Source organism: Crassostrea angulata, chromosome 8 (genome assembly GCF_025612915.1).
Source record: "Crassostrea angulata isolate pt1a10 chromosome 8, ASM2561291v2, whole genome shotgun sequence".
NCBI classification, from domain to species: Eukaryota; Metazoa; Mollusca; class Bivalvia; order Ostreida; family Ostreidae; genus Magallana; species Magallana angulata.
Window position 1 is genome coordinate 39,053,738 of NC_069118.1, and position 58,759 is coordinate 39,112,496.

Sequence of the window (58,759 nt, forward strand, 5' to 3'; positions counted from 1 at the left end):
CAAACGAACGGGTGACTGTGACAAGGTTTGAAAATTGACCACCCGTTTATGAGTGTTTGAGCCTTAGAATAAACAGATGTAAAAAAAAAAAAAGATCAATAGTTACATCTTTCAAACAACGCTTATACATTGTACTTACATATTTATTTTATTTAGAAATTGTACATGTGTAATATGTGATATTTAGAATTTAATAATCTACGTTTAATATAGAAGTCACCGACCGACCGACCCCCCCCCCCTCCCAGTCCTAAAATTATTTAGTTTTTCTGGCCCGATTTTACTTGTATTAATAACAGAGTTATGAAGCTTTTGGCATTTGAGTTTCAATTGTCGTGTTTGACATGTACTGTAAAAAAAAATTCTAACTCCAAAGCCCTTCACTCAATCCTAATGAAAATTCGTGAAAATGAACCTCGGACCACATTCTTATCGTCTGTTAAATATGCAGCGGATTGAAGAATTAAGACGAAATTCCTGAGATTAAACGACGCCTATTGCCTATACGTGGAAATTAAATTTACACAGTACACGCACCGACCCCCCCCCCCCTTCCTATTCACAAAATCATTTAGTTTTTCTGGCCTGATTTTACTGGATCTTTCATCTTGAACCTTTATTTTCAACCTAGTTCAATTCTAGATAACTGTTCTAATGACCAGACCTATTCGTTCATTATTAAGAGAGTTATGATTTTTTGGGCATTTGAGTTTCGATTGGCGTAGCTGACATGTACTGTAGAAAAAAATTCTAACTCCCGAGTCCCTTACTCAATCCTAATGAAATTTTGTGTAAATGTATCTCGGACCCCATTCTTATTGTCTGCCAAATATGCAGCGGATTGAACAATTAAGAAGAAATTCCTGAGATCAAACGGCCAGTATAGCCTGTACGGGGACTTAAAATTTACACAGTACAAGGGATGTAAGCAGCCGCGTAATATTTCTGTTGCATGTATATTTCTTGTTTTCCATTTTGTCTGTATCTACGATAGCGTGTGAACTACTTATGAATGTTAGAACTGTGGAAATTACTGTCATCAAATTTTTACCGAAAAAAGTTACGTGTTACTGATTTCGTTATTTCTACATTTATAAAGATTTTATCAATTCTGTTGAAATAAAACAGTCAAACATAATAGTAAACGTCACAAAAAAAATTCTCAATACTGAAATACATGGTTTAAATGCATCAGTCATTGTTTTAGGATTTGCCCTAATTGTTGTTAACCGAATCCGAGATTCACACCTAAAAATTCTATTTTCGATTTATTTACGACGAAAATCAAGCTCGGGTCTTTTCAACCCCCTCCAGACACAAACAAGCATCAATATTTCAAATGACCTCGCACTGTTACCAAACCTGAATAGTCAGACATCTTCCACGTTGTTATTCATCTTATACAAAATCTCAGCTCCTCTCCCGGGCGGAAACGCCCCAAATTCAAAGACAAATTCGGGAATTATTTCGCGTCAGCCATGTTGAGATTGAGACATGTGTTCTAATCTCGCCGAAGCCAAGATTTGTTCTTTCTCTCTATTTCTTTCTCTCCTTTTTATTTAATTTTCTAACTAAAATATTCAACATAAAAGGGTTGTTGGACTGTAGTACAAGTTGAAAAAACACTCTTCAATTAAGATTTAGAAAACAGTTTTTTATCATTAGGGTCTTCCGTCTTCAGCGGAAGACCCTTCTATTCTTATTGTTATTAGGGTCTTCCGTTCACAAAGGCAGACCCTATTTTTTTTCTTCGATATCTTTTTATTACAGGTCATTAGACCTGTTACTAGGTCAAAAGACCTCTTATTTAATATGAAATAAAATGGAGCTTGTCCTATAAATTAAGGATCCAACGGGGTGTATAATCCTTCATACATCGCTCTTTAAGGTCACATCTGCATTTCCTGATATGTTCGTTGAGTAAGATAAAAGGTAAGGTCATTTCCTCTTCTAAAAACCGGACGGAAGACCTCCTCGTTGCTCGCAACGAGATCGTGTCTAGTTAAGGTCTTCCGTTTCCAACGGAAGACCTTATTGTTTTCGTTCGGTTTCTTTTTCCCTATTATTATTATTTTTTTTCTTTTTTTTTCCAACCAATTTTGTGTACGCGATTTCTCTGAATCTACCCGACCGATTTACATGAAACTTTCAGGTCTGATAGATAATGATCTGAACCTTATTGGAAATTTTTTTTAATGATGACGTCACTTCCGATTTTGAGTTATTTACAATTTAACGATTTTCAGAGGGTCGGCTTGTCCAGGGGTAAACTCCTAAACGATTTAAGATATTAAGTTCAAAATTTCAGGGATTGTAGACAAAAGGTTGTAGATCTGACATGTGGTATATATATTTTCCTGTGACCAAAAGCGCCGAAGCTCGCCCGAGCTCGAAAATTACAGTTAAAAAAGCGTCGTGATTTTTCGTGGTTTTCTTTCAATATCTCTTTCCTCGATAGTATTTTGTTATAAGATGTAGAACAAAAAATCTTTATAAAGTCAAGAGCTTTTAGGTGACATCAAGAAAAAGGGGCTGACCCTTCAAATAAGGGGCTGAGGGGGCTCTAAAGTCTTTAAATGATAACTTGTTACCGTGAAATATTTTGTGATACGTCATAGAAGCAATTATGTTTATTCTAACGCTATCCACCTACATATGGCAATTATTTACTCCTATGTTACGTAATAAGGGATTTTAAGGGGCCAGAAGTCCAAAACTTTCATGCTAAATATCTCAAAATGGAGGAAAATTTTGAAAAGCAATATTGAACAAAAGATGCTCAAAATATTAAGCTTAACAATAATTAACCATTATTTCTTTGTTATGCGGTCCCTAAAAGGAGTTACAGGGTCGGCCCCTAAAACGACCCTCTCAAAATATCTCGAGAACGGTACAAAATTTGTAAACACATGTTGAACAAAATGTGTTTGAATTGATTAGAGCTTTCATTTAAAATCATGAAAAAGGGGCTGGCCCTTCAAATAAGGGGCTGAGGGGGCTCTAAAGTCTTTTAATGATAACTTTTTACTGTGAAATATTTTGTGATACGTTATAGAAGCAATTATGTTCATTCTAACGTTATCCACATATACATGGTACTCATTCCCTCCTATGTTACGTAATTAGGGATTCTAAGGGGCCAGAAGTCCAAAACTTTGATGCTCAATATCTCAAAATGGAGGAAAATTTTGAAAAGCAATATTGAACAAAAGATGCTCAAAATATTGAGCTTAACAAAAATCAACCATTATTTCTTTGTTATGTGGTCCTTTAAGGGAGTTAAGGGTCGGCTTCTAAAACGACCCTCTCAAGATATCTCAAGAATGGTACAAAGTTTGTGATTACTTATTGAACAAAAAATGTTTTAATTGATTAGAGTTTTTATTTGAAATCTTGAAAAAGAGGCTGGCCCTTTAAATAAGGGGCTGAGGGGGCCTAAAGTCTTTTAATGATAACTTTTTACTGAGAGATATTTTGTGAAAGGTTATAGAAGCAAATATGTTTAACCCACAGTTATAATGTATCCAAGCAATGTAATGATTTTTTCATGTGCTACGTAGGGTTTTTAGGGACCAAAATTCCAAAATTTTGGACACCCATATCTCAGAAAGGAAAAATATTTTGAAATGCAGTACAGAAGAATAGTTGTTCAGAATGATGTTCTTAACAATATGTAACCTTTAAAATTTCGTTAAAGGGCCCCTTAAAGGAGAAATGGGATCGGCCCCTAAAACCTCTTTTCTCATATATCTCCAAAACGGTAACGAATTTTTGAAAATTTGTTGACAAAATGTGTTTAGATTTAAATGTCCTTTCATTTAATATCAGAAAAAGGGGCTGGTCCCTTAAATTAGCGGATCAAAGGGCTCTAAAATCTTTTATCTGTAGCCCTTTCAAGAGAGCCATTTTGTGAAAGGTTATTAAAGATAGGTATAATACGTTATTATATACTAACAATATAACGATTTTCTCTTGTGTTACCCAATTAGGGTTTTTAGGGACCAGAGGTAAAGAAGTTTAATCTTTTTTATCTTAATTGGAAGAAATGCTAGTATTTAATAAAGCAATATAAGAGAGAACTTATAAAAAGCGGTACAAAAAAGCATTAGTACTTCACTCTTTTTTACCATATCATGTTTTGTTGTCAAAATTCAAAGTCGATGATGTCATATTTCCTTCTAAAAAATCGGACGGAAGACCTCCTCGTTGCTCGCAACGAGATCGTGTCTAGTTATTATTATTATTTTTTTCCACAAAATTTGTGCACGCGATATCTCGAAAACTATTCGGCCGATTTCGACGATTTTTTCACAGATGATTGCCAGTGGTCATAATTCTAGAAGTTTTTTGAACTTTTGAAATCGGCACTTCCGGTTCCGATTTACGGCCGATTTTGTAAGTTTTTACGACCCATTTTGTGCAGACATAAACTCAGAGACTATAAGAGATATAAATATGAAATTTTCAGGATAGGTAGACCATAGTTTGAAGATGTGCAGAACGTATTTTTTTTGCGCCAGTGGCGCCATTCCTTTGAGCTTGCCTAGGCTCGAAAATTGGATACGAATTTTGCATCAAAAACTTCATACATTTTGATCTGTATCTTTTTATCAGTTAATATTTTGTTAAGACATATATAACAAAAGTGGTAGATAATTAAAAGTTCTTTCCAACAAATTTAAGAAAAAGGGGCTGGCCCCTTTATTTAGGGGCCAAAACACTTATAAACTCTAATACAAATAACTTAAAAACGATAAAGATTTTGTAATGCATTATAGAAGCAAAGTTGTTGATCGTACCAATATCTATTAGAAAAAATCATTGGCACGCCCATTTATTACGTAATTAGGGATTTTTAGGGGCCAGAGTATTTAAACTTTGACGCAATATAACTAGAAAAGTAAAAATATTTTGTTAGACATCGTAGAAGAGAAAATGTTTGAATTTATGATTTAAATCGATTCCACTTATCACAACACGAATTTCGTCCCCATTAGGGATCTAGAGGGCTGGCCCCTTAAATATTCAAACATTTGTATCTCAAAAATAATAAACAATTTTTAATAGATGTAAGAACAAAAAATGTTAGAATTTGTAAGACCTTTCGATTGAATTCAAGAAAAGGGGGCTGGCCCCTTAAATTAGGGGCCAAGACACTCGTTAACTCTATTACAGATAACTTAAAAATGATAAAGATTTCGTAATGCATTATAGAAGCAAAGTTGTTGATCGTAACAATATCTATCAGGAAAAATCATTGCCACGCCCATTTATAACGTAATTAGGGATTTTTAGGGGCCAAAGTACTTAAACTTTGAGACAATATATCTAAAGAAGGAGACATATTTTGTAAGCTTTGTAAAAGAGAAAATGCTTGCGTTGATAATTCTAATCGATTCCATCAATCAAAACACCAATTTCTGTCCCCATTAAGGATCTAGAGGGCTGGCCCCTTAAATATTCAATCATTTGTATCTCAAATATGATCAACAATTTTAGATACGTGTAATAACAAAAAATGTTAGAATTTGTGAGACCTTTCGACCGAATTCAAGAAAAAGGGGCTGGACCCTTAAATTAGGGGCCAAGCCACTCGTAAAGTGTTTTTCATATACCTTAAAAACCATAAAGATTTTATTATGCATTACAGAAACAAAGTTGTTGATCATAACTATATCAGTTTGTAAAACGCATTGCCACACCCATTGATGACGTAATTATTGATTTTAGGAGACTAAACTCTTAAATCTTTAATATGCAAAATGTGAAAAAGCAAAACACTTTGTTATGCATTTTAAAGGATATTGACAATCGTATACATTATCTGAAAGGGAGTGTTTGAGGTGGAATTCAGAAATTTTATTGATATTTTAATTGTATCGTTTAAAAATTGAACGGAAGACCTACTCGTTACTCGTAACGAGATCGTATCTAGTTATTTATTATTTTTTATCTTTATTATCAATATGTAATATGATACACTGAAATTCATGTGCCATAAAAATATATACTAGGCACTGCAATGAAGAATACCCTTCACAACACTTCTCCAAATAAGACCATAGCAAAAGATGTCCTCATAGGATGACCTTGACATTCAGGCCTAAAAATCTAAGGAGTTTCTTCCTATATCAATGTAACCAGTAATGAACAAAATCATCCTGGAATATATTCTTATATATTTGTCTACAATGTAATTAGGGCACACACACAAATTAGCCAGGTAAATTGTACCAATGCCATTCAAATTAAGTGCAAAAAAGGAGGTGTGAAGAAGACCTTTAGCAACAACACTCACTAATCATTGATGAACTACTGATTGCTTTTTTCCCGGGTAAATTTTGAACAAATTGGAACAGATTGAAGACTTTCTGGAAAAGAAGCTGAAAATGTTAATAGATAGCAACACTGACAGAGCCTTTCTCTCGGGTGAGCTAAAAAATACAGCCTAATAAGAAATTATGAAGACAATAAAAACATTCATTAGTGTTAAGAAGGTAGCTGATATAAAGTTATTCAAAATAGACCATAAAAGGTATTCAAAAATGCATAATCGTACAATGCAAAAAGTTCCTCTTCAGATGGTAATGCAATTTCATAAGACGGTCTTGGTAACTTCATGTTGTTGATACAGGTGTTTGCAGTTGGGATAAACCCTGAACTTGATTTCACTTCAAAAAAATGGATTGAAGGCTGCAATGTAAATCCAAGAATGGGTTCCTCAGGAGTACCTGTAGCAAACTGTAGGATGTGGTGCAAGGATACAGATCCTCTCCTCCCACCTGAAAGAAATTCAATGGATGAGATGATTTGGTTATGCAGGGTGAAAAAGAAGAAATGAAAGATCATGTAAAATACTGGCATTTTAACAGACAAAGAAGAAGCCCACAGGACTTAACAGTCACCTGAGTATTATAACCCATACAGGGACCTGTCAAGAGGTCTCATATTTACATTTAAGGTGCATTATGGAGTCTAAAGGACAAGAAATCTTAAATGTTGGTCACTTGTTTTGATTCTCCTCCCCCAATTTTACAATAGAGACTATAAAATCTATAATTTCTGCCCTTACCAAAATATGGACCTTCTGGCAACACATTCTGGCATTATTGCAGCAATACTGCAGCAACATTCTGGCAATACATTGCGGCAATGTTGCTGCAGTAGCGTTTTTCGTATGCAAATGAGATTGCGGCAATATTGCCAGAAAGATGTTGCCGCAAAAGTTTTGCTGCAACATATTGTTGCGACAACACCTTTCTGGCAATACATTGCGGCAATGTTGCTGCAGTAGCGTTTTTCGTATGCAAATGAGATTGCGGCAATATTGCCAGAAAGATGTTGCCGCAAAAGTTTTGCTGCAACATATTGTTGCGACAACACCTTTCTGGCAATATATTGCGGCAATGTTGCTGCAGTAGCGTTTTTCGTATGCAAATGAGATTGCGGCAATATTGCCAGAAAGATGTTGCCGCAAAAGTTTTGCTGCAACATATTGTTGCGACAACACCTTTCTGGCAATACTTATGCTGCAACACCTTTCTGGCAATACATTTGCATAAGAAAAATGACATTGCAGAAATATTGGTTCAATGCATTTTCTGTGCTCTGGCATCAATGGTACAATATATGCAATATTTATAAATAATAAATGTATACAGTAAAGCAGTCATGTATATTATATTAATCTACAACCAAAATGAAAAAAAAATCTTTAATTGCCATTACAGTTTTATTTTTTTAAAGATCCAAAAGGTTACAACAAGACTAACATTTCGCATTACATTAAATTTGGACTTTCAAAAATAAAAAATAAAAAACAGTTTGTGACTACACAATATTACAGAAGTAAAAAAATTATATTATTCAATGTAACATGCACAAAATAAGTATTGAATTAAAAATATATTAAAATGTATAATATAAGAGACATGAAACTGGAACTTCAACATGCTTATAAAGGACACCAGTTAAAATTAATAATCTTTAAATTTAACACATAAATACAATAAACACAAATATGATGAACAAATCCTGATGAAACTTGACTAAAAGTACTCAGCCAATCAGTGACAATTTATTGCTGCAGAATAACATGTATTGTAGTTTGATTGACACAACGCGCACAGACGGATATGGACCGTAAGCAAAGCTCAAACCATATAGTTCACAAGTCCTGCACAACCACTTGCTGTATTACGACTGATCAAGGCATTCGTCCTAGGCAATCCAAATGTCCTTTTTTTTGACAGCATCGTGGGCATTCTTATTTCACACATAAACAATCACAAAAACAGCTATCAGAATATCACAACAATATCCACATTGGAATTCACAACAATATCCACATTGGAATTCAGCACTGTTGTGTATATGTTCCTCTCCATAATCTTAAACAAATTACGTCATCATTCTTTTTTGGTTGCCAGTTCCACCATTCATTTAATCAGTAAGGTGACAGCTTTTTTCATGGTTTTCTTCAGGTCTGTGTAACCCAGCGCAGACCTACTGTGAATATAAATTGATTTCATATAAGCACATTGGAAATTGTTTTCAGATTTTAAGCAGTTTCAAGGGGGGGGGGTTCAGACCCCCTCCCCCTTCAAATTTTTTTAAATTACATTATAAAATTACCAAAAATATGCCTCGGACCCCTTTCCCCTGGCAAACTCAAATAACCGTCGACCCCCCCCCCCCAAATAAAACTCTAGATCCGCGCATTGTTATTAAACAGTGTTAAACCCATTGGTATAATGGTAGATCGCAGTCTTTAGGTTTATATTCTTATAACAAACATGTTTAAACTGCCACTCAATGAATATATTTTTATTGCTAAACTTACTTTTTCAAAAACGTGCTCATGCAGATGGTGCAGGGGATGTCAACACTCCATTCGTTCACTCAGATTCGTCCTCAGTTCAGCCGTTGATTTTTTTTTTACAGATAAACACTCCATTGACAGTGTATTTTTTAACCTTGTTTACAGATAATTCCCGTATTTCATTCATTTCACTATCTCCAGTGTTCACTGTGATGGCAGGAGGCTCGATGGCAGACAACATGGCAGCTTCGAATGTGAAAATTGGCGGCTAGCGATTTGATCGACCAATCAGAGCGCGCGTAACTTAACATTGAAACGAAAGTAAAAGTGGAAACAAACAGCATACGAAAATTCTTAATATTCAACATGCATCGAGCAGTTTGGATACTCAAATCTAAGTAGACTAATAGTTTAACTTAATGAAAAAGAATATAATGTTACAAAAGAACAGACAGGTCGGTATTCACGTAAAACATGAGTTTGGGGGGGGGGGGGGGGGGGGTGATTCAAACAGTCATCGTATCCATGCATAACAGTTATATGCGATTGAAGGGAATAGCACTGGATTTTTTTAATTGAGACTTTCTTAGAATAAGACTTTAATCATAAAATATTTATTAGATTTAATTTTTTCGACTTATTATTTTTTTTTTGAAAAATATGTACTGTATACAAAAGCAATTCATGCAATTATAATTGACAGTTTTAGACATGTGCTAAATGTGTAAAATTTTATAAGTCTAAATTCTGCTAAAGCTTTTGCAAGCTCGGTAAGCATAATAAATCAGAGAAAATAGAAAAGTTTGTGGTAAACTTCTGGCAAATTTTGAGGTGTTATAACTGAAATCATATCAAAATAATTAATTGACAATTTTGTAACCCCCCTCCACTGCCTGATCCTTAAATTATAATTAAAGCAGAAATCAAATATGATGCCTAGCAGTATTGTCAGATCAAATCATATATATTATGTATAAATAGTTTATGATTTAAATGATCAAATACAATGTCATGTTGATGTTACCAGAAAATTATTACTGGCAGTATGATACTGAGTGTAGCCAGAATATTACCAGAAGTCGTTGCAGCTAGTGGCAATATTCTAGGTGCATGTTAATATAATTTTTTACAGAAATAACTCTAATAGTATTGCCAGAATGTTGCCAGAAGTTATTGCCGCTAGCAGCAACACTCCAGCAGTATTGCCAAAATGTTACCAGAAGTTGTTGCAGCTAGCGGCAACATTTCATTAGTCTCAAAATCTGGTTTCTGGTAACAAAAATGTGTTGCTGCAATATAGCCGCAATATTGCGGCATTGTTGCAGCAATAATTTTACTTTGGTAAGGGTGTATACAGCATCCTCTTTCTAAATGCACATTGTTATTCTCATTCATTAACAACCGTAAGAAAAAGTTTTGAATTTTAGACCCCCTCCCCACCAGAACTCCTTTCCCAGGCCAACTGAATCAAAAATTTTGGTTGACTACTGTATGCAGTAATTTTCGCCCCGTTTAATTTTTGCCCTTTCACACTTACAAACAATTTTGCCCTGTTTTAAATTCGCCCATTCATAGTTTTATTACAAAAATTATTTGTATTATTTCATTTCGCCCCGTTTTAAATTCGCTCAAATGAGGATAAGGCAAAAGGGGCGAAAATTTCCCTGTAAACAGTACATTGTACCATCTCTAAATATGGTTTCACTCTTCATTCATTGTCAGCAAACTGATAGAACAAAATTCATCTCTTATTCATTTTGCCCCAATCCACTGCCAAAAGCCTGAACTCTTGCCCCAAGGGCTGTGTTATTTGTGATTTTGGTAGATAGCTTTACACTCTTTCTAAATGTGTATTTAGCTTCCATTCAAATAGCTAAATGCAGCTTCTTATAAAATTCAGGGAGAGGGAGTTCAAGAGAGAAGCATGCTGGGAAGGCATGCTATTTATAGGAAGTCTATGTAAAAATTGCACCTTCTTTGTTTTTATGTGCATGAAGAAGAGTCTTATCTTAATATTTAACAAAAGGAGATAAAAATAAGTTTTTGGGATACTTTTAATAGGGGGAGATAACTCCCAAAACACATCTGGTTTACACATGTGCAGAATTGCATGCTTAAGAAGCAGGTACTGTTATATACCTCTTTCAAAAGGTGGAAAATGTATTCTAAAAGTAACGTACATTCAAAGAAAACCTAAGGATTTATTCTGTGAAATGTACATAACTTATTATGTCAGAATTTTGCACTGTTTGTTGATCAAGGAATTGCGAGCTAAAAATGCATAGGTTTACTGCAAATGGATGCATAAACTTCCCTGAATATCCCCTATGTTTCAAGTGTCAAACACCCCATACATGTATTAGTAAATGATCTTTGTATTAAACATGTACTTGAATATTCATTAAATTCAAAATTCAAAATTTTAGCTGTCCATTAATGTATAAAAGTCTATATAACAAGCCTCCATTTTCTTTTTTTTATAGGGGTCAGTTTTGCTTGTCCCTCACCAAGTAATGTCCTAGCTGATGTCATACATAAAACTGTGTTTTGTACCCTCAAGCATTATATATTCTGTAAGACATTTTGTCCCTGCATTGGAGTCAAAACACCTTCCCCTGGGGTCATATGAAATTTAAGTATAGCACTATGATCTTTCTCAATATGTAGCCAGTTTTTATTCACTGTTTTATAAACACTATAAACATTGACATTAAATGACCATTTTAATCACTAAAATTACTTCTCACTAAAAACAACAGGTCTATGGGCCACACTGCTCACCTGAGCACATTGGCTAGAAAAAAAGCACAAATCTGTTCAGTATTGATTGTAAATTGTTTAACGTCTCTCTTGAGAATTCTTCACTCATATGGAGTTGCAAGTGCTTGCTGGTGGAGAGCTGCAAATTTTGTTCTATACTCGGCACTCAGGGCCATTGAGCAAGGAGGGATTTATTTCGTGCCAGCACCTACTGCGACAAGGGACCTCAGTTTATGGGGTCTCATCTGAAGGACCACTCTCCACGTTCTACAGTGGGATTCGAACATGCAACGTAAAGAACAACTCCTTACTTAGTGACTCTACAGCAGATGCTCTAACCACATGCGGATGAGACTGAAAAGAAGGGCTTGAATTTTAAGCTACCTGAGAATGCGTCCATATCAATAACAATGGCTTTGCTGTTCTTGAACAGAAGATTTTTTCCTATTTATTCCTTTGTAAACATTTCATCCCTATTGTTTCCCCTCCTTACTTCCTGGAATCATGATTTGAACAAATTTGAATCTAAATTTCCTAAAGATGCTAATATAAAATAGTTTTAAGCTATAAAAACTATGATCGTTTATTGTGGATCAGTCCTACCAATTTTTAAGGAGAAATCGCTCTCGCTAAAATTTCCACTTGTACAATAATTCAGTGGGTTTTTTTTTCAGTACTTAGGGACTGGGGGTTGGGGCCCTCAGAATTAGGAATTTCAGCAACAATAAAGGCTAAATTGGGAATCTCCCAGAAAACCCAGTCACTTAAAAAGCATTGTGACAGTCAAAAAGCTTTGTTTTTTACTTTGTATTACTTTAACAACATTTTTTATAACAAAAACTAGACTATTTTTGGTATGAATTATCTAATTACTTGCATCAAGAACAATAGTGGTTGAATTATCTAATAAAGAAATCTGACATGGCTGAACAACAAAACCTGCTTCAACTTCACTGAAAAACATGCAATAAACACACTGAATTTTATCACATTTTTTGTAAGTTTTTCTTTGGGAAAACTTGCACTATTTTTTGGGAAAATTCAGACATATTTTCAATTGGGATTGGGCCCGAAAATCGGCCCTAAAAAATCACTGAATATGCTCAGCAACTTGCATACTTACTAGCAACTGCTCTGAAATATTTCAAGTATGCTGAATACACAGAATTTTCAAGTTGTCTGCTATTTGATCCCTCTTCAGAAAATACTGGTTTTAAAATCTGTATAACAGCCTTCAGGGTCAATGTAGTCTGAGAAGGTCTAAATAAGTGCACAAAAATAGGGAACACACTTCCAATCTGTAAAGAAAATATGGAAAAATGAAGGCATACTGATAATATCTAGTATAAATTCATACTGTCTGATACAAAGAACATCAACAACACTGTCAAATGCTTTTATATATCACAGCTCATGACAGCTAATAGCAAGCCCAACGAGCAAAGCGACACTTGTCACTGCGAGCTCATAAAGCAATACCTGTGCACAGAGAAAATTGCGGACTACTGCACATTCATTTGATAGAATTTTTTGATGCAGTAATTTAGAATTACAATGCATCACTTGTTTAAGCTAGTTCTCACGAGAATAGCAGCAAAAGTTCAACTTAAAGTAAACATGCCCTGATTTAATGGATAAATATTGAAGATAAATTAGTAAACAAAGCGTTTTTCATTTACTTTCAGCACTGTTCAGGCTTCTTTTTGAAAATGTAACTTACATACAACGTCATGTAACATCACGGTCTAAACGCACCAAATGTCACGTGCAGTTTGACGAGCCTGATCTAAATTATGATATCTAATATTTTTCTTAGAATGGCCATTAAAACAGGTTTGAGTGTAATTTCTGTCATATACTTAGTATGGTCATCATACCTTGACTAATCCTAAACAGTTCAGACCCTTTCTCAAATTCTTGATGCAGTCACTGCTTCCATCTTCATCTCTGAAAACATCCTCCAAGATTGCTGGGTCCATAAATTTGGGAAGTTTTCCATTCTGGAGTACACTTAAACCTATTCAGTGTTTAAAATAAACATTTTAATAATATGTGTAACAAACAATAGACATGATAGATGTATTCAATACAGTAATTTTAATTCTTTAACAAAATGGGATTGAGTGAATGCAATGTCTAGATGCTAGCAATCTACACATTGTAGAACTCTGATAATAAATACATGTACATGTACCTGATATCAAAGGTGATCAACAATGAAAAGGCATTTAAGGCAATGGAACCTCTTAATAAAGATCCATATTGGGAATAAAAGCACAGTCAGTATATTCAAAATATTATTCTTAGACTGTTTTGTGAGAATTATAAAAGATTTGATCAAAACATGACACTTACTCATAATTTTCCCTACTGTCAAATAATCCTTAGCAAGGTGTTCACAAAGCCCACTGTCAAAGTACTTCCTTTTTATCTCTGATAATACAAGTTGAAAAAATTCCTTCCTTGGACCACCAAGATCTTCAGCAGTCTGTCAATTATACAATGAAATGGAGTTTGTTTCTCTTCAAGAACAATTTGTAAATTTAAACGAAGACAATTATTCAAAACCAAAAACTCTGGTATAACATTACAGGATTCACAAAAATAAATTCATAGAAAATTACAAAATTAGGATACTCAGAAGTGTGAAATAATTTTCAACAAGAACAAAGCAAAATCTGTTTTATTCTGGGATGATGTTCATGAATACAAACTAGTGTAATAATAATATAAATTGCTATTATTATGCCCTTATAAACAAAGTTTCCAGGGTATATATTTTTTGTTGTGTCGGGGCCGTCCATCTGTCCGTCTGTCTGCTAAAACTTTAACCTTGTCAGTAACTTTTGCATGGGTGGGGATATGGGTTTCATATTTCACAGGTGTATTCCTTGTGACAAGATCTTCTCTTAAGGTACCACCAAATTTGACCTCTTCACCTTGACCTTGGAGTTTGACCCACTTTTCAAAAATTTTAACCTTGGCCTAAACTTTTGAACAGTTAAAAATTACGGATTTCATATTTCACAGGTGTATTCCTTGTGACAAGACCTTCCTTCCAGTACGAAAATTTTTGACCTTGATCTTTGGAGTTTGTGTGCAATTCAGAAATTATGATAAGCTGCCATACGAGGGCATTAGTGTTTCACAAATACATCTTGTTATTGATATACATTGTATTTGAATGATAAACGTATTTCATTAAACATGTTAAATGAAAATTAAATTACCTCATCATAAAACTGCACTTCAAGCGTCGTTCTAAGGTCTGCAATGGAATCAATTTCCTCAAAAGCAGTCTCAAGAATGTTGTTTCGATCAACAATTATGAAGTTTGTTGCACCTTCAAGACATTGTGATGTATCTACTATTTCAAGTTTTCGTCCCCTAACAATCACACTTTGTAAATATCGAAGCATTTCAACAGGATCTTGAATGTTATGACTTAAGCAATATTCTATTGCTGTTGCAATAACTGCCTCAATAGTCTGATCTTCTTGCCTCTTTTCCTCTGAAGCAGACTCGGGACTTAGAAACACCGGTTCATGTGCATTTGCACATACAGTCGCTTCAACAGATGTGATGCAACTTGCGGCAGAGGTAACATCCAAGGAATTTGTTGTACTTTGCTGTAATGCCAAAAAGGCTTGTAAGGGTCTGCTACTAACATTTTGAGACTGGTCATCAAGTGTGCCTGTGCCATTTGTCCAACTTGCAGCAGGAAGATTAGACTCATCCTCTTTCATAATTGGAGTAGACGAATTTCTATCAATGCTTGGTACAATACATTCTGTAGACATTTGAGGCTGAGTCTCATTCTCAGGAATGAAAACAAAAGGGGGATTAAAATACAAAACTGTATTATTCAAATTCACATCCTGGTCTGTGGTTTGAAGTGGTATGAAACTTTGAGTTGGATTTATAACAGGCAACTGCCCTTGCCTGCCAATTTCTGGGTCAGGTAGATCATCACTATCTAGATCTTGTGCCAGTAATTCATTTTCACATATGCTTTTTCCACCCATGCAAGTCTGAATGTGTGCCCTTAACTCACGAACTGAAAACAGGCAATGACAGGCTTTGCAGCTTACTTTTGCATCAGTTAATATTTCTCCCTGATCTTTTGGTGTTGTATCTAGGCTAGTTTGAATAGGACGAATGTAAATTTTAGCTTGATTGCCAATGTATGATTTTAATGATCTGACGTTCCAATGACAATTAATCAATGTCAGCTCCCGACAATTCTGTTTACAGTTCAGCAGTTCGAACCCTCCAGAATTCTGTAACTGTGGGAATCCAATGCTCTCACCATTTCTCATATTTATATTATCCGATTGTAGTCTTAAAAGAACATCATCTTCTTCATCATCCAAGTTGAACTGAATTTTTTTAGCCCCCAACCCAGCCTTCATAAGAACAGTTTTTTCTTCTACGGATGGAATTTTTTTAGCATTTGTATCTGCCAAACACACCACAGTCACGGTCCATGTTCTGGTTCCACGTGTGCGTGGGATTTTAGACGAGTCCGAAGCATCTACAGAATTAGATACACTGCCCGTGCGTCTCTTCTGACCTCGGCGATTTCTGTTCCGATTAAACAAAGTATTTCGCTGTTGAATTATCTGACTTGCCAAAGTTTCGTTACGGTCAACTGGTTTACATGCATTTCTCTTTTTTATCTCCGATCTTACCCTTTCTGTCAACCGCAACCTGTCTCCTATTGTCTTTACTCCTAATCGGATTAATTGCTGTTCTGTAAGACTTAAAAAATTATCCAAGTCAATTCTTTCCGATTTGAAATTTTCAATGGTGTCATTTAAGTCAAGATCAGCCAAAACATCCCCCAAGTCCAACGTTACACTTGTAGTTGCCTGTAAATGTAAACTCCAAAACGAGAAATCCGGATTCAAATAAATCGACAGAATATATAATAATACACGTACAGCATATAATAATGAAACCACAGCATATAATTATGAACCCACAGCATATAATTATGAACCCACAGCATATAATAATAAAACCACAGCATATAATTATGAAACCACAGCATATAATAATAATCCCACAGCATATAATTATGAACCCACAGCATATAATAATAGATCCAGATCATATAATTATAGAACCACATCATATAATTATAGACCCACAGCATATAATAATAGACCCACAGCATATAATTATAGATCCACAGCATATAATAATAGATCCACAGCATATAATTATAGAACCACAGCATATAATAATAGACCCACAGCATATAATTATAGAACCACAGCATATAATTATAAAACCACAGCATATAATTATAGAACCACAGCATATAATTATAAAACCACAGCATATAATTATAAAACCACAGCATATAATTATAAAACCACAGCATATAATTATAAACCCACAGCATATAATTATAAAACCACAACATATAATTATAAACCCACAGCATATAATAAAATCACCTAACATAAGGCAGCCATGGCGTTCCATAATGATAAGATAATGATTAATTATGTTATGCTGTGGTTGTATCATGATAAGATCATGGTGGGTTTTTTTTAATTATGCTGACAGTGGTTTTTCAAATGTCAGTAGGAAATAAATTTCATTGAAATTGCAAAAAATAATAAGATGCAACATTACCTTAAAGTGATGTAGAGTGTAACCGCCTTGTTCTTAATACGTGTACGTCTGATGAAATTGCGGATTCAACTGCATTTAAGAATGGGGTACATTTACATCATATTTAACCAAAAAAGATATCTTTATTCAAATAGATATGGAAGCCATTGCACTTATGTCCAAAATAGAGGATTAAGTTTGTTTATCTATCTATCTATCTATCTATCTATCTATCTATCTATCTATCTATCTATCTATCTATCTATCTATTTATCTATCTATCTATCTATCTATCTATCTATCTATCTATCCATCCATTAATCTATCTATCTATCTATCTAGCTAGCTAGCTAGCTAGCTATAAAAGATTAATTTATTGATTTATAATTTAGCCTTGCTCTAATGTTTATTGAATGTTTTGTTTCTTTATTCTCTAAACAGTATCATATCATGAATTAGGCCGAAAGAAATATACTGTACGTACTACAAAATATCAAATGAAAGTATGTTCATTATTATAAATATATATGTTTGCATATTATCCAAAGTCTGCGCAAAATGTATAAACAATAGAAATTTATTAGTGTTGTTAATATTTGATAATTCTAGGTCACTTATTTCAAAGAGCTCTAAACACCAATTTAGTGTTTCGGCGGTGTAATACTAGTAAAAGCTTAATGATTTTAGAGCTCATTTCACAAAGATTTTCTAAGATGTTGCCTAAGATAGAATTTAAGATAACAGCGATTTAATCATTTTTAATATAACGCAATAATGAACTTTATAAGTGAATGTGAAAATCCATACCTTTGTCTACCCGTATACGCCTTAGAGAAGTAAATAAATAAATAGATGTGAAGTGTCTATCTCAATTGTATAATATTTAACATTCACATGCATACATCAATAGAAATAAAATACCTCATACATATTTAAATTCTTTGAATATGAGAGAGAATGCATTGATACTACTTTTTTTTTAGATACAAATCTCTCTTTGTTTATTTATCATTTGGATTAATATGATCGCTTTAAACAATGGCCATTGCTTGAATTTGAGTTAACTTTTATAAATGATCGGGTGCATTTTTGTCTAGTACGTCAATTTTAATAGTAAATGTGTTAACATCTACAAATGGGTGTTTGTTCCCAAATCAAGAGTGTTCTGTTGGTTGTGAAATCCTTTGACGATTCATGTTCATTCCAAATAGAATACAACACTTACATGCAGTGACAAGTCGGACTTAAATTATCACTGCAAAGAAATGCAGCTCAGTTGATAGAAGAATCAAGAATGGGGAATGAAAGGCATTAAACTCTGAACGATCCAGCATTCCCTTGGCGGAGTTAGCAACGGCATTTTTAAATCCAATAAATTAAATACATGAAATGCAAAGTAATTATATTTTGAGATAATCTTGAAATGACGTGAAAAAGTTTTAATGAAATAAGTATATGCATGTAGACATTTTTGTTTAACTTAATGTGAACACAATTCATTCCAATAGCTAGAATAAAACCGTTACCATGTTAAGTGCGTTTCTCAGACATCGATTTGCCTGCCTTAAAGTTGAAACATAACATAGGAAATTATAAGATGCAGCTTGAATAGTAAAATGGATAAGTAATGGACTAAGAGAAAAGTTCTGAACTATAATATAACTTGGTCCTAATTATGCTGAATTTGTAAAACGGGTACTTGGTTTTTAGGGTTTTTTGGTTATTGTTTTTTTTTTAAAGTTTATTTTTAATCTGCAAATCCGCCATCACAAGGAGCCTATTTACAGATCTGTTTTATCTAAATTAGCGGGACGCGTGCATATGCACATGACCAAAATTCTTAATGTGTTTATATGTCATTTTAATATAAATTGAATCTATTTTCATATTTTAACTTGATATACCTAATTTGACCTTGTAACATTGTTATTTATTTTTTTTTTAGCTTGAATGATTTTTTTCCGGTATTCAACTGTATATCCCTTCTAATTGGATGCTAGTGGTAACCAGTTTAATGACGAGACTTTGTAAGTCACGAGACGAGAATTAATACTTACGCGCTCGATTCCCCAGACGCCATTGTACAAATCCTACGGATTTAAAGGGGGAACGGCCGTCATTGGTTCATGTCACTCTGAATTGGTCTCTGGATGACATTACAAAGCAATGTGAGAACCGGAAGGTCACGAGGCCCTCTGAACGGTTTGATTAAAGTAATCTGCAACATGATAACTGGGGCTTTGTCACAGTTAATCGTACCTAAAAAGAATTTTGTCAAAAAAAAATTTTTTTTTGAAATCCCAGTTGTATCATAACTCGGTTGTTGACTTGAACTCGCAGGAGTGTATCAACATCACATCAAAATGTGATTAAAAAAACGGTATGTGAAACAACACGTATATTGTGTTTATAAACCATCATATGTTTTGAAAGCTAGTGGGGAAAAATGTCCTTTTTTTATACACTGTATCCACAATAAACATTAAAAAAAAACATTGAACATGTACTGTCTAAGTGAATAAGAAACTTAGGAGACTTTTGTTACCCTGTCATCATGCATGATTTCTAAGTTCGAATTTGGTTTTTGTGTTTAAAAAAACAATTTTTGTATTAAGACGTGACCGAGACTGTCTCTGACATATATATGAATTAAATTACAAAATATTATAAATATAAGTCAGGTACTACGTTGTTTTTGATTTCTTTCATTCACGATTGTTTTCACCATTCTCTCTCTCTCTCTCTCTCTCTCTCTCTCTCTCTCTCTCTCTCTCTCTCTCTCTCTCTCTCTCTCTCTCTCTCTCTCTCTCTCTCCGTAGATAATTAAAAATATTGATACACAGTTAACGAATTTCAACAAAAAGACCTTATATCCTTACGACTGGATGTCGCAAAAAACAAAGTCACTCACGATTTCATGATCTCGTGATTTTGTGCAAAAATAATAGTGGCTGAATTTTCTCATTATGATATGATTTCGAAAAAAAATCATTAGGTTTTAAAAGAAGGAATATTATTTTTTGTATTAAGACGTGACCGAGACTGCCTCTGACACACACACATATATATATATATATATATATATATATATATATATATATATATATATATATATATATATATATATATATATATATATATATAGTTTTAAACTTGGTCAATTGTCTGGTCAACTGCAAATTTATGAGCTTGTTGTTGGGTCTTTGTTTAATTGTCGGGTCTTTTTTGAGCTGTCGGGTCATCGACCCAACAATTATAGACCCAACAATTAATCGTAGTTCTATTTCCTTACAATCGGAAAAATGTGTAAATTTAGCTGTTTGTCTGAAACCTGAACTGTTGGGCCTTAATTTCCCGTGAGGATCACATATTGTCATTGTCCAATCAGAAGTCGCGTGAAAATGGCGCGAAATTGGAGGCGGAATGAACCGAAATTCACCGAAGACCCACGAATTGGTTTTAACCACGATGCAGAGGTATATATACATTTTTACATTTTCACTGCTTTAATAGGGTCCAATGGAATTAATTTTGTTATATAAATATGAGCACTATTAAAGATTGATCAATATTTGAAAGGTACAATGCTGAAGAAACTGTCGTTTTTATTGGAGTTCGAAATTCCTCTGCGAAACTGAATTGTCTTGACTTATACCTAAAAAGTACAGAAACAAGGATTTTAAAAGTGTCAGGGTTATATTCTCTATTCTTTTTAACACTCGAGTGAAGTGCCTGTATGAACCGAACCATGTCCGTAGGAAGCAATTTCACTTTTGCAGAGCTGTGGAAATATTTTCTTGAAAGTCAGTCATTCGGACAGACATCACATGTCAATAAACTTTGCTTGTCCGAATGAATTATGCCTGTCCGAATACCAACAGTTAAAATAATGTATGGAAAACTAAAATAAAATTTAAAAACACATACAGTGAGGTCGCCTTTAACGAATCACTAAGTAAATTCGCGTTGATAGTACGTAACCAAGCCCGAGTTAAATTCATAATACAACATTGTTTTATTGTACCATACTTGACTCATAACATCATATATTTCTTTCCCAACAACCAATGATTAAACAAAAATTATCGCTGTATTTTGATGAATGATGTTTTCTCCTTTAGCGGATCATTTTCTCCATTACCGAATCACGTGATATACAGCTGATTATTTTTTGTTAGGGACAGTGTCGAAATATTTTTTTAAGTTTAAATATGCTTTAAAGCATGAATAAGAAAAATGGAAAGGCTAATATTTCTTTTTCATTTTGAGTTAAGTGCTCATTCTATTGAAACCGACAATTCATGAAAAAAATAACAATGAATTCAATGGTAAAAAAAATGACTGCATGATTTGTAAACTTTGATCATTTAGTTTTTAGTCATTGTAAGTCATCAATATTGTTAATTTTATGAGATACGTGTATATGAACATCTTTTCATGAAATTACAAAGAAATATACAATGGCATGTAAATAGATCGAGAAAACACCGAAATACGACATGTACGAGGGTTTGCCCAAAATTGCATAGACAAGTGACGTTATTCAGTTCATAGAACTCACAGAATGATGAAGTTTGTGTCGCAACGGGTTTAAGTTATTTGCATTGAAAATATGTGTCGACATTGATTGTATCAGATTGGGTTTTTATAACATATATGTACTACATCATAAATTTTTAATGCGGCGCAACGACACTTTAAAAAATAAATATTTAAACATATAGAAACTTGAAGAATATCGTGAGGAAAATAACTCATCGAATAAAAAATTGAAAAAAAGAAAAAAAAAATGAATTTAAATTTCTGCATTTTTTTAATATTTATTCAAAAAAATTTAGCCATTCCGAATTTTTTAAAGACTTTTTAGCACGTATGTTAGAAAGGTTGAAGTTTGAATATATACACACGGTAACTGATTATAAAAAAGGTTTTAAAAGATCTAGAAGCATATCCAAGGGCGATTTTAAAGTAAACAAATTAAAATACACAAAATTGCCTAGAAATGTGTTTAGTGATTGTATAGTTAAGCAACCAAAAAAAAAACAAAAACAGGACCCAGTATTGACATCCAGCAATAAAAAACGAAGAAACCTCCACCGACAGAAATGGAAGAACAAATACCGGGAAGACAGACGTTTTGAATCGGCGATCATTTGTACTATAAAATATTTTAAAACAAATCTAGAAATGTATAGTGAATGACTGAATGTGCAAACTGGATGTGTTCAAGGAAAATAATTACCTGTACATGTATGGAATCAGCGATCGTTTGTACTTATGAAATACATGTATTTTTAAAACAAAAATAAAGAAGTATAGTGAATCTGCAAATTAGATCCATGTTCAAGGAAAATAATATTTTTAGGAAATAAAATACTAAATGACATCGAATACGAATAACTTTAATTTGTAAGGCATGGGTTTTTAAATCAATAAATATCCGTATAGATACAGGGAATTGGGGAAACCAAAATATAGTTGAAATCATAATCGAATGGAAAAATGTTTTAGAAAATGGGAATGAGATGTGTTTTTATAATCTTTTATTGTTGTTTCTGGGGTTTTTTTTATTGAAGCAGATGTGCAAATAATCGTAGCGGTATCAATTACATGCGCGGATCTAGAGGGGGGTCGGGGGGGTCCCGACCCCCCCTGGAAAATGAAAATTTATTAAATTTACATAGTAAAATTATCGCGAAAATATGCCTCGGACCCCCCCCCCCCCCCCCGGCAAACACAATTATCCTTCGGACCCCCCCCTGGAAAAATTTTCTGGATCCGCGCATGAATTAATTTTGACATAATCCCTCCATGATCCCCGCATCTCGATGATTCGTTATTGGAACCCTGACTACCCACAACATTATAGCTAATATAATTATTCTCTGATTAAGAAAATGTTTGACGCCTTCAGTGCTTGTAGACAGATAATTCTATTAAATATCTGTACCAAATATGCTTACATACAATGAGCCGTTCACATCAGAGCTCAACCGAAAAGTGAAAGTAGTCAGCTGCACGCATGCTTTTTGTCTGCGTCTTCAAAAAGCTTGTTCATGTTTGTTTAGAAATTACGACATAAAACGAGATAAAATTTAATAATTTCATGATGAATTATCAAAACAAGAATAACTCTACATGACATGATATGTTAAGTTAAGTATTGAACCTTTAATAGAAAAATACAGAATTGTTTGTCTGAAAGTGATTCGTTAACGGAGACGATTCGTTAAAGGCAACCTCACTGTACTGCAGGTGCGTTTATGACATAATTTTTTATGTTATATTCTTACATTTTATCTTATATCGTTAGATTCTTTTTACATTTTGACCTTTTACCGATTAATTACTGGAAAAATAACGAAAAGATATGAGCAGCAATAATGGGTACTCGAACTTCCTGTAAATCGGAGGTCATGGACAGGGTTTAATTTTAGCCAGAAGTAAGTTAATATTGATGAGAATAAAATAAAAATGATTCCTCAAATTAAATAAATGAACAGTGCAGAGATTTTCATCGAAATTTTTAAATGACAGCTTACATGAAGAGAGTAATAAAGAAAACTTGTGTATTTTTAGGCAATAACTGGTACTCGCATGTTAGGGAAGTTGTCTGAGGAATACTGATGCATCAAGAAACAACACATTTACAGCAATTGCATTTTGCGGTTTTTTTTATTTTGCCTTATGCTGACTGTGACAGGGCAAACAACATCGGATTCAGTCAGCCGGTCCTTATGTCAGTCTTTGCTAAATTAAGCCAGTCTTGCCGGCATGACCGGCAATTTTCCACAGCTCTGTTGGGGGGGGGGGGGGCACAACCATACATTTTGAAAGTCAAAAAAAAAATGAACCCCCCCAAAAATAAGGTCATCAGATGTTATTATTGAGGGGGCACAAGCATATAATAGCTTTGTTTTCTATCAGCTGATCAACATACACTTTTTTCTTCTGCTTTCAGAAGAAACAACAAACGTAAAAAGCCTCTAATGGTGGCCAAAGAATGCATTGAAAGAAAAAGGGATATAGAATTCCTAAAAAAAGTTTGGATTAGTGATGAGATACGTAAGTACATGTAATTTTTTACCTGTAAGTTTCATGCACATGGGTTGCTCCTGGTTTATATTAATTATTTTTTCTTAGGTATTCTTTGCATTAATTAATAAAACTCTAGTGAATGAAGTGTTGATATTTTGCCCCAGTTGCTCCTAGTAACATAAACACATTTTTCTTATAAACATTACAAAAATACTTGTTTGTTTGCTATTGATGTAAACACTACTGAAACTATAGACTTGGTGAATTGATACAGTAGTGAGTTGTTTCACTTCTATTTAGATTTAAGAAATAGTTGCAATTTTGTAAAGTTGTCAAAACTGTTAGGAAGCTAAATCTTGGGGTGTTGAAAACTTTTGGATTACCGGTACTTGTTTTTGAAAAAGTAGTGTATACGAGACTATAGTAATTTGTAAATTGTGCTACACTCATTTAAAATATAATAAAATAACTTTGGACATGCAGTAATACATCGACAGATTGAATAAATTTTAAACCATTATTCATGTTTTCATTTAGTTGCAACGTATCGTGATATGTATCGTATCACATCTCATGTATCATGACATGTACCGAATCGGCTAAGTACAGTATCGTCCCAGCCCTAGTGAATAATGTCTGCAGCATTTCTTTGATCTTGGCAATAGCTTTAGTAGAAATGAAAATAATCACCACCTGTTTCTTAGATTCTGAAACGTTTGTTAATCTCTGATGTTAGAATTCTTTATTTTTTGCAGACTGGGGAGTTGTAACAGAAAAACCTCTATGTAAAGGGGATTTTATTGCAGAATACAGAGGAAAATTATGCTTCGAAGAACCTAAAGAGAGTGCGTACAAATTTGAGTTTTTCAACAAGAAGACCAAGTACTGGTAAGTCATTTGTGTACTAGTAGGTCAATATAGATGCTGAGTTTTTTTTTTTGAGGCAGTAAATGGCTGACAAATTGCCCTGTAGACTAAAAAAAAACAATTAATGTTTATCACTACTTTGATAATGTGCACTCATTTAAATTTTCCTTTTCAAATCATGTATGTTATTTTTCTTCGCAACAAAGTCGAAGGGATCGAGTAACTTGTGTTTTAAAGTAAGAAAGTTTGTCCATGTGGAACAGAAGTAATGATTGACATGAGGTTCAATGTTCTCTTGTGAAGGGATTCTACGCTTATGGGGGACTAACCTAGACCCAAAATATAGTGACACTTCACTTTTCTTTCAAAGCAAATTAGAAAGAAGTTTAGAAGATCAGGGAGACATGATGCACAAGTCCACTAGCCCTAATGTCTAGGGCATGTGTCTCATGATTGTCTGTGTCTAGTTCATTTTATGATTAGGCAGGTTGATTTCCAGGCACACTTGTCTGATCAGCAAGAGAATCTTTTTAAATTTATAGAATATTGTGAATATTATTTTTTTAAAATTTATTAGGTCACCTGAGTCACTCAGGTGACCTATTGCAATTGGTCTTCGTCCGTCGTCGTGCGTTGTGCGTCGTGCGTCGTGCGTCGTGCGTTAACAATTTTACATTTTTAACTTCTTCTTGAAAACTACCAGGCCAATCGTTACCATTTTTGGTGTGAAGCATCTCTATGGTAAGAAGAATGTAAATTGTGAAATTTATGGCTCTACCACCCCTGGGGTGCCACGGGCGGGGCCAAATATGCAAAAAAAGCCAAATTTTCAAAAATCTTCTTCTCTTCTCCCACACATGTGAGGAAAAAACTGGTTGCATGGTTATGATGTCCATAAGACCCTCTACCAAAATTGTGAAATTTATGGCCCCTGGGTCAGGGGTTCTGGCTCTAGGGTGGGGCCAATATGGCCATATAGTAAAAATGTTTTAAATCTTAGAAAATCTTCTTCTCTACAACTATATATATATTTCTAAAACTAAATGCATGATTATGATGTCCATGAAGCCCTCAAACTAAATTGTGAAATTCATGACCCCTTGGTCAGGGGTTCAGGCTCTAGGGTGGGGCCAATATGGCCAAATAGTAAAAATGTATTAAATCTCAGAAAATCTTCTTCTCTACTCCCATATATACGGTATTTGTTAAAAACTAAATGCATGATAATGATGTCCATGAAGTCCTCAAACTAAATTGTGAAATTCATGACCCCTTGGTCAGGGGTTCAGGCTCTAGGGTGGGGCCAATATGGCCATATAGTAAAAATGTATTAAATCTTAGAAAATCTTCTTCTCTACTCTCATATATATTTGTTAAAAACTAAATGCATGAATATGATGTCCACGAGGCCCTCTATCAAAATTGTGAAATTCATGACCCCTGGGTCAGGGGTTCAGGCTCTAGGGTGGGGCAAATAGGGCCAAATAGTAACAATGTATTAAATCTTAGAAAATCTTCTTCTCTACTCCCATATATATTTGTTAAAAACTAAATGCATGGTTATGATGTCCATGAAGCCCTCTACCTTAATTGTGAAATTCATGACCCCTCGGTCAGGGGTTCAGGCTCTAGGGTGGGGCCAATATGGCCAAATAGTAAAAATGTATTAAATCTTAGAAAATCTTCTCTACTCCCATATATATTTGTTAAAAACTAAATGCATGGTAATGATGTCCATGAGGCCCTCTACCAAAATTGTGAAATTCATGACCCCTTTGTTAGGTGTTTAGGCTCTAGGGTGGGGCCAATATAGCCATATAGTAAAAATGTTTTAAATCTTAAAAAATCTTCTTCTCTACTCCTACATGTGGGCAAAAAACTGAATACATGGTTATGATATCCACAATCTCTTTTACCTAAATTGTGAAATTCATGGCCCCTGGGTCAGGGGTTCAGGACATGAGGGGGGGGGGGGGGGGGTGGGCAATATAGTAATAATGCATACCTGGTATAATGTTTAAAAATCTACTTCTCTATTCTCACACATCTGTATAAAAAAAACTGACTAATAATTACGTTTACCAGGAAGTCCTCTACTGAAATTTTAATTTTCATGTCCCCTGGGGTATGGGTTTTGACTCTATGGCAGGGCCAAAATGGATGTATAGATGTTAATGCATATAACGTTAAAAAATAATCTTCTTTACTCCCACACACCTGAAACGAAAACTGAATTCATGATTTTGTAGACCAGATCTTTTAGTTTTTCACAAAAATTATAGGTTTCACAGTTCTTTTTGAAATGTGGTCGTCATTACAAATTTATAATTTTTCTACTCCAGTATGAAGCCTAATTAATTAGATGCATATATGAGACTCCATGACAAGTTTGTGTATGGGATATATGCTACTCAGGTGACCGATAAGGCCAATTGGCCTCTTGTATTCAACAGAATTTTTAGCCACTAGCTGTCATAGTTTTGAAATGCTGCCATCAGGGTTCAAAAGGGTTCAGTCTCTTTTCAATATAGATATTGTTAATTGACAATGGTGATCAAGACTAAGTTGCATACAGTAATACTGTGTTTGCCAATTGTTTAGTAAAAGCATTTTGATTGGCTAATGCACTAATTTTTTTACGGAGTTAAACAAGCATTAACGAGAGTGAAAGCTTTTGATTGTACGTGTCATAAAAAAAAGAATGACGTTAAAACACAAACTTTATTGACATATATTTCTTATAAAAAAAAACTCAACAAAAGAAGGTGTTAACATCAAACAAAATGCATAATTTGCACTAAAGTTAGAATCTAAAACATCTGTTTTATGGGCTCCACTTGCCGATAAAACTTGGTTTGCGACTGTTAAATCAACATTAATGGTTGCCAATAGCAAATGAGAAGACTTTATTCCCTAATTGTTTTGATTTACAAATTAATGTTAAATAACAATATCGATATATTTTTTAGCACTTCAAAATTCCTTATATATATGTTCAGATATGGGCAAGTTAATTAGGAATTCTGACAAGTAACGTTACATTAATGGGGTTGGAAACTTGATGGATGGACAAGTGGATATATTTCATGATCAGTTACTGGTAATAATGAGGACTGATGAAGACTTTTTTTTCTCTCAAAAGTAGATAATGAAAATGTTGGGTCTAGAAATATTATATATATTGCTGTTGGGTCTAAGACTCTTGGATATGTGTATGTACATGTAGCACAGTATTATTGGGTCATAAACATGTGACAGGAAGTGGCATGGAAAAGAAAATGGAAGAAGAAAATCTCCTTGTAACTCTCCTTGTAACGGAAATAATATCATCCATATTCTTGCTTTTCATTTGTGTAGTTATCTTCTATATTAGTGTGAGGTGGACAAGGTTATTCCTTTCATGGAATACAGACATGCAGTAAAGAAAGGTATATATGTATCACTATTAAATGTCTTAGTATTCTGTCTATGCATCTGAATGCTTTTCCATGCCCTAATCTTCATCTGATGTTTTTTCACATAATTGCCTAGAGCATCAGGCAAGTTAAGGATAACTTTTTCTATAGTGTGAAACTTAAGATTGAAAGCTAGACAACTAAATTTTGTGTGTGCAGATTGTTATATGCATTTTAACAACAGTTAGCAGAAACAATTTTACTGATGCAAAATATTGATGTGTTGCTTTCTTACCCTTTTCGCATGCATATTCCCTATACGGAGTGACATGTCCGTGTTACCTTTTTTTGAGTCGGCTAGCGAAGCGAGCGAGTCTTTGTTATCATAGCTGTTTCTGCGAAAATTTTGCACTACATTATTCATGCGCTAATGAAAATAATGCATGCATTAACCTCTTTTGTTTGCGTGATTGCCAATTTGAAATGGTTGAACAATCTTATCTTTTTTTACACATATGTTTATGAAGTTTTTCTTAATGTTTAAAAAAATAAAACAAATCAAAGTAGTTTTTGTTCAATCGCCACCCATGAATTCGACAACTTACACGGGGAAAACCTTGTTCCATATTTAGCGTAAAATCTATTTTTAGAAAAACCCAGCTCGCAAAGCGAGAGGACCCTTGCTGGACATCATCAATCTCTTGGTGTGGATTTTGAGCACAAACGTGAATTGATAATGTGCAATATAATGCAAATAGCTCATATTTCATCGTCATTGAAATATACTGGTCCTTTGTATCTATCCTACGATATTATGCATTGCCGGTCTGGCAGGCATTGCCAGTCTATTAGTGAAATGTCATCAGAACGTGTTGAATCAAAGGACTGAAAGTACTGACACAAGTTGATGATTCAGGAATCGGACATTTATTGACTCTTTTCTGCTTTCAACACACATAATTGGAAATAATCATGAATGAAGTATAGAAGTATCTTATTATCACTGGCTACAACATATCAAAGATAAGTTGAAATCATGAATCGTGAAAGATGATGTTTTAGATAAATAGGATATCTAAATATTATTATAATATATTATAATATGATAAAGCTGGTCTCATAAAGGTGATGTCTGCCACAATGAGCCCTGTAATCTTTGTTCACCTATGTTTAATTTATTTACAAAAGACAGAATTTTTTTATGTATTACTTACAATGTAATAAAAACAAATACATCAAAATATTGACGTGTTCACAGCGAGTCGACTCTTAGGCCCTTCAGGCCTTTGATTCTATTTTTCAATACTATTGGATCAGTCTGTCTCCAATAAAAGGTGTGACACAATCATTTCATGCCAAATTTGTGTGCCTTTTCCTTGAAATGTTCTATTGAATGGTTGTTAACTTGTTAGTTGTTAAAATTTAACATAAGATAAATATAATAGTTGTTGGGGTTGAATTTTTAATAGACATGTGCATTAAATGACATGAATAACATTTCGGAAGGGTATAACATTTAACATAAACAACTCAACAGGCAGAAAATTATCATGAAATTCTATTAACATGAATCCTAGAAGACTGAAAAGATTGAATGTCAAAATCTCAATCTTACTTTTTACAGAGGACTTAATTTCTTACAACATACACATTTTCCAGTAGGATCAGTTTTAATATCGGTTTTTAACTAGTGTGTATATGCAAGTTTTCTTTTTCAGGATTGATGCCTCGGAAGATGACGGCTCCATGGCAAGACTCATAAATGATGAACATATAGATCCTAATGCTAATATAAAGGTGCTTCATGAGGGGTTTGCAGAGCCCCATCTTTGTATTTTTGCTGTTAATGACATAAAAGCTGGTGAAGAAATCAGATACAACTATGGAAAGAACGTTGACTTTTTTTGGCGAAAAAAGGTAGTTAAAATTTATCCTTCATAACCAAATTAGGCAACAAAAAGTCACATATATTTAATGAAGTCAAACAAGTCAAACAAAATTTCAAGTATGCTCATTTATTTAGATTTAGCTTCATTAATGTAAAAGGAAACTTTTAGCATAATCATAAATGTCTGAAACCAGGATGTTTAAAACAAAATCTTGTAGCAGATAAGAATTCAAAGAAACAGAATTTGCACAGTAGATGCAAGAATAAATTATATTTATATAGGTTTCACTCAATAGTGTTTGAATATTTTACAGAGATTTTTAAAATCGGGTAAAGGTAATGACTTGTATATTACTGTTGAAATTTTGGTTTAGTTCGTTGTAGCCTCGCAAAAATGCAAATGTCTGAAAGCTTGAACTTTGGAAAGGACAAGTGAGATATTTTTTAAACATGTAGTTTTGCATCTTGTTAGATATACTCTTCTCTTGTCCAGTTCCTTGGCAGATACAAGTATCACTAAAAATATCATTAAGTAATAAAGAAATCCCTGATATTTTATAATTAAGGCAGCCTCGTTAGACAAAGAAGAAATAATTTTTTAGAAATACATGCATCTGTTTTGAAAACAAATTCAACAAGCATTCTGAGAGTATTGCATAAGCAATACATGTCCCCTACCGGTTTGTAGACATTTGTGAAAACAATGCACTGTTATGCAGAATATCATTTCTTACTGTCTCAACAGACCAACCCGATAGCGAACCCGATTGCAATAATAAAAGAAACGTTAACCCTGTCGATTAAATTTACAACACAATGCTTGACACTATTTTACAGAACGTATTTGTTTGTCAGAAACAATAAAAGGAATAGTCCAAGTAATGCACGAGATTAATTATCGTGCATTGACAACATACTTTCCTCGTTTATTTGATACCTAGCACGATAACGAACCCGAACATTAAAAAATTGGAATATCAAACAATTAATTTTCTAGAAAATATGTCAACCAAGTGCTACAAAAGTGTAAACCTGATCTGTAGTTTGACATTTTGAAGCTGTTCAGCAAATTTCATATTATTCCTGAAACGCATAAAGAAAAAAAGTGTGGAAAACTGAAATGGGACAGACAGACGGACTGACAGATGCATAGGAAAGCTATAGTCCCCTCCGATGAAAACCGGTAGGGCAATAAAAAGCAGTGACCAACACAGTTGCCATATTAAATTTACTAGCTATTTATCTTTTATGTTTACTTGTAATCATATGAAAAATTTGTCAATTATTACTGTAGATTTTTTTTTTCATACTTGAGTACATAATATCGTGAAATGACCCCTAGACGCCTAATTGCAAGAATGATAGTTGATCTAAAGCTTTTACGTGGATTTCAGGGCCATTAAATTAAAAGAATGTAATTTAATTATAGGAGTAGAGCTTCGCACGAAATTACAATACAATGTAGTATTTATTCTCAAGAAGTAAGTCAATGATCTTTTATCTCAACAATAAGAAGGCTTTCAATACATTTGCATTTTTATGGTAAATGAAATAATTTACAAAGGGCTGTTCTGTTTAAATTTGAAATTTATTTGTTAATGTGTGGTGAAGGTTTCTTCAGATTTTAGAAACTTGAGTTTTAAAAGCATGCTAAGAAATTTAAACTGTAGAATATAACTATTTATCTAGTGCTCTTGATGTTCTTGATCAGTGCCTTAAGAGCTGAATCCATTTTTTTTACTTTTGTTGACTAAAAATGATTCAATCCATAATGTAGAAATAAGATCTGACGAAAGGCAGGATGACCAAGGAGTTTTCAGCATCAGTGAGGAAAACCAAAGATATGTACCAGCAACCTTCACAGGAGAGCCTGGGCTCTACACCGAGAAAGATAGTGATGGCTCCAAGACAACCAATGAAACATTCATTGAGGATTTTGGCAATGGTAATGTATTTGATATGTTCATATGATTTACAATATTGTCTAACTATTATGCCATTATTTACAGCAAAAACTGTCCACATGTTGATGCTTAACAATTGGTTATGTCTTAAATGTAACCCCATATTATAGGGTCCATGTTCTTGACAGTTTGGAGTAGTATTGGTATTGATAAATGTAGGCCCTATAGTGTGGTGTGACATGTGTGACCCAATAGTTCAGATACATGTTCTAGACTCTTTTTTATTGCAAAACTTGACTCATTTTGTTTTAACCTGCTGAAATTTTATCTGTATTTGGGATATGATTATGTATTGTAGAAATGAGAACTGATGAAACTCAGGGTGACCAAGGAGTTTTCAGCATCAGTGAAGAAAACCAAAGATATGCTTCAGCAACCTTCACAGGAGAGCCTGGGCTCTACACCGAGAAAGATAGTGATGGCTCCAAGACAACCAATGAAACATTCATTGAGGATTTTGGCAATGGTAATGTATTTGATACGTTCATATGATTTACAATATTGTTGAACTATTATGCCATTATTTACAGCAAAAACTGTCCACATGTTGATGCTTAACAATTGGTTATGTCTTAAATGTAACCCCATATTATAGGGTCCATGTTCTTGACGGTTTGGAGTAGTATTGGTATTGATAAATGTAGGCCCTATAGTGTGGTGTGACATGTGTGACCCAATAGTTCAGATACATGTTCTAGACTCTTTTTTATTGCAAAACTTGACTCATTTTTGAAACTTGCTGAAATTTTATCTGTATTTGGGATATGATTATGTATTGTAGAAATGAGAACTGATGAAACTCAGGGTGACCAAGGAGTATTCAGTATCAGTGAGGAAAACCAAAGATATGTTTCAGCAACCTGCACAGGAGAGGCTGGGCTCTACACCGAGAAAGATAGTGATGGCTCCAAGACAACCAATGAAACATCCATGGAGGATCTAGGCAATGGTAATGTATTTGATACGTTCATATGATTTACAATATTGTTTAACTATTATGCCATTATTTTCAGCAAAAAATGCCATGTGTTGATGCTTAGCAATAGGTTGTGTCTTAAATGTAACCCCATATTATAGGGTCCATGTTCTTGAGAGAATGGAGAAGTATTGGTATTTGATAAATATAAATGTAGGCCCTATAGTGTGGTTTGACATGTGTGACCCAATAGTTCAGATACATGTTCTAGACTCTTTTTTATTGCAAAACTTGACTCATTTTGTTTTAACCTGCTGAAATTTTATCTGTATTTGGGATATGATTATGTATTGTACAAATGAGAACTGATGAAACTCAGGGTGACCAAGGAGTTTTCAGCATCAGTGAGGAAAACCAAAGATATGTATCAGCAACCTGCACAGGAGAGCCTGGGCTCTACACCGAGAAAGATAGTGATGGCTCCAAGACAACCAATGAAACATTCATTGAGGATTTTGGCAATGGTAGTGTATTTAATACATTCATATGATTTACAATATTGTCTAACTAATAGGCCATTAAAATCAGCCAAAATGTCCATGTGTTGATGCTAAGCAATTGGTTTGTCTTAAATGTAACCCCATATGATAGAGTCCATGTTCTTGACAGTTTGGAGTAGAATTGGTATTTGATAAATGTAGGCCCTATAATGTGGTTTGATGTGTGTGACCCAATAGTTCAGATACATGTTCTAGACTCTTTTTTATTGCAAAACTTGACGCATTTTTGAAACTTGCTGAAATTTTATCTGTATTTGGGATATGATTATGTATTGTAGAAATGAGAACTGATGAAACTCAGGGTGACCAAGGAGTTTTCAGCATCAGTGAGGAAAACCAAAGATATGTTTCAGCAACCTGCACAGGAGAGCCTGGGCTCTACACCGAGAAAGATAGTGATGGCTCCAAGACAACCAATGAAACATTCATTGAGGATTTTGGCAATGGTAATGTATTTGATATGTTCATATGATTTACAATATTGTCTAACTAATAGGCCATTCAAATCAGGACCAGCAAGTCCTAGAGTCAGCAAAATCAGCACAATGTCCATGTGTTGATGCTTACCAATCAGTTTGTCTTAAATGTCAAACCATATTACGAGTCTATCTTCTTGACAGATTGGAGTAGTATTGGTATTTGATAAATGTAGGCCCTATAATGTGGTTTGACATGTGTGACCCAATAGTTCAGATACATGTTCTAGACTCTTTTTTATTGCAAAACTTGACTCATTTTGTTTTAACCTGCTGACAAAATATCTGTATTTGGGATATAATTACGTATTGTAGAAATGAGAACTGATGAAACTCAGGGTGACCAAGGAGTTTTCAGCATCAGTGAGGAAAACCAAAGATATGTACCAGCAACCTGCACAGGAGAGGCTGGGCTCTACACCGAGAAAGATAGTGATGGCTCCAAGACAACCAATGAAACATTCATGGAGGATTTTGGCAATGGTAATGTATTTGATACGTTCATATGATTTACAATATTGTTTAACTATTATGCCATTATTTTCAGCAAAAAATGCCATGTGTTGATGCTTAGCAATAGGTTGTGTCTTAAATGTAACCCTATATTATAGGGTCCATGTTCTTGAGAGAATGGAGAAGTATTGGTATTTGATGAATATAAATGTAGGCCCTATAGTGTGGTGTGACATGTGTGACCCAATAGTTCAGATACATGATCAGACTCTTTTTTATTGCAAAACCTGACTCATTTTGTTTTAACCTGCTGACAAAATATCTGTATTTGGGATATAATTACGTATTGTAGAAATGAGAACTGATGAAACTCAGGGTGACCAAGGAGTTTTCAGCATCAGTGAGGAAAACCAAAGATATGTATCAGCAACCTGCACAGGAGAGCCTGGGCTCTACACCGAGAAAGATAGTGATGGCTCCAAGACAACCAATGAAACATTCATTGAGGATTTTGGCAATGGTAATGTATTTGATATGTTCATATGATTTACAATATTTTCTAACTAATAGGCCATTAAAATCAGCCAAAATGTCCATGTGTTGATGCTAAGCAATTGGTTTGTCTTAAATGTAACCCCATATGATAGGGTCCATGTTCTTGACAGATTGGAGTAGAATTGGTATTTGATAAATGTAGGCCCTATAATGTGGTTTGACATGTGTGACCCAATAGTTCAGATACATGTTCTAGACTCTTTCTTATTGCAAAACTTGACTCATTTTTGAAACTTGCTGATATTTTATCTGTATTTGGGATATGAATACGTATTGTAGAAATGAGAACTAATGAAACTCAGGGTGACCAAGGAGTTTTCAGCATCAGTGAGGAAAACCAAAGATATGTATCAGCAACCTGCACAGGAGAGCCTGGGCTCTACACCGAGAAAGATAGTGATGGCTCCAAGACAACCAATGAAACATTCATTGAGGATTTTGGCAATGGTAATGTATTTGATACATTCATCAGATTTGCAATATTGTCTAACTAATAGGCCATTCAAATCAGGACCAGCAAGTCCTAGAGTCAGCAAAATCAGCACAATGTCCATGTGTTGATGCTTACCAATCAGTTTGTCTTAAATGTCAAACCATATTACGAGTCTATCTTCTTGACAGATTGGAGTAGTATTGGTATTGATAAATGTAGGCCCTAAAATGTGGTTTGACATGTGTGACCCAATAGTTCAGATACATGTTCTAGACTCTTTTTTATTGCAAAACTTGACTCATTTTGTTTAAACCTGCTGACAAAATATCTGTATTTGGGATATAATTACGTATTGTAGAAATGGAAACTGATGAAACTCAGGGTGACCAAGGAGTTTTCAGCATCAGTGAGGAAAACCAAAGATATGTACCAGCAACTTGCACAGGAGAGGCTGGGCTCTACACCGAGAAAGATAGTGATGGCTCCAAGACAACCAATGAAACATTCATGGAGGATCAAGGGAATGGTAATGTATTTGATACGTTCATATGATTTACAATATTGTTTAACTATTATGCCATTATTTTCAGCAAAAAATGCCATGTGTTGATGCTAAGCAATTGGTTGTGTCTTAAATGTAACCCCATATTATAGGGTCCATGTTCTTGACAGATTTGAGTAGAATTGGTATTTGATAAATGTAAGCCCTATAGTGTAGTTTGACGAGTGTGACTTAATAGTTCAGATACATGTTCTAGACTCTTTTTTTTCTTGCAAAACTTGACTCATTTTGTTTTAATTTGCTGACAAAATATCGGTATTTTGGATATACATGTTTAATTACGTATTGTAGAAATGAAAACTGATGAAACTCAGGGTGACCAAGGAGTTTTCAGCATCAGTGAGGAAAACCAAAGATATGTATCAGCAACCTGCACAGGAGAGCCTGGGCTCTACACCGAGAGAGATAGTGATGGCTCCAAGACAACCAATGAAACATTCATTGAGGATCTTGGCAATGGTAACGATTTGATACATTCATAAGATTTGCAATATTGTCTAACTAATAGGCCATTAAAATCAGGACCAGCAAATCCTAGAGTCCTAGAGTCAGCAAAATCAGGAAAAATGTCCATGTGTTGATGCTTACCAATCAGTTTGTCTTAAATGTAACCCCATATTATAGGGTCCATGTTCTTGATTGATTAGAATAGAATTCATAATTGATAAATGTAAATGTAGGCCCTATAGTGTGGTGTGACATGTGTGACCCTATAATTCAGATACATGTTCTAGACTCTTTTTTATTGCAAAACTTGACTCATTTTGTTTCAACTTGCTGACAGTATATCTGTATTTGGGATATGATTATGTATTGTAGAAATGAGAACTGATGAAACTCAGGGTGACCAAGGAGTTTTCAGCATCAGTGAGGAAAACCAAAGATATGTTTCAGCAACCTGCAAAGGAGAGCCTGGACTCAACACCGAGAAAAATAGTGATGGCTCCAAGACAACCAATGAAACATTCATTGAGGATATTGGCAATGGTAATGTATTTGATACGTTCATATTATTTACAATATTGTTCATGAAGACACCACAAATGAGGTCCCAAGAGGGATCTATGCATTTGTTATGCTTTCAACACAGTGATTGTTTTCAATGTTATTTGTCCTATAACAGACACATATTTTTTTAGATATTGAGATGTACCCAAGTGATGATGATGATGATAAGTCATACGTTCCAGATTCCGAAGCCTATTATTCTAGCTCTTCAGACTCTGTTGTGTACCCAGAGAATGAGGAATTAATCAAATGTAAGCACAAGTGTTTATCATGATTGCTGTTCAGTAACAAAGACTATAGATTCAAATTGTAACTTTTATCCATGTTTTTAAAAATGTTTCTGTATTTGTGGTGTGGTTAACAATCTTTTTCAATGAAGCAATGTATTTATGTGATTTTAGGCAAAAAGCTTTCATTAAGGAGTAAAAAGAAACTTAAACTAGAAATGTCCAAGGAGAGGAGTCATTTTACAAATGGTTCCAAATCAGTAGATCATTCCAAGGAAAGTGTGCAGATAAATGAAGAATTGTCAAGTGAAGGTCAATCTGAGGACAGTGTCCAAATAAATGAAGAAGCATCTAGTGAAGGTACTGTCTTATCTTTGTATCTCAAATACATGTATGTCGTCATTATCTTTCTTTTATGAATTTTTAGTTATGATATCTGAATTTGGGACTGCATGGTGCAGCATATGCCAGGTGAGAAAAAAACTGACTACTCTTCTTATGTGACACCTACATGTATGAAGTTCGAACCACTTGTCCTTTTTTCATATATCAAAATGTTTTATCTACCGGTATTTGATAATAATATGTATATTTCAACCTTGAGTATGTTTATGACCTAAAATAGGAAATGCTCATTTTGCACTACAATTAAAATGAAATATAATCAGTGGATTATACAGAAGTGACATTACATTATGATTGTAAAAATGTTACAGGCTGTAGAAAACGATTGCTTTTTACTTTTAATAAACACCATACGAAGTGAAATCACAGTCTCGATTTTTTTCTCTATATAACTAAACAATTTACTCTTGATCTCTGGAACTCCTATCTCTCAAAGTTCTTGATCTCTCAAAGTAAAACGTGGGTCCTGTTATACATATCGCATTGTTTTTCACTCTTAATAACTCGAAGTGGTTGCTGTGTACACATGCAGACGATCAAACTTATAATTTATTGACTTACTTGGATGGTCGGGTGAATGCCATGGGGCTAGCGTGGTAGTGTTCAGTGTTTTCCCCAGGCCGTTTTTGTCTGGCGGTACAGCCATGCATTGAAGATCCCCCACTATGCATTACACAGTGCCGCCATGCTTCCCGCTATGCTTCCCGCTATGCATGTTTATTTCAAAGCAAAATTCTTTTTCCAATTATGAAACATCTTGACTGTAATTAGTAGATATAAAATTGTTGTTTCTCCGCTCTCAAACTTCACAAAACCACTTGCACCCGCAGTGACATGACTAGAAACATCGTATATTGTTTGCCTATGAAAATGATTACATACATGTAAACGAGGAAGAGGACTGGTGTCAAGATATCACAGATACTTTTATATAAGCCCCAATTTAAACAAGAAAATATTAACTGCCCAGAATAAGTTGATTCAAGTTTACTGTAATTGTATGGACTTGTTCTGCATATTTCTTGTTCAACCCCTTTTAAAAAAATCTTCTATATATAATATGTAGAAGAAGGAGTAGGACAGAAGTTGATGTTGAACTGCCTTGTGAATTTATATTTCTTGTGTTTTGTGAAAACTTGTGAGGACCAACCTCTTGAAAAACTGATTTTGAAAAAAAATGCTTTTAGTTTTGCCAGAAAAAACCCCAGAAAAATTCTATATTGAATTACACAGATATTAAAATATAATTATGAATTGAAATGATACTTGTTAGTATAGATTTCATGAAAATGCATCAATTATAGAACATATCATGTTGTACGTTTCATCATATCGTTATATTATTGTTAGGCACAGTGATTTCAAGCCGGCTTGGACGCTTTAATGCCACACCGCACACTTACTCTGAAAAATTTTTCCCCATGCATCAATTTTCTTGGGAAAACACTGAGTGTTAATTGGTTGATTACGTAAGTGGCACTACACCTTGCTTCCTTCAAAGGGTAGAGAGGTAATTTGAAACTGGGGAAAGTTACGTATATTAAACCGCTCTTTACCTAAAATATTTTGTGATTAAGAAAACAATATATACTTTAATGTTTTTAAGGTGAAAATACGAATGAAATCATGATAGATTATCCTTACATGTCATAAATATAAACTTCCGGCCACTATCATTTTAGAACTAAAACTACCATAACAAAAATTTACAGATTAAAAACTTTCGATCTCTTGAACATTTGATATCTTGAAGTTTAATCATGGTCCCCTGAAGTTCGAGTTAACAAGATTCACTTGTAGCAAGATCTGCCTGTGCGGCTTAATTGCCAATTAGGGCCCTGTAATGTCTGTCTGTTCAGTAAGTTTATTTTCACTGGCAGAAAAAGTACATATTTGCCTAGGCTTATTCATTTAAATGGAGAATCATTTGTCAAATTCATACTTCATAGGAAGACTTTCTTAACTGCAGGTGTGTCTTAAGCTTGACCCAAGCCATTCCTGCAAGTTAATCCCTATTTTTCTTGTATAACAGTATAAAAGTTTAACTTGATGCTACTTCGTTTAAAAAGGTTTGAAATGTGTATGTTGACATGCATCACAGATCTTGTAAGTTGGAGTCAAAATATGTAGGCTGAAGATAAGTTTTCTACAGAAAATAGATAGATACAATAAGATATACAATTTCTTTTTAGGAATTCATTTGCATCTCAAAGCATTGCCGAAGCCTGGGTACAAGAAAAGATATGACAAGATTAACTTCTGTACTTTCTGCCACAAGGAAATGCATTCTAAAATATCCAGACATTTGCTTACCCATAAGAATGAACTGAAAATAATGGAAATTCAGATGCTACCAAAAAAGTCAAAGAAGAGAGGGATGCTATTCTTAGAATTGATCAATGAGGGAAACTATAAACATAACATTGAAGTTTTGAAAAATGGTGGTATCTTTATTACAGCAAGACGAGAAAGTCCAGATTCGTTAAATCATTCACCTGATGAATATCTTCCTTGTGAGTTTTGTAAAGGTTTCTTCTTGAAGAATCTTCTGTGGCACCATGCAAAAACTTGCAAATTAGGTTCAATAAAAAACGATGAAGATGATGAGGATGAAAAGTTGGGAAAATCTTTTGTTAGGAAAGGAAGAACATTACTATATGGTTCACTCTTTGATGAAAATGAAAGTAATATTACACATTTGTTAGAGAGAATGAATGATGGAGAAGAAAAAGAAATCATTAAGAAGGATCTTATAATTAAAAACTTTGCTTCAATTCAAGTTCAAGCTTTGGGAGAAGAAAGAATTCAGAAAAAAAATGACATGCATAGAGTGAGTTCAAATTGCAGAACCCTTGCACGTTTAGTAATGATGGCCCGAAAGGACATACCACTGCCATCATTGAATAAGCTACTGTCCCCAGAACATTTTGATAAAATTGTGAAGTATGCAAGTCAGCTCTCCTCTGAGGTTCCATCTCTTGGCCCAAGACTTGGTCATCTTATAGGTCATTGTATAATGGTAAAAAATGGCTATGCAGTAAGGAAAAATGACGAGACAATGTTGAATGCATCAAAAAACTTTAAGCATCTCTTTGATTCTGAATGGGGTTATAGAGTCAATGCACCATCAAGGAAAAGAAAGAGAGTGGCCAATTTAAACAAACCTTCCAAAATACCTAGCACGAGCGACTTGGTAAAATTCAGGGATTTCCTCATCTTTGAAATGAAAGAATCTGAGCAAATTGTGGAAAGTACTCAAGATCATTTAGCATGGAATCGGCTTGCTAAGGCCACTATGTGCCGTTTAATACTTTTCAACAAACGAAGGGTTGCAGAAGTGGAAGATTTACCTGTAGAGGACTTTCAGAAACGTCCCAAATGGACTTCGACTGAGGAATTTGAAGAGTCTCTGACAGATATGGAGAAAACCTTTGCTAAAAGGTAGGGGGGAATCTGATAAAAAAAAATTAATTAATCTAAATTCTTTAATTTATCACAGTACAAACTTAGGTCACTATCAAATTGGTAATTCAATTTTACACAGATGCATTATTATAAAAGAAAGACTAATTATAGTTTATAAGTTAGATACAGCTATATTTTGCACACAAAATGGAGTTGACCTCACTTTTCTTTAAATCTGCATTTTCCTTAGTTTGTAATAAGATCATTTTTTTGTACGCTTATGCACTTATGCATAATTTGGTGATAATATCTCATCTACCGTTATATCCAATTTTTAAAATTTTAATTGTAAATTTTAAAGAAACTATTCAGATGTTCTCATCAAACTTCATACAAATTATCATGTTGCATTACTTATATACCCTCCAGGCATTCAAGTCTTATGGACATATTTTTAGTTTTGCCACCTGTTTATATCTTATACTTCGAGATTGTGAAATGTAAGCAACATCAGACTTTGTCTACAGTGTATTTGTGATATTTGTAAGGAGTAGCCAAAGCAGATAACAATTGTATACAGAGACTTTTATTTTTGAACATAGGTTATTAATAATCTTTTTATTCTTGCAGGATGGATTTAGTCGAAGGTTTTGGGAAATCAAAAAAAAATATGAAAGCGTATATTCTTTTGACCCCTGATTCGAAAAGAGCATTAGAAGTTCTCACAAGATACAGATCTGCTGTTGGAGTTTGCCCAACAAACAAATACATGTTTGCAAGACTGCATGCCAATACACCATTATCTGGGACAACAGCAATGAAGGAATTATTGGGAAAATGTGAAGGATTAAAAAATCCTGAAAATATAACATCAACATCATTGAGAAAATACATTGCAACTGTATCCCAAGTAAGTACGATTAGCACTAGGTGTCCTCATGAAATACTATATGTCTCTTTTTTTTTGCTTTCTCCATGCAGTTAGGTAAATTAATTTTTTATGATTATTCCTAGTAATATGATTCATTTTTTCAATAGATATTGGATAAGACACAGGGAGAACTAAAATTACTTGCTAAACATCTGGGGCATGATGTAAAAACACACAAGGAATACTATCAGTTGTCATCATCTGTGCTTGAGCTATCCAAGGTTAGAAGTGTTTTAGTTGTGACAACATTTAAAGAACTCATTTGCATATTTGAATTGGATGACCTTGCTATCTAAATTTTCACCATGTGCTAGAGTGTTAATGAAGAGATCACTTAGGTGGTAGAATTATAAAGGTCCCCTGGACAGAAAAACTAAAACCTGTGCAGCATACATACCGTTACCTATTATTGTGTAATAGGTACTCAAATTGTTTATAGCTGTGAATGGGTGGAAATAAAAAAAAAAAGGGGGGGGGGGTTAAAAAAAAAACTGTATACAAGAGTCATTTTAGGTCAAGCTTCCCAAATGAAAAAAATTAATCCTGTAGAGCAGAAGCTTTATCAGTCCTAGAAGATTAGGAAATTGGAAGATCAAATAGAGTGATGGCTAATATGGAATAATTAATCATACTTTAGTTGTAGCTTACATGTATATATTAAAAGAGCATGTATTTTGACAATGCTGATAAGTTATAGGTCATTAATTAATCTCTTGCAAGGTCCTTATGAAATACATGCATCTTTAAATGTTTTAGGTTGCTCGGATGCTTTATGCTGTGGAGAATGGTCAAGTCAATGCATGGGCAGGAAAGAAAATGAAAGACATACAGTTGGAAGGTAATTATTTTGTGAACAGTTTTATTTTTTCATACCTTCTTGTCTTTATTTACTAAGGACTATCCAGTGAAAATAATCTATGGGGATGGATCCCTATTTTTTATGGGGTGGGAAGCAAGGTATTGGGGTATTTTTGTGTACTAAAGAGTCCAGGAAGATGATTACTTTATTACTGTTAATTCAGAAGTAGAAGCTTTGAATTATGCTTTCTGGTTGCCTATGGTAATTGTAAAGTGGTCTCAGGAAAGTTCAATTTTATGCCAAATTTACCGGTTATGAAACTAATAAAGTCTAGGAACAATTCTTACATGGATGAAAACTCACAAAAAAGTTTATTAATGCTCCCCTTCGAAGAAGGGAGGGCTTATTGCTTTGCTGCTGTCTGCCGGTCGGTCGGTCCACCAACAGTTTCCGTTCATTTTCTTAGCAGAGGATGAACATATTAAAATGAAATTTGGTATTCAGGTTTATCATAATAATATCTAGGTCAAGTTTGATATTGGGTATGATCGAGCTATTTTTAACAGAGTTATGGCCCTTGGACATAGAAAAATTCCAGTTATTTGCAGTTTCCGCTCATTTTCTTCGCAGAGGATAAACATATTGTAATGAAATTTGGTATACATGTTTATCATGATTATATCTAGGTCAAGTTTGATAATGGGTACGATCGAGCAATTTTCAACAGAGTTAAGGCCCTTGGATGTAGAAAAATTCCAGTTATTTGCAGTTTCCGCTCATTTTCTTTGCAGAGGATGAACATATTGAAATGAAATTTGGTATATAGGTTTATCATGATTATATCTAGGTCAAGTTTGATATTGGGAAAGATTGAGCAATTTTCTGCAGAGTTATGGCTCTTGGACATAGAAAAATTTCAGTTATTTGCAGTTTACGTTCATTTTCTTTATGGATGTTTCCAAGGAGGGGGGCATAAGTGTTTCACAAACGTTTCTTGTTTTAGTTACTTTAGCGGCTTAAATTTGCAATAAATAATTCAAAAATATTGACTGGGGTTGAGGGCAACAATCATTATTTGAGCCCCAAGGGATAAACTATTGCAAAATACTATACTGAATTTGAGAGTACTACCTAATTCTGCTTTTAATTATAATAGTCTGTGATTGGATCAGTTTGAGGCAATAATTGCCTTTAATGATTGCAATTATAGTTGAATCTATCCGTAATAGGCAAAGTTAATATATGATCTAGGAATTTGTATGAATCATGAAATTGGGGGGAAAATCCCTTGGTATGAAAATATCAAACATATTCTAAATAACTGCGGTTTATCTAATATATGGATTAATCAAACTATAGATAACTCACAATGGCTAAAGGCAAAAATAAAATTATAGAATTTATAAGGAAGAGTTAAAATTTGAACATTATTTTGATACATTATCAAAAAAAGATGCAATTACTTTTACATTTCGAACATGTAATCACCATCTACCCATTGAAAGTGGACGTTGGGCAAATATTCCCAGACATGAAAGATTCTGTGCTCATTGCAATAAGTGCGAAATAGGAGAAGAATTTCACTACATACTTAGCTGTAACTCGTTGCAGCAAGAACGCAATCAATGCTTATCAAATATAAATATAAAAATAAAAAATGCTATTAGTTTTAAATTTATAATGTCTAGAACAAAACACTGTTCTCTGAGGAAATTATGTGCTTTTATTAGAAAAATAAATAAAAAATGCTCCCCAGGTTAGAACCCCCATACTTCACATTTGTATTAACGAGTTAGAGTTGTATATGTTTTTTTTTTCTCTCTCTCTCTCTCTCTCTCTCTCTCTCTCTCTCTCTCTCTCTCTCTCTCTCTCTCGCTTACGCATGCATTGTTAATTATTAAGAAATACCACATATTGTATTATTATAATCATTGTGTAACATTGTGCAATGGTGTTGAGATTGAAATAAATGAATGATGAAAGGAGCCAGATAATTCAAACATGGTATGAATATTTATTATGTTCCATCGGAAAAATGAATAATGTCCATGTGGTATTAATATTACACTTAATCATAGGCATAAATAATATCATTTATGTCTCTTTGTCAAATCATTCAAGATGATGCACAGAAAGATGTGGCAAGTAATTAAATGAATAACAAAAAAGTTTTTTAAAGATATTTAGACATTTATTTTTTAAAGGAGTAGGGGCTTTACCAAAATTATGAAATTCATGGCCCCTGGGTTCAATATACAGGATGTAGGTTTATCGGCTAAGACGGTCAAGATTGTTTGAATTTTCTATGTTCCATTTTAGTTTTAACTTTTCTTAAATATGGTTTTACATGTTTGTACTGGTTAAAAAGATCCAAACTGCAAGTTAAGTGCAAGCAACACTTTAAGTTCAGTCATTTTTTCTAAATTTGCTCCATCAGGAAAAAAAATGTTGTAAAATGCTAAAAAAGCAAATTATTAATTAATAGTTTTGAACACAAAAGAAAGAAAAAAATATTGTAATGAGAAGAAGGTTCCTTTGTTTTGAAAGATCTTAATTTTCTGAGTATGTGAAATGTACACACACATATACAAGATTTGTATTTATTTGAAGTTTACATTGAAATCAACCCTACAATTTGGTATTTTTATGTTCAATTTTATGTATACCATTTTGACCCAATAATTTGAAAAAACTGTTTTGCACATGTGCAGGAAGGAAGTTATCAGCCATATTTAATCATCCAAAAATATTCCCATATGATGGCAGATGAGTTTGCTTTTGGTTTCCTTACCTTTAATGACAATTTTCAATTTTCTGAAGCATGCTCCTTTTGTTCTGATTTTAATTTGGATGTTCTGGACTTTTGTGCTTATGGAGTAGATTTTTTGTGCTTTTTTAAATTTGATGAATTTTTCATCTGTAAATTTTTTTGTGATCTGAATGGCTTTGATATCAAGAAATATGTGCTTCAAACTTAAGCTTCCCCCCCCCCCCCTCCCCCCCCCTCACATTACCAACATAAGAGAATGCATTTTTTGGATATTCATTTACTTGACAACAGGCTATGGAGATACAGTTTATTATTTACTAGTAAGTACCAATGTTATGACTTGAATTCACACATGATTAGAAGGTTAATTAGTTTCAGAAAGTATTTAGGGAATTTGAATGCTGTTTGACAAGGTCTCCAAGATGCATATTTTGGGGGAGATTTGTCACAACTAAAATTAATTGAGTCACTGGCCTCAATTTGGAATTGTAAGACTATGATTTGTCGGAGTCAACATGGTCAATATCATACCGTTTCTTGCACACTGTGTGGCCTTGAGCCATCTTGATCAGTTGATGCATCTTTGGGGAAAAATGTGTGTGGCAAAGTATTTCGCAATGGCCTTATTTAGGAGTTTATTTCTACTTTCTATGCATATTCAAACCTTATTAACATTTTGCACTCTGTGAGACTCAATTAATAAAGGTAGTCCTCTAACATGAGTAACATATAAAAAACTGAAAGACTATGAAAATGAACTTCCATTGATACATCTACAGTATTTCCAAGACAATTTGATTTTTCAGTTTTCACTATCTGTCTTTGCAATATATGATATAATGCATAATAATATGTAAAATTATAATTTTTCCCTCAATTCACAGAACTTCCTGAACCTTTACCAAAAGATGATGATATTGATTATGAACTGGCACAGAAGGAGGACCAATCTAGTTCAACAGCAGATACTAGTAAGCCATCTTGTTCAGATCATGAACAGCCCTCAAATTCAGATAGTGAACAGCTACAGTATATTAGATCAAAAGGTAAGAAAGTTTTTGCATACTTTTAACTCTTCTGCCAAAGTCTATAAGTTTTTCACTCTGTCTTCCACCTACTGCTTTTTTTTAAAAAATCCACTGCTTTTCTACAAAGTTTCATTGCTTTCATTGCGGTGATTCACTCCTGCAACGATTTTAGCTCAAATCGTATATAAATGACAATAACATTTGCATTTCTTACCTGAATTCAAGCATTTTAGCTGTGTATTGCACGAATTAATCCAAACATATCAAGTATAATCCATATATCGATATCTTTTTTTCGTGTATGTCGACAACGCAAGTTGAATTTGTCTGCCATTATTACTGACCTTGATCGGTTTTATTTTGGGACAGCCAATTAGAATTCAGAAGCAGATCTTAACTGAATATAGAGAATCCCCTATTTAAACATAATTAACATGGTAAATATGAATTTTTCATGATATATACCATTTTCTAAATGATGTTTTAGTGATCGAATGAGGCAAGATCGCTTATTAACACTGACATTCAAGTTATCACGCTCATCAAAACTCCAAGTGTAAATCCCATTAAATCACGCGTGAACTGTCATGGCTGCTGGAAAAGACGACTGGTAAACATGCTAATGTGTTTTATCTGGTTTTGATATTAAATATATGGTTAGTTTTTTCAACCTGAATTTAAAAAAATCATCTTATCTAAAGGAAGTAAAACATAAAAACAATCTTTTCAGGCCAAAGTCAGTCGCATTAAAAAAAGTAATTTTTCCATTATGGAGATCCTTCGGAATTAGAGCCCTCTCCAGTAAACATCAGATATAAAAAAAATTGGATAAGGCTACATTATTGCAGCTAATGGCATACAAATGCTTTTTATTACTCTGATGATTGATAATTTAATAAATAAATGTTGTCCTCTGACTTGAGTAACATAAAAAAAACTAAAGGACTATGAAAATGAACTCCCATTGATACCTCCAAGACAATTTTTTTTTCAGTTTTCACGATATGTCTTTGCAATATGATATAATGCATAATAATTATGTAAAATTAAAAAAATTTCCTCAATTCACAGAACTTCCTGAACCTTTACCAAAAGATGATGATATTGATTATGAACTGGCACAGAAGGAGGACCAATCTAGTTCAACAGCAGATACTAGTAAGCCATCTTGTTCAGATCATGAACAGCCCTCAAATTCAGATAGTGAACAGCTACAGTATATTAGATCAAAAGGTAAGAAAGTTTTTGCATACATACTCTACCATGAAAGTCTAAAAATTGTGGTGAAGCAGCCTCAGGTAGTGAAGATTCAAGTTTCTTTAAATCATGGTCCTCAGGGGTAGGGTGAGGTTGCAATGGGGGCTCAAATTTTTAGATAGGAATATATAGAGTTAAGTCTTCTAAAATCTTCTTTTCAAACACCAATTTGCTAGAAAAGCTGTAACGTGTGGTGAAGGATCCCCAATTAGTGTAGATTCAAATTTGTTTAAATCATGGTTCACGGGGGGTTAGATGGGGCCACAATGAGGGGTTCAAATTTTAACATAGGAATAAATAGCAAAAAGCTTTTAGAAATCTTCTCAAAAACCAATTTGCCAGAAAAGTTGTAACTTGTGTGAAAGCATCCTCAGGTAGTATATATTCAAGTTTGTTCAAATCATGGTCCCTGGGGGTAGGATAAGACCACAAATTGGAGGGGGCAAATTTTACATAGGAATATGTTGATAGTCTTTAAAATCTTATCAAAAACCGATTGCCCTGGGAACCTCTATCTTGTTTGAAAGCACTTGAGGTGTGTAGATTTAAGTTTGTTCAAATCATAACCCCCGGGAATAAGGTGAGGCCGAAATGGGGGGGGGGGGGGGGGGGCTATTTAAATCTTACTATGGAATATTGAGAAAAATCTTTAAAATCTTCTTCTTAAAAACCAATTGGCCTGAAAAACTGAAACTTGTATGGAAGTGCATGTAAATTCAAGTTTGTTCAAATCATGACCCCTGGGAATATGGTGGGTCCACACTGGGGGGGGGGGGGGGGGGGGGGGGGGGGGGGTGTCAATTTTTTACATACTAGGAATATGTAGAGAAAAATCTTTTTAAAATATTTTCACAAAACCCAATGAGCCAAAAAGCTCTATCTTGTTTGGAAGCATCCTGGGGTTGTGTAGATTCAAATCAAATGTTTGTTCAAATCATGATCCTGTGGGGGTTTGGGCCACAATGCGGGATTAGAATTGGCCCACAATGCCTGATTAAATTTGGCATAGGAAATTAAACAGAAAAATGATTTAAATCTTTATCTTTAAACAGGCCTCGATGTTAAATATGTTTAAAAAAAAAATGGATATTAAAAAATTTAAACTAAACAAATTTCAATTATTTTGAAATATACTGATATTTTTTTTTGACTTTTTCAACTGTTTGGATTAAAAATTTGTCAATTGGCTATTGTTGTTTAGGTAAGTAATGTGGCCCCTGGGCCTTTTGTAGTTGATATCCTTGATTATTAATCTATATCTACATATATAAGCATTTTAAAATGTATGCGAAAAAGACCCCCGTAATTTTACCTCTATTCTTAGGGGTTCTAAATCTACCTCTTTTTCATCACTGAAGGTTAATTAACACGTATGGTCTTTGGTTTCAAGAATTTGCAATTGTATATCACTTAAAAACAACATAGAAAAACTTACTTTAAAGTGGTTTTTAGCTCACCTGAGCTGAAAGCTCATGTGAGCTTTTCTGATCACCCGTTGTCCGTTTGTCAGTCCATCCGTCTGTCCATTCGTCTGTAAACTTTTTACATTTTGAACTTCTTCTCTAAAGCCACTTGGCCAAATTCAACCAAATTTAGCACAAAGCGTCCATGTAAGAAGGTGAATATAAATTGCAAAAATAAAAGGCCAGATTATATTCAAAGCGGAGAAAATCCGGAAACTGTTAAAAAAGGGGGTGCATTTTAATAAATCTTCTTCTCAAGAACTACTGAGTTAATCTTAACGTAATTTTGCATAAATCATCCTTATGAAAAGGAAAATATAAATTGCAAAACTTAAGGGCTAATAATGTTTCAAATTTGAGCTAATTACAAAAATACTTACAAAGCAGGTTCATTATTTCATATCTTGTAGACAGGCAATTTTGTACAATATAGACTGATCCTGTAACAGGCATTGCCAGTCTATCGTATGGTAGAAACAGAGTTTACCGTATCTCCATTTGAAGCAGCCATTTTGGATGCATGCTGTCAATCTTACAAAGATCAATATGTTTGTTGTGTAACAGCAACAGTTCTCGTGCAATTATAATCTTTGAAACATGGAAGATACATTGGTGCAGATTAATGTGAAGTAAATTGAGGTTAAATATTTCAACGTGTTGTCATCTTCACTTTTGACGATGGTTTTAGCTTGTTTTGATTGTCGTTTCAGTTTGCTTTTAACTTTGGGAACGATTGCCTGTATTCAGTATTCAGGTATTTGGAATTTTTACGCAAAGAGTCAAACATAGATTTTGGTAAATAGGCACTTGATTTTTTACCTGATAAAATCTGATGCATTAGCAAAATATTAAAAGACATTTCATTCAATTGGTAATTCAGTTTAGGGGTCACAATGGTGATTAATTCAAAAAGTTTTGTCAAAATGCATATCATTTTCTCAAGGCTATTTATTTTAAACGGACAATATTTTCGTTGATGGAGATATTTTAAAAATAAATTGTGCCATGTATTCCGAGTTCATGAATGTGTAAATTAACTCCAAAAACATAAAAATGATGTTTATGTGATTGGAAAGGCGCTTTCACATTCTCAGTTAAACCCTGTTGTGACTGTTTAATCTGTAGAGATTATAGATACCGGTGATGCAAACACATACCGTGCATTGAAAATTACAACCGATATTCATTACATTTCGTGTTGATATTACAATTAGTTGGTAACTAATCATTTGTTTACATGAAAAAATGACAATAACAAACTGTCAACCATCTTCATAATTAAAATGTTGTAATTGGGTCCTAGGGTAGGATTAATGCCTCTAAAATACACAGAGGTGCATAAATTGATTTTGTGCATGTCACTTGGCAAACTCTATTACAAAACATTTGGTATATATAATAAATGAATACATTAAAAAAAAAAAAAAAATTGAATAAGTTTTCAGAAGTTGATTATAATTCTTGAAATTTCACTGAAATGTTTGTTGATCATAAGAACTGTCTTACTAAACATTAAATATTTATATACAGAAAAATCAAAAGGATGATGTGCTATAACTACTTTGTTTGGTCCCTTCTCATTTGATGAATTAATCTGCACCAATTTTGGTAGTTTTCAAATGAGCATGTAAAAACAACGTCTTTTAAACAGTTCTGACATAGTATTATTAGGAGGATATCTGCATTATCATTATTTTAAAGAAAATCATCTTGGTTTGTAGCCATTTGTTGTTTTTGAGGAAAGATGAAAACAATTGATGGGCCTTAGTACAAAACTGATACAGCAAACTATGTCTCTAAGCGTTTAATGGGTGTAACTCCAGAAAAGTTTCTACATAATGTTTTGACTGACCTTTGTCCAATCAGACTAGTAGATTAGTAGGCAGAGTTGAGACATTACGCTCATGACTTGGTGATAAATTTATGTAACTTTGAAATGTTTTGAAATTCTTTAACCGGGGAACGACGATGTCTATATATAGATAATGGTTAAAGTAATCTCAAACATCAAAACTGTACGAATATTTAAGAAATGTTTTCTTTACAAGTGTTACCGTTAGTATTCTAATAAAAGTATGCCGAATCTTCCTGGAATTACACAGGTTGTAACTTTACTTTGTTTGAAATCTTTCTTCATGGTTATTCAGTTTGAAACATTCTTTACCTAAGGACGAATTTGTCCGCCATTGTTTTATTTTTGCACTGAACATCCGCCTGCGTTGCCTTTCTGTTTCACTGAATCTAAATTCATAACTAATATTCAAAATATTTAATGCCCGTTTTCATGGACTCTATGCCAGAAAATTTAGTTGGTTAGTTATGTGTATGAAGATACTGTTGTCGACGACCAAAGAAGTTTTCACAATCGTTCTTTAAAACGCTTTAATGTTACACCAACAAAGGATAAACATGTAATATATAAATCTTAATTAATTAATTTGTTTGCCAGTTTATAACTAGTGATGATTTCCTCATGGGCATCACCTATGATTTAATCAATTCTCTCTCTCTCATTCAACCACATGTCTTGTTGTTCCTTTACATCTGTATTGGTTAATCCATCTCCTATTACAAATAAAAATCCTTTTCTTTTGGCTGCCTAATACAACGATTGCCATAAATCGAAATATTAAAACAATGCTGAAATCAGTTAGACGCTTTGAAAGTAATGTTTCTTGATACATTGTGAAACGCTTGACTGATGAAGACCTTCAGTAGTCTTGATCATCAAGACGTTTAGGCTTCACAGTGAAGATGGGTAAAGATAAGCGTCTGAGTGATCAACCTAAATGAAAATACGAAACATTCGGACAAATTTGGAAAAAAGATGTGTTGGCATCAGGAATTGTTTAATCGCCATGTGGGTCCCTGGAATTGCATTTTCAAATTGCCCACACGAAAACTTAGTTGCAAATGGCGAGTGGGCAACTGTTAATTTCAAACCCTCCTTCCAGACTATCTGGCGATCTTATGTCCATCAATCTTTGTTAACTTTCACATATGAGATAAAAGTTGTGAAAATGAAATGTATATCATTGCCATGGTATATTTGTAGAGCTTAGCATCTTAAATAAACATAAAAATTATTCACTTAAAAATACACTTATTTAAGTTCAATTTTTTTTCTCATAAATTCCAATACACCAAACAAAAAATATTGCAGGTATATGGCAAGTAAACCACCTTTTCCAGTATTTTCATCATATATACTAGATATGTATAACATGACCATTTAGACAAATTATTAATGAAATAAAATGTTGGCATCCTTTAATTGTGTAGATTCAACATGTTCAAAATATGATTACACACGATAAAGTACCGGTAGATCCACAATGGGTGCTGATTTTTAAACTGATATAATTCTCAGAAAATGTATGAAATTTTTTTTTATCTATGAAGAGATAATACTTTACATATGTGCAAAAACTGCAGGAAATAATATTCCAGTGTTGTATATAATATATATATCGCAACATATTTTCACCTCCACCCCTCTATAGAATATTGAGTCTTACAAAAGTATTAAATTTTACTGTTTTAAGTTAAAGTAGTTCGCTATTGTTGCTCAAGTGAGCGATGTAGCCCATGGGCCCCACTCTTTATGCTTCAATCCTGGATGCCCAAGGATGGCAAAGCATCAGTCTTTTGAATGAGCAAATCTCTTGTGTTTGTTTCATCCATCACAGCTGCCTTTTATTCACAGTAGGCTGCTCAGTGATTCATTCTATCAGATCTGTCATCAGACGATTAAACCGTAAGACTTTCTTCTCTAAAGCGAGGTTTATTTTGAGTTTTTGGTCTTGATGCTTAGAGCGTGAATCGGAGCTGGAAGTGACGTGATTGACTTGAATAGGTCTTACCAAAGTAAATTGCATTAGTAACTTGTACCTTTATTTACATTACAAACATCATTATTAAAAAGATGATTTAATATAAAATAGAAATAATCTGCCATATGGATGATTCTCCTTTTTTAGGAAAACGAGGTACTAAGCGGCAATGGACAAAGGAAGAAACAGATTGTCTTAGAAAGAAATTTAAAGGATACTTATCCGGGATTCAGAAAAGTGTTCATCAATCGGAATTGAAGGAGGCCCAAAAGATATGCTCAACAAGGACATTGCCACAATTAAGGGCAAAATTAAATAATATAAAACTGGGGAAATCAAATTGTTGAAGTTTATTTTTCCTTATTTTAAATATCTTTATTATTTTATGCATCAGCAAACACAATTTGAAGATTGTATTTTGCAATGTCTGTCCATCTGTAGGCAATGTTATCTATAAAATAAGATCTAAGAAACCAGTGCATTGTGTATGCTTTTGTTAACAGGTGTTTTTTTTTTTTAACAAAGACTTTATCTTTTTAAGAAATTGTTTACAATATTGTCTCAAAAGATGCATGTGAAGATGTAGGGGGAACATATTGGTAATAAAACTATAGTGTCTGTTTATCCAATTAATTTACATGTATCATTCAGTTTATTTCTCATTCCATTTGTCCTTCCAACTTTCATTCTGATCCATAATTTTTTAAAGATGGTTTTTGGGGGACAAGTCAGTGGCTATGACCATTGTCAGGTTATCAAATTGGCACTTATCCAAAATGAGGGCCCACAGAGGATATTTATCCTTTTTGAACAGTTCTTGTTTACCCAGTATATGGATTTTTGTATTTTTTAGCTCACCTGAGATGAAAGCTCAAATGAGCTTCTCTGATCAAGTTTTGTTCAGTGTCCGTCTGTGTGATTAATTAAGAATTATTGAAAATTTGTAGGTAATTTATAAAATAAAAACCTTTGAAAACATATGCTTTGAAAAGCTTAAATTTATGTATGGTAGAAGCATACTCGGGTAGTGTAGATTTAATTTTGTTCAAGCCATGATCCCCTGGGGTAGGGTAGAGGCCACAATTCGGAAGCATTTTCAGAGTAGAAGCATCCTCAAGTAGAGTTTGAAATGGAATAAAAAAAATGTTGGTTCAAATCGTGATTCCAGGGGGTATGATGGGGCCACAATGGAGGAAGTCAAATTTTATACAGGGGGGGGGGGATTCAATTATTTTCAAAACTGAAGTGCAATAATTATTAAAATAGATAAATGGTATTACTTATATGCAAGCTTCTTGACATATTGTTAATTCTCAATTGTTTAGGTTGTTGCCCGTGGACAATTATTGGGGCCCCACAAAGGTTCAAAATCTGATGTAGGTAAATATATTTATATACAATTGTTAAGATCTTCTTGAGAACTGCGGTGCTTAATATGTGGTATTGTTATAATGAAAAAAAAATTAAACTGAAACTTTTATACAGAATCTTTTAAACTACATTGTCCAGAATTTTATAAAGCTGATTTTTTATGGCTATGGTTGCTCAGGTGAGCATTTTCACCATTGTTACGGTGATATATTATTTTGACATTCATGATATGAATTTGACATTCATAATATTAAAAGATTGATAGTTAATCAATTTGCCCTGTTCTATGGTTGTTTGTGGTTTGTTTATTACTATCGTAAGGTATTCAGCCCATAATACAATTATAAAAAGTGAATTTTCTTTTTGGTCAAAACAATAAAAACCCAATACATACTTCATAAATAAACTCATGCAGGTTTTTTTGTTTATTTGACCGAAATATATTGATATACGATAATGTCATAATACTCCCTAGTAAATAAAAAAAATCATCACTTTTTCTAGCATATTGATATCAAATTCAGTGTTCACACATAACTGTATGAACCATTTTGATGCAATATATTAGTTAATAATAAGTTTTGAAGCATTTATTGTGTAATAAGTTTGAAATGTCAAGATTGTTCCAGATTAACTTCAAATTATTTTGATGACAAAAATATTAAAACTGATCATATATGCACTCCTACAAGGAGTTTTGCTTTAATAAATATACTCAGAAATAGATTTGACTTTTTATTTCCTTATGCATTTTGACATGTACATGCAGATATTACTTGTAAAAGAGAGGGGGAAATTCAGAGTAGAAACAAGATTTTAACATTAAAATAAATTGGAAAATTTAATCAAGTTCTGGAAGTGTTTATAAGAATTATCTATCCCGTTTGTCACTGTGGTAATAACAGCTTTGTTTATATATGGTGAAAAGATAGGAAGAAATGTTGTAAACTTGACATTCTCCGATCATTAGCTGAAGTATTGTTCTTAAAGGTGCGTTATTATATCACCGTGATGCCAAGGAGCGAAAGTTATTAATGTTTTCTCAAGCCAAAGTAAAAAATTATCTTGTACTGCATGTATTGTGGGAAGATAAGGTATTGTCTTATTTAAATATAAACCGACAACATTTCCCATGACAATACAAACAACGCTGTTGTAAATGAATTGAACTATGCGGAAAATACAGGACTAATTACAAAAGATTTCTCAGTCCTTCAAACCCGTATATTTATGTACACGGCATGACGGAAAACGGAATATGAAAACGAACATGCCTTATACATGTACATGTACTGTTGTTTCAAAACAATAATTGTCTGGGGGTATTTTCTGATAATCCAAACAAAAAATTTGTTCGGTTGCTAAACATTACTACATGTAATTTTGCAATTGGAAAATCCTGGATCCGCCAAAAGACACATTTTTACAACGGGGTCAGACCCCATTGAAGGATTTGAACATACATGTAGTTTCCTGTAGCAAATGTTTTAATAAAAAAAATCAAGGCTATATTGATATACATGGTAACTTGCTTCATATGGAAACTTTATTACATATCCCATTGGTATGTGCAGTCGCTCCTTCTATTAGGTCCCAATAAGTCAGTTTAAGTGACATACCCAAATAGATGGTTATTTTAAATATATATATGTATATTTGTTAAGAAAATGATTTTGTCAGGATCTGTTTTTTCGGAGACTATTGCATTATTTCCCTCAAAATGTGTACCCTCATTGTCTACTATATGAAAATGTTACCTGGTATTTTCATCTTGATTTGACAATTACAAATGTTATATATGACCCAGTTATCGAAAATTTTGTGGCATTTAGTTTTTTCGACTGTATATCCGTCTGTATGTCTGTCCGCAAAAACTAGTGTAATCTTTGTGACAATACCTTTCTTTGGGTGTTAACATATTGACCGGTTGACCTTGACCTTAGAGTTTTTCCCACCTTTGCAAAATTTTTACCAAACTTTAACATTGGCCATAACTTTTGAATGGTTGCTGTTAGTGCTTTCATACTTTACATGTATATTCCTTGTAACAAGACCTTCTCTACCGTACCAACAATTTGAACTTCGAGTTTGACCTACTTTTTTAAAGTTTTATCCTTGGACATAACTACTAGGGTTTTCATATTTCACATGGTTATTCCTTGTGATAAGTCAGGTACACGACCTTTTATGGAAAGCACTTTTCAACACATGACAATGTTTTCGTCAAACCCATTCTCCAATCAATTGAATGAATCGCAAAGCATGGCGGTTTACTGCGTGTACACGATTCAACAGCGACATGTGGTTCTCATTGGTTTACTACGTAATGTTAACTTGGTCATCGGAAAAAACTCTACAGCTTCTTTACTAGTATTCTATAAGGCTTAAATTGAAAGTAATAATTGCGCACCTTATATGTTTTTAAAGTAATGGACAGTTTCTTTTTCCGCTAATATATTTTTAATAGTTGGGTCAACGACACAATACTATAAGCTAATTGCAAAACTATTCAAACAGTTGTTAATTGATATATTTTTACAACAATATAATCATAGCTTTCAAGAATGACAGAAAGACCAAGCCATCACAAATTAACGGAAATACCAGTATAAATCGATCATAACTGATTAGACCCAACAACTAATTTTGGAATACATGTATATATATATGTTTTTCAACAATAGGGTCCAAGACCCAATTCCACTGTTTAAATGCAATAGGTATATATACAGTTGGTTAACAATTTAGTCTTGTTTTTATGGTATACATAGCTTCCCGACGTGAATTTGGATATTATTCATCTGATCCCGTCGCCGCATATCAACAAATAACATTTGACCCAATAGTTCATAAATACAAAGCAGACCCAATAAATAAGCAAGTTTGAGTGTGTATATATATATATATATATATATATATATATATATATATATATATATATATTATTACTTATTAGGTTAGTTACTGACTCACTACGGAAATATATTGGGTTGATCAATCTCATAGATGGCGAGGCGAAGTGTTTTGTTTTCCCGAGGACTATCAAGCGACATATTCATTCACAAATAGCGGTGATCTACGCAAAGCCATGTATACAAGATGCCTTATATCTCGTCCAATTAAACTCATTTAAACTCTTCAAAATTATCAATACCACCTTTCAAATGCGCTTTAAAAATCTTCGCTTCACCCATATTACTTACAATGTTTTGTTGCTATTCAATTTTAAACCTCTGCAGAGATTTGAGCAAATTTAGGCCTAGACGCTGCCATTTTGTTCTGCTCCAGACACAACAATGTGACGTCAATATTCAAAGGGCAACTACTCTAATTTAAAAATAATTTCAAAGGGCCACTACTCTTAATATTTTAATGACTTACTGAACACGATTTCTGTGTTAAATAATATGAAATATCGAGATGAGTAGGTGCGGCGGCGGCCAATGACGGCCATATTGCCTAATATTAATCCTCAAAGAACCTACATAGAGATATATGAGGCAATCACGTGCCATGTTTAATCCAATGAAAATGTGACATTTCAGTCCGAGGGAAAACAATATATATATATATATATATATATATATATATATATATATATATATATATATATATATATATATATATATATATATATATATTAGAAATCAAAGTCAGGTACTACGTTGTTTTTGATTTCTATAAATACAGTCTTTCATTCACGATTGTTTTCACCATGCAACTTCTCTCTCTCTCTCTCTCTCTCTCTCTCTCTCTCTCTCTCTCTCTCTCTCTCTCTCTCTCTCTCTCTATATATATATATATAAATCTGTAGATAATTAAAAATATTGAACCTCAGTTAACGAAGTTCAACAAAAATACCTAATATCCCTACGACTGGATGTCGCGAAAAACAAAGTCACTCACGATTTCATGATGTCGCGATTTTGTGCAAAAGCAATATTGGCTG

General features: G+C 33.6%; 2 protein-coding genes across 3 annotated transcripts; one reads left to right on the forward strand and one right to left on the reverse strand.

Annotated features, from left to right (window-relative positions):
- Nucleotides 1-6,023: 6,023 nt before the first annotated feature.
- Nucleotides 6,024-18,136, reverse strand: LOC128160944 (uncharacterized). The gene is made up of 6 exons (XM_052824229.1): nucleotides 18,128-18,136; nucleotides 14,812-16,452; nucleotides 13,937-14,069; nucleotides 13,459-13,598; nucleotides 12,705-12,879; nucleotides 6,024-6,782 (listed from the first exon to the last, which is right to left on the reverse strand). The coding sequence occupies exons 1-6, from the start codon at nucleotides 18,134-18,136 to the stop codon at nucleotides 6,517-6,519; spliced, it is 2,364 nt and encodes a 787-aa protein (XP_052680189.1). The 3' UTR covers nucleotides 6,024-6,516.
- A 2,487-nt stretch (nucleotides 18,137-20,623) lies between these two features.
- On the forward strand, nucleotides 20,624-32,290 carry LOC128158458 (N-lysine methyltransferase KMT5A-like). Of its 2 annotated transcripts, XM_052821315.1 has the most exons (5): nucleotides 20,624-20,682; nucleotides 24,168-24,271; nucleotides 25,000-25,132; nucleotides 30,225-30,423; nucleotides 32,172-32,290. In XM_052821315.1, exons 1-5 carry the CDS (start codon nucleotides 20,630-20,632, stop codon nucleotides 32,175-32,177), a joined length of 495 nt encoding a protein of 164 aa, XP_052677275.1. In that variant the 5' UTR covers nucleotides 20,624-20,629; the 3' UTR covers nucleotides 32,178-32,290. The 2 variants fall into 2 exon arrangements, with proteins under 2 accessions (XP_052677275.1, XP_052677274.1); XM_052821314.1 differs by having other exon boundaries at nucleotides 30,225-32,208.
- The last annotated feature ends 26,469 nt before the right edge of the window (nucleotides 32,291-58,759 follow it).

Bases quoted from the DNA above. Each gene is read 5' to 3' on its own strand.
- LOC128158458 (XM_052821314.1), top strand. From the start codon at position 20,630: ATGAACCGAAATTCACCGAAGACCCACGAATTGGTTTTAACCACGATG. The intron at 24,272-24,999 runs GTAAGTACATGT...TATTTTTTGCAG, and splicing joins TTGGATTAGTGATGAGATAC to ACTGGGGAGTTGTAACAGAA. The intron at 25,133-30,224 runs GTAAGTCATTTG...TTTCTTTTTCAG, and splicing joins AACAAGAAGACCAAGTACTG to GATTGATGCCTCGGAAGATG.
- LOC128160944 (XM_052824229.1), bottom strand. The intron at 13,599-13,936 runs GTAAGTGTCATG...AACACTGAATAG, and splicing joins GACAGTAGGGAAAATTATGA to GTTTAAGTGTACTCCAGAAT. The intron at 6,783-12,704 runs GTAAGTATGCAA...AATTTCTTTCAG, and splicing joins ATATTTCAGAGCAGTTGCTA to GTGGGAGGAGAGGATCTGTA.